Source organism: Amblyraja radiata, chromosome 12, assembly GCF_010909765.2.
Source record: "Amblyraja radiata isolate CabotCenter1 chromosome 12, sAmbRad1.1.pri, whole genome shotgun sequence".
Lineage (NCBI taxonomy): Eukaryota > Metazoa > Chordata > Chondrichthyes > Rajiformes > Rajidae > Amblyraja > Amblyraja radiata.
The window spans coordinates 56,710,796-56,782,884 of NC_045967.1; the positions used below are offsets into that span (position 1 = coordinate 56,710,796).

The 72,089-nt window shown below is 45.6% G+C and overlaps 2 protein-coding genes across 2 annotated transcripts in view; both read left to right on the top strand.

Moving 5' to 3' along the window:
- The first annotated feature begins 13,746 nt into the window (after window positions 1-13,746).
- On the top strand, window positions 13,747-30,480 carry LOC116979310 (sodium- and chloride-dependent neutral and basic amino acid transporter B(0+)-like). The gene is made up of 5 exons (XM_033030918.1): window positions 13,747-13,882; window positions 18,529-18,654; window positions 23,622-23,740; window positions 27,489-27,588; window positions 30,332-30,480. Exons 1-5 carry the CDS (start codon window positions 13,747-13,749, stop codon window positions 30,478-30,480), a joined length of 630 nt encoding a protein of 209 aa, XP_032886809.1.
- A 26,691-nt stretch (window positions 30,481-57,171) lies between these two features.
- Window positions 57,172-72,089, top strand: part of LOC116979311 (sodium- and chloride-dependent neutral and basic amino acid transporter B(0+)-like) — a 21,650-nt gene continuing 6,732 nt past the window's right edge. The window contains exons 1-2 of the mRNA XM_033030919.1: window positions 57,172-57,537; window positions 69,103-69,256. Of these exons, the coding sequence (XP_032886810.1) occupies window positions 57,475-57,537; window positions 69,103-69,256 (217 nt within the window). The 5' untranslated portion in view covers window positions 57,172-57,474. The remainder of the gene's footprint in view (window positions 57,538-69,102; window positions 69,257-72,089) is intronic.

Below are 72,089 nucleotides of genomic sequence, written 5' to 3' on the forward strand. Positions count from 1 at the left end.
ACAGTCGCCGCAGTCTGCTGAAAAATCACCTAAGTGGGACAGGCCCATAACAGTACAGCACAGGATCAGGCCCTTTGGCCCACGATATGTGTTGACCATGATGCCAATTTAAACTAATCACACCTGCCTGCTCATGGTGGCTATCAAACTGTACAACTTCTCCCCCTTCTGTCGTGGGGTAGACTGACTCCCCTTCCTCCTCCCCCCCCCCCTCCCCCCCCTGCCAATCATTGCACAACTATTGTATCGTAATATATATCATATCGTAAAGTCTAAGAAATAATTATCCAACAATATTCTGGTTGGTGCTTAGTCACTTGGTATTGGTGGTCCCTTTAAAAATGTTGCTGTGGTCAAACTTATCAATGCAAAATAATTGTACTTTTGCACCAAGTGTTCTGAAATTGAAATCCAATGGTAGATCTGCAACAAATTAATCAATAACAAAAGAACTCCAGGACCTTGGGTAACAATAGACCACAAACAAACAGACCAATAGGGCTATTAAATCCTGGTTACTGATTATGGAAGAGTTAATTGCAAGACTGGAATATATCAGTCCCCAGCAGTTCTTGGTTCATCTCTGAATGAAAGGATTTGCAGTTCCTTCTTAAACATTCAGAAGCTAAAAGATCATTTGTCGAAATGGAAGATAAAGAAGTGGCTTTTTACAGATTATCACAGAATGATCATCACACACAGTGTCCAGAAAACTCAGTAAGTATTTTATCAAAATATTGGCAAAAAATCTCATGGAGATTCCTGAAGGATTTGAGGATCTCAGTGTTAGGATATAAATTGATCGGCTTCAGAATGTTTCCAAACTTTTCTCTGATTGCTGTTAAACGGAAAAAAGATGCATGTTTAATTAGTGATCATCTTGTTTGAGTCTGGGTCTGCCAATGTCTGGTTTCCTCCTTTTCGAAGTCTGCCGCCGATGTACAAGTGGGTGAAAGTGACGAGAACGTGGAGCGAGGCAACTGGTCCTCGAAGACCGACTACTTGCTCTCAATGATCGGCTGTGCTGTGGGTCTGGGCAACGTCTGGAGATTCCCTTACCTGGCGTACAGTAACGGAGGAGGTACTGTATTTCCACAATAAATGGAAGAGAAAGGCATAAGAAAGGGAAAAGAGTCATAGATTTGGATAGAAAATAATATTAAATTCAATAGACACATAATAGAACATAGAACTACAGCACAGGAACAGACCCTTTGGCCCACAAAGTCTGTGTGGAACATGATACCAAATTCTGCCGACACGTGATCCATATTCCTCCATTCACTGCATATTCATGTGTTTATCTAAAACCCACTTAAACACCACTATTGTATCTGCTTTCACTGCCACCTCCAGCAGGCATTCCATGCACCGACTACACACTGTGCAATGAAAAACCTGCCCCACACATCTCCTTTAAACTTCCCCCTCTCACCCCAAAACTGTGTCCTTTAGTATTCAACATTTTCATCCTGGGGAAAAGATTCTGACTGTCTACCCTATCTATGCCTCTCATAATTTTATATATTTCTATCAGGTCTCCCCTCACTCCAGAGAAAACATTCCAGTTTGTCCAACCTCTCTTTATAATTAACATCCTCTAATCCAAGGAGCATCATGGTAAATCTCTTTTGCACTCTCCCCGAAGCTTCCACATCCTTCCTGTAATTGGGTGATAAGAACGGCAAAAATACTCAAAATGCGGTTGCCCCGACCGATGAAGGTAAGCATACTGTACGCCTTCTTTATCTCTCTATTTATTTTTGTTGCTCTTTTCAAGGAACAATGGATTTGCAACCCAAGATTCCTTTTGACATTGACGCTGTTAAGGGCCCTGAATTAACTGTACACTCCCCTTACCTTTGACCACCCAAAGTATAGACTTGCCCAGATTAAACTCCATCTGCCATTTCTCCACCCATATCTGTAAGTGATTTCAATCCTGTTGTATCCTTTGACAACCTTCTTCACTCTCAACAACAACACCAATTCTGTGTTGTCTTCAACCTCCAGCCAGGATGACATCCTTCCACCTTTGTTTTCTAGTATTAAGACAGTTCTAACTCCAAACTACCAAATCACACAGGCTCCCTTGCATCTTAATCTTCTGGATCAGCCCACAGTGAGGGACCTTGTAAAAAGATTGCTAAAGTCAATGTGGGCAACATCCACTGCCCTGCCCTTATCCATCACTTTTGTCACCTCCTCAAAAAGTTAAATAGTTTAAGACATAACCTGCCTCTGATAAAGCCATGACAACTGTTCCTCATTAGCCTATTCTCTTCCAAATGCGAGTAAATCCTATCACCTTCTCCCACTCCCTGTCCCCTTCTGCCCATATTCTATCCTCCCTTTGTACCCTTTCCAAACCCTCCACATCCTACCTGTAATGAGGTGACCAGAACTGAACGCAATACTCCAAATGCAGCCTGATCAAAGTCCTATAAAGCTGCACCATGACTTCCTGACTCTTATACTCATTGCCAACCAATGAAGGGATGCAAACAATACTCCGTCTTTCCCACTATTATCTTTGCTGCCACTTTCAGGAAGTAATGGACTTAGACCCTGAGATCCCTCTAAACATCAATGAAGGCAATGGTCTTCCCAGTGACTGTAAATATAGCTCATCACCTTAGAGATTTGTGTGTGGTGGTCACCTGCCAGAAACGAGGATGTTCAGAAGGACTCTGTAACCCCCAGTCATGCTTGTACTCCCTAATGAAGTCCTCACTTACATTTTCTAGGTGCCTTCCTCATTCCCTACACACTCATGCTGGCACTCGTTGGGATGCCAATGTTTTTTTTGGAATCATCCTTTGGGCAGTTTGCCAGCCGTGGACCAGTTGGAGTGTGGAAAGCCGTGCCAATACTACAAGGTTCATGTTTATTTATCAGTGCTGTTTGGAACACGTTATATGAGGAATATTGGTTTGAACTATACTAATGTACTGGGCTTAGTTATGTTATTCGATCAGAGATGAAACAGTCTTGCTGGATGACTTTTCACAGTGTAATATCAGCTAGATTTTTACAAAATTGTTTGCATTGATTGACTAAAAGATACAGCATGGAAACAGGCCCTTCGGCCCATTGAGTCCACACTGACATCGATAACTTATTCACATCTCACTTTCTCATGCACTCACTACACACCTGGCAATTTACAGAGGCCAATTAACCTACAAATCTATGGAATGTGGAGGAAACCAGAGCACCCGGAGAAAACCCACGTGTTCACAGATGGAACAGGCAAACTCCACACAGCCAGGACCCAAGGTTAGGATCGAACCCAGGTCTCTGGTGCTGTGAGGCAGCAACTCTACCAGCATCACTGTGCTGTTGATACACGTGCAAAGATGCAACAAGAAAAAATCAGACATTAAATGAATATTAAAAAATGCTTCAAATGCTGGAAATCTAAAATAAAAACAGAAAATGCTGAAAACACTCAATAGGTCAGACCGCATCTGTGGAAGGGGAAACTGAGACAATGTTTTATGTAAAAGATCCTTTGTCATAAATTAGAGGGATACAAGGAGCTTGTTAAACAGATGAGAGGGTGTTGGGGTGGTGGGTAGGAAGATGTCTATGAGAATAAAACTGGGGTCACAGTGGGGTTAAGGTCATCATGTCATGAGTGACAAGGAACAGTTAGAGAGACGGAGAACATACAAGAACTTAGACAAATAAAATATGGGAGGTGTGAGACATAACGAGCATGTTAGGCTCTGCACGAGATCCATTCCTAAAGGAAACAATAGGGTAAAATAGAAGCTGAGACAATACCACAGATGGATGGCCCATGCTGAAAGCTGTACAATATACATACACACTTAGATAGATAGGGACTGATTAGAGAAGGCTCATATCTTCTGATGGCTTCATTGAAGGAAGGCTTCATGGAAGGAAGTAGAGAGATGGTGGAAGGTTTTCGAACTGGAGGCCTGTGACTAGTGGTGTGCCTTGGTGATCGGTGCTGGGCCCATGTTGCTATTTGTGGTTTCTATCAACAATTATGATGAGAATGTAGGAGGCATGATTAGTAAATTTACAGATTACACAATAGTGGGTGGTTTTGTAGCTAGCGAAGATGTTATCAAAAATATTTGCAGGATCTTGATCAGCTGGGGCAAATGGACTGAGGAATGGCTAATGGAATTTATCACAGATATGTGTGAGGTGTTGCATTTTGGGAAGTCCAACCAGGGCAGGAACGTCACCCCTCATCCTCCTGCTCTCCAGGGAGTCAAGTCCTACCTTGCTCAATCTCCCCCTTTGGCTCAAGCACCTGCGTCATGGCAATATCCTCGGAAATATTCTCTGCACTCTTTGCAGTTTAACAATCTCCTCTCAGTAGCAGGGTGACCAAAACTGAACACAATACTCCAAATGCGGTCTCTGCAACGTCTTCTACAACTCTAACATAACATCACAACTTTTACACTCAAAACCCTGACTGATGAAGGCCAATGTACCGAAAGCCTTCATGACCACCCAATCTAACTGTGGCACCATTTCAGGTAACAATGGACCTCTGCTGCAAGTAGGGTTGCCAACTTTTTGACTCCCAAACAAGGGACAAAAGGACAAAATAAAGGACAAATTCCCGACGGCAATTTATTGACCGACTCGGCCATGGCTGGGTGAATGATGAGTTGGCCCAGGTGCTGGACTGCAGTTCCGACAGTCCCCTCGACCCGAGTAGTAGCAGTCAAATGCGGGACAAAGATGGTCCAGTATGGGACAAACCAATTTAGCCCAGTATACGTGATGTCCCGGCCAATACGGGACAGTTGGCAAACCCTAGTTGCAAGATCCCTCTCCTCTTCAACACTCCGCAGTATCCAACCATTCACTTTGAAGGCCCTGCCCTGTTTGACTGTCCTTCCAATCAAAGTAATCTCACAGTGGTGTTGGGTAATGAGTTTCAGGAGTTGGCAATGACAAAGTGCCGGTAACTCACATCCAAGTTAGGATCATGTGCAACGTGGAAGTAAATACTTTGTTATATTGATCTTGGTGGGAGAGATCAAGCATTGAGAGATGTTATCAGCTCCAGTCATTACTGCAGCGTGTCAAGGGGCTGTCCCACTTGGGCGACATAATTGGCGAGTTTAGGAGAGTTTGAAAAAATGTCATGTTGAAGACCTCCTTTGACTATGTAGAAGACGTCCGTCGACCTCCTTCGACTATGTTGAAGACTAGCTACACCTAACTTTGGGAAAATTGGACACCAAATAGTGGACAGTGAAGACGACCTCTTTCATAGAAACATAGAAAATAGGTGCAGGAGTAGGCCATTCGGCCCTTCGAGCCTGTACCGCCATTCAGTATGATCATGGCTGATCATCCAACTCAGTATCCTGTACCTGCCTTCTCTCTATACCCCCTGATCCCTTTAGCCACAAGGACCACATCTAACTCCCTCTTAAATATAGCTAATGAACTGGCCTCAACTACCTTCTGTGGCAGAGAATTCCAGAGATTCACCACCCTGTGTGAAAAAACAGAGAGTGGTGAATCCCTCGACTATGATGATGACTATCTACGACTACCGTTGACTACCTTCAACTACCCTCGATTACCTACGACTAACATGATGACCTACTACGATTAAACCTACGAGTAAAAAAAGTATTGATTTTTTCCATGGAGACCTTTTTTTACTTGCGGGCGTTTTTCAATGTTGAAAAATAAGCCGCAACCTAGCTGAGGCCTCGAGTACACGGGGACTACTCACGAGCATGAAGGAGAGTTACAAAGACCTCCTACGACCTTGTGTCGACCATGTTGCGAGTATGAGTAGAGGGCAAACTCGCCTCAACTCGTGGATTAGGTCGCCCAAGTGGGACAGCCCCTTTATGATATTGGTGGAAGAAAATTGGAATATCTCTAAACTGGGCCATTCACAGTTGTTGATCAGATTGTTGTGATGGGATGGGTGTCAGGCTGTAGAGGGTATTTTATCACAACCTGATTAACAATCTTTGTGTGGGAATATATTTCAATTAGTTTCTGTTCTAAACTCCTGTTCACCATTTATTTTAAGGTGTTGGGATCACCATGGTCCTTGTGATTTCACTCAGTGCCATTTCCTACTGCAGCATCATCGCCTACAGCCTGTTCTACCTGTTTGCCTCCTTCCAATCCCCGCTGCCGTGGTCAGACTGCTTCAGCTGGTGGGGTGCGGATGAAACCTGCAGTTGGACACCCAGAGGTACTGAGCGAACTCTGTTGGGTAAAGGCTAGGCACCAACTAAGCTCTTGCTCTATCACCGTGTTGAATTAAAGACAGTAAGAGAGACTGGCGCTACAAGTGGTGTCTGAACTTGAAATAAAAATAGAGAATGTTTGAAATACTCTGCAGATCATGGAGCATCTAGCTTTGTTGAGTTTAGTTTGGAGATACTACATAGAAACAGGCCCTGAGGCCCACCGAGTCCATACCGACCATCGATCACCAAAATGCTGGAATAAATCAGTGGGTCAAGCAGCATCTCTGGAGAACATGGATTGGCAACATTTAGGGACATGACCCTCCCAAACCCGAAACGTCACCTATCCATGTTCTCCACAGATGCTACCTGATGCGCTAAGTTACTCCAGCACTTTGTGTCTCTTTGTTTGTAAGCAGGCGTCTGCAGTTCCTGGTGTCTACATTTTGTCACTTCATCTTTTGTGAAGCATCTTGTCGAAAGTCTTCTGGAAATCCAAATATATACATCTGCTGAAAAAAACCACAAAGTGCTGGAGTAACTCAGTAGGTCAGGCAGCTGGTGTATTATTGTTACATGTACCAGGGCACAGAGAACATTGGAAATGAAACCTGCATCTGCAGTTCATTGTTACTACACATTTCATATTGTGTTTGGCTAGCTTACAACTCAGTGTTATGAACATAGAATTCTTCAATTTTTGGTAACAAACCAGCCCCCCCACTCTTTTTTCTCTCCCCTCGCTTCCTGTGTCTCACCCAGATGTGCCCCTATTTCTCCTACTACCCCACTGCCCTTTCCTCTACCCCTCTCTGAATCCACATTTCACACCTCTTCCCTCCTCACTTCACAGCCTTTTTTGTCATCTTTTCATATATCCTTTGTCCACCATCCGGCAATTAACCCCCCCCCCCCCCCCCGCACCTGTACCCACCTATCACTTGCCTCGCTTTGTCCAACCACAAACTCTTTTCTTGCTTTCAGCTTCCTACTACAATTAGCCTGAAGAAGGGCCCCAACCCAAAGCATCCTTGTCTTCCAGAGATGCTACCTGACCACCAGAGATACTCCAGCACTTTGTGTTTTTTTGTAAACCAACATCTACAGTTCCCAGGTAGACACAAAGTGCTGGAGTAACTCAGTGGGACAGGCAGCACCTCCGGAGAGAAGGAATGGGTGATGTTTCGGGTCGAGACCCTTCTTCAGATGCTGCCTGTCCTGCTGAGTTACTTCAGCATTTTGTGTCTACCTTTCATTTAAACCAGCATCTACAGTTCTTTTCTACACAGTTCCCAGTGTCCACATTTCATATTTTCCAGATTTGCTGTGCAATCTCAGTGTGACCAATGGATATTTTGAAATTCTTAACACAACGTGGCTGCACGCAAGTAATGAATCTTACTCAAATGGATCAGAAGTCTGCGTTCGTTTCCAGGGCCCAAGTGAGCAATACTGGGAGTAAGTAACATGCTGCTGGCATTTACATCGACAGCCTACACTGCTACAACAGTGGCTTCCCTTTGTGGGTGGTCAACGAGCTGTCCTGTTTAATGAGGGAAGTGTAATTTGCTTTGGATAATCTAACTGTTTGTGTCAATGTATAGTATGTTCTACATTAACCTGACACCATTGACTCATCCAGTTGTTAATAACACTATGTTAACACATGCCGGTTTATTTTAATAATATTTGCATTGCAAAATTATGTGAATATTTTATTTTTTATTTTTATAGGGGACAGTAGGGGGCGCTGCTCTGGCAGCAGCCATGTCAACAGCGCTTTAGTTTTTTCAACTTTTTTTATTTTTTTAGTATGTTTTAAAGTATGTGTTTGATGTTTCTCGGTGTGTTTTGTGTGGGGGGTGGTGTGGGGGGGTAGGGGGAAACCGCTTCGGTCGCCTCCTCCATGGAGAGGCGACTTTTTCCAGGTCGCCTCCCCCGTGGCCTAACATCAAGGATCGGCGCGGTCTTTCCCGGAAACGCGCCCGGGGCTTCAGCGGCGGGCGCAGCGTGGACTCTCGGCGTGGAGCGGGCGAGCCCTCGCTGGAGGGGAGCGCTCCGTTTCGCTGGCCCGGGGCAGCCGGCAGCCTGAAGTCGCGGTCTGCAGAGCTCCAGCTGGTGCGGCGTCTACAGCCCGGGATCCCTCGTGGGGGACCCGGGGGAAGAAGAAGCCACCACTGCCGGCCCGCGGCCAACTTCTACCGCGGGCCCGGCATGAACTTAACATCACCCCTGGAGGGGAGCTTCGACCGCCGGCCCTGCAGTCTACGGTACTTCTGGCTGCGGCGGAGACTTTAAATCTCGACCGCAAGCCTGCGGCCTACACCAACTTAAAGCCGCGGTCTCCGGTGAGGAAGAGCCGATCCTGGACTGACTCTGGACTCTGGTCCTGTCCACGGGGGGGGGAAATGGAGGAGGACTGGCCAAATTTTGTGCCATCCACCACAGTGATGAATGCTGTGGTGGATGCTTGTGTTACATTTTTATTGTGGTTGTGTGTTCTTTATTATTGTACCGCTGCAGACAACCCAAATTCCACCGACCCTGGTTGTGTGGCAAATAAATTCTATTCTATTCTATTCTTTATGCTCTTAAAATTAGAGCTTCACCAAAGTTAAATAGCTGTATTTATCTTTTAGTGATATCTGTTTTGTTGTGTTAATTAACATTGTGGTATTGTGTCTAATCTGTCGATTTAGAGTTGAACAATGGGAAGTTGTGGCATTAGTTAGGGCATACAGTTTAGTTTAGTTTTTAAGAGATTCAGCTTGGAAACAGACAGGCCCTTTGGCCCATCGAGTCCAAGCCAACCATCAATCAGCCATTGACATTAGTTCTATGATATCCCATATTCATATCTTCTCATCCACTCCCCACACACTCATTTACAGAGGCCAATTAACCAACAAACCCGCCCATCTTTGGGATGTGGCAGGAAACAGGATCATCCAGAGGAAACCCACACAGTCACGGAGAACATGCAAGCACCACACAGACAGCACCCGTCATGAGTGAATCCAGGTCTGTGGCGCTGTGAGATAATGGCTCTACCCGCTGCCCACTGTGCTGCCCGATTAACCCAAGTTGTTTTAGGAGTAGCACACTCAACTACAAGTGAACTCAGTGGTGAATCTCATCGACCAAGCCCATTTAAAAGAAGATTCCTATTATGTGATACAAAAATCTGAAGAATGGCAGAATGAAAAAAGTATAAATGAGAATCACTTTCAATTCTGGTAGCAATTTGAAGTCACACCATTAAATTGAAAAATATTTCATTCGTGTAAATTCACTGATGCATTTTATGTAAAGTGATTGTGTGGAAGGGAACTTGTAAAAGTTGTTTCCTTTAAATATTTTATTTAGTAAAGCAGTTTTACACCGTTCAAGTTCGATGGATGAGACGGGGAAGATCGTCTGGCACTTAGCCCTTTGTCTGCTCCTGGCCTGTCTGATGGTTGGAGCTGCCTTGTTTAAAGGAATCAAATCTTCAGGAAAGGTAAAAGAATTGGTGATGAAAGGGGTCAAACTCTGGGGATTGCCTCTATCTAAGCCAATCCCACCTGCCCGTGTATGGCCCATATCTCTCTAAACCGTTCCTGCCCATATCTGATTTTTTTTAAATCCTGGAAATAGAGACATAGATGCATACAGCACAGAAACAGGCCCTTCGGCCCAACTCGTTCATGCTGAGCAAGATGCCCCATCTAAACTCTCTCACCTGCCCTCATTTAACCCATTTCCCTCTAAACCTTCCCTATCCATGAACCTGTCCGAGTGTCTTTTAAATGCTGTAACAGTAAGCAGGTTAGCAGGTCAGTGGCACTGCAGAGAGAGTAAATGTTTCAGACTGACGACAGGTTCTGAAGAACAGTCTTGAACTGAATAGTTAAATGATATTTTTCTCCACTGCCACTGACCTGTAGAGTAGTTCCAGTGTTTTTACTTCTGTAATTCACCTCTGCTTCATTCACTGTTTTAAGTGAAATCCTATATTTGCCATTTAATTATTGAATGTAAATGTCGTCCCAGAAACGCAGAACAATCTAACAATCCCTCTCCCTGAACAGGTGGTTTATTTCACTGCAACATTCCCGTACGTGGTTCTGACTGTACTTCTGATCCGAGGACTGACCCTAGAGGGAGCCTGGAAAGGAATTGAATTCTACATTGGAAGTCAGTCGGACTTCTCAAAGCTGGCTGATGCTGAGGTAAACAAATCACAACTTTCTAAGTATTGGCTGGGTTTGAGGAAAATATATCTCACTTTTAAGATGGTATTTTATCTCAGTTAGTCTTTGGTTTTGCACTAGTTGATAAAAGCCATGTTTAGTCATTTACTGGTTGAGATCTGACACGGTAGAGCTTCCATCCCATATTCTCCTTGTAGCTACAAGATTTTGGACAGAACTGGATTGGTGGCTTTGGGCCATCAGAGGCTGAGGGGAGACATGACAGAAATATATAAAATTATGAGAGACACAGATAGGGTAGACCTTTCTTCCCAACGTGGAAACGTCAAATGCTAGAGGGCATAGGTTTAAGGCGAGAGGGCCAGAACTTAAAGGAAATGTGTGGGACAAGTGTTTTGTACAGGGGGGGGGGGGCCTGGAACACACTGCCAGGGGTGGTGGTGGAGGCAGAATAGTGGCATTTAGTTCGGCACAGGGAAATGCAGGGAATGGAGCGATATGCGTCATATGCAGGTCGATATGAGTTGATCAAGTTCAGCACAGATATTGTGGACAAGGGCCTGGTCCTGTGCTCTACTGCTTTACCTACAATATTAATGTTGAATGAGTTTGTTAAATTTGACTGACCCCATCTGTTATTCACCAGGTCTGGAAAGATGCCGCAACTCAGATATTCTATTCTTTATCTGTGGGCTGGGGCAGCTTAATAACCCTGTCATCCTACAACAAATTCCACAACAACTGTTACAGAGACACCATCATTGTCTGTGTGGTGAACTGTGCCACGAGTGTGTTTGCCGGATTTGCCATCTTCTCCGTCCTGGGACACATGGCTCACGTACAAGACAAGCCTGTTTCAGAGGTCGCTCAGTCAGGTAACTGTGGTCTCCACTCTGTGCTGAAGGTTATTTGAGCAGGGGATCTCATGCCTCCCTTAGAATTAGTTTAGTGTAGTTTAGAGATACAGCATGGAAACAAACTCTTTAGCCCACTGGGCCCACGCTGACCATTGATCACCCGTACATAGTAGTTCTATGTTATGTCACTTTTGCACCCAGTCCCCACACATGGAGGACAATTGACAGCGGCTGATTAACCTACAAGCCTGCATGTCTTTGGGATGTGGAAAGAAACTGGAGCACCCGGAGGAAACCCATGCGGTCAAGGGGAAATACTGCAAACTCCACACAGACAGCACGCTGGTTCTTGATTCCCCTACCATTGGTAGAATTACAAATTACTGACAGTGTATTTTGTTTATTTAAAGCTTTCAAAGGAAATGTGAAATCTTCAAAATATTTTGTAGTATTGTTGCTATTGTGGCACTGAAGGAGGCCGTTCGGTCCATCAGCCTAATGCTTGCTCTGAGGGAAGCAATCCTATTAGTCCCATTGCTCCTTCTCATTGTTCCCTTACAATTTACAATTTATTTTCTCTCGTATATAAACTTCCCTTTTTGATTCTTTTTGCCGATAAACTGTACTGAGGACTAATTTGAACTCGTCAAGGAACCTACGCATACATCTGTGTTGATTGATTGAAAGATACTGTGTGGAAACAGGCCCTTCAGCCCACTGAGTCCATGCTGACCATAGATCATCCATTCACACTAGTTCTAGATTATCCCACTTTCTGATCCACTCCCTGCACACTGGGACAATTTTGCAGAGACCGATTAACCAACAAACCCACACGTCTTCAGAATATGGGAGGAAACTGGAGCACCCTGAGGAAACTCACACGGTCACAGGGAGAACATGCAAACTCCGCACAGACAACAACCGAGGTTCGGATCGAACCTAGGTCTCTGGAGCTGTGGGGCAGCAGCTCTGCCAGTTGCTTCACTGCAATGCAGGAAGAAACAGAGTGAAACGTGCAGTCACGTGGAGAATGTGTAAACCACATCAAGGCAGCAGTTAGGGTCAGGATGCAAACTGTGTAGTTTGCATATTAAATAGGTACTGGCTGGTCATTTGCATTACAGTTGGTGCCTGTAACCAGCACCAACCTCAATATGCTTGCAACACTTAAGGGCCCGTTCCACTTGGGCGTCATTTGCGCGACAGGCCGGTAGTGACTGATGTGCGATAGTCGCGCAACTGTCACTCCGTGTCACCGATTTTCATCAGGCATACGTCACCGCTTGTCACCATGGGACTGACGTACGTCAGGCAAGCGTCACCGTACGTCATCATAGGACAGCGCGCATCATCATGCGTTAGCACAGCCGTCAATGTGCGCCACGATACGACAGGTTACATCATCTCTTGCGCGTGACCTCATTAGAATACCCAGCTTCTCTATAAAAGGGGTTGCAGGGTGCTATTCTGCATCATGATCATCATGGAAGAACTACAGATTGCATTGCTCCAACAACAACAAATACTTCTGTTAGCAGCAGCCCTCATGCTTACAGATCAGCCAGGCAGGAGTGCAACGAGAAAGGTGAGGAAGAAACCCAGGAAGAGGTCTGTGTGGATGAGGTTCTTGTTCCGGATGAGACCCACTTTGGACCAGTATGAGATCATGATGACTGATCTGCAGCGGGAAGATGAGGCGGCCTTTAGAACCTTCACCAGGATTCCCCCTAACCTGTTTCAGGAGCTAAAGACACGAGTCTGTCCTCCTCTGGATAAAAAGGACACCTTCATGAGGAAGGCAGTGGAACCAGGCCTGCGCCTAGCCATCACCCTCCGCCACCTGGCATCAGGAGACTCGTACAAGAGCCTCCCCTACAACGTTCGTGTGGCACACAACACAATCAGCAAGGTTGTCCGAGAGACCTGCGATGCCATCACCAATGGATATGAAGAATAAATAATTGACTGCCCCAATACACCTGACGAGTGGAGGAGAGTGGCGCACGGCTTTCAAACCAGATGGAACTTCCTGCACACATGTGGGGCAATTGAAGGGAAGCATGTGACCATCCGGGGTCCACCCAGGGGAGGTTCTATGTACTTTAACCACAAGAAGTTCCATTCCATCGTACTGTTAGCTGTGGTGGATGCAAACTACAACGTCCTGTATGTGGATGTGGGCACACCCGGCAGTGCCGCAGATGGAGGGATCTGGAGAGAGACCTCCCTTGGGCAAGCACTGGAAGAAGGGAGAGCAGGCCTTCCTGATCCAGTACCTCTGCTAAAAGAAGACAACCCTGACATCCCCTACGCACTGGTTGGTGATGATGCCTTCGCACTTAGGACATGGATGGCGAAGCCATACCCTCACAGGCGAATGTCAAGGGAGCGGAGGATCTTTAATTATAGGCTGTCCAGGGCCAGGAGGGTCGTGGAAAATGCCTTGCTAGCAGATTCAGATGCTTGCTGACTACAATGGAGCAGGAGCCCGAGAATGTGCAGACCATTGTCTATGCAGCATGTGTCCTCCACAACCTGATCCACACCGGAAGTGCAACAACAGCAGCAGCAGCAGCCACGGTGAACAAACAGACAGGAAACGTCACACCAGGCGCATAGAGAGCTGGAGGACAGGCTGCACCGATGGTGGCACTGGAGAAATTGTCAGGAAACACCTGCAACAAGACAGCCAAGGAGCAGAGAGACCATCTCTGTGCTTACTACAACTCCGAACTAGGCAGTGTACCTTGGCAGAACAATATCTGGTGAGTATCAGCAGCTGACATCCCTCACCACAAACGGAGGACCACCACTACAGGAACTGATCTAATAAAAGGTGAATTTATGATGATAATGGAGGCTTTATGTATGTGAAATTATTAATACTGTAATAATACTACCTCACACATTGGATTTTCATAGAAATGCCACAAATTTAAAAGCAGTGAAATGCTTGTGTCTGTATTTCCTTATTGACCACATTATATGACGTTATATGACACATTTTGCATTTCAATGCAGTTCAATGTCTGTGTGCGTTTTATTTATCTAATTAATCGTGGTTTATATATGTGAGATTAATTCCATGATTAACAATACTGAGAAATGAGAAGATCATCACACATCAAATTTTCATAGAAATGACAAGAATTTTATTGATAGTCAAACTGCTTTTTCCACAACGCACAAAGGTTACACTGAAGTATAATAACCACGTTGTAAGTGAACTTATTTACAATAAATACAACGACCAATAATTTTTTAAGAAATGAATTTATTTCGTGCAAGCCAACAAATAACATATTGAAAAACTCATTTAACAAGAAACAAAATTCTAATATACAACACAAGTCAACAGAATATTTTAATTTTTCCAGCAGGTGAAAAAACATAATTCTTTATGGGCACTTTGCCCTGGGCTATCGTCAATCAAATAGACCGAGAGATTCAGACTCAAGTTCACACTTGCATCCTGACTCTCTAATTGCACTGGGAATGCTGTGGGTGTGAGTGTATCCAGGCCAGATGCCAGATGTACCTGATGTGGCGTTGAGCTGGCTGCCCTGATGCTGGGTGTGCTTGCCATCGATGGGTATGCCATGTGCCGTGGTCCCATCATCGCCTGTGGATAAAACCCATGAACCTCTATCAATATGAATTGGGAGGCAAACAAATCATATAAAATAAAACACAACCTTTCACAAGCTGTGTGTCACAGATAATCTTGAGTCAGATTCAGAAAAGGGTTCACAGTGTACCTGGTGAGCATGTTGTGGTGTCATCATCCCCATTTGTGGGTGTCCCATGAATGGCGTGTGCCTCATCAGACTTTGCAACACCAACAAATTCATAGTGAGTAATTCATACAAAGCATTAAAGTCAAATGTTTTATAAATCCCATGATCTTTGATTAAATGATTTTTCTGGCTGAGGAAACCTGTGGGCCCTTGCCAAGGCAAAGGACTCCGAGGAGATGCTAATCCATTTGGATTCCGGGATTTGGAGCATCTCCTCTCTGAAGAACGTTGAGAAGACATAAATCGTCCTCTCATGTGCCGTCCTTGGGTGTGACATGCCGCTTATGGTGTCCGCCATTGTCTTCGCCTGTTGCATGATCGGCAACGAAAGATTATGATCCAGGTAAGTAATTTTTGGGAGGCGATTGTGAAACATGGACATATGGGTGGATTAAATGAGAAATTTGCTGATAATTCACCCAAAAGCACTTACATCTGTGAACATCTCCTGCTGACTTTGTTCTCCAGAATCTTCACCCTCAGCCGCAGTTGTGCTGGCCTGCTTCCGCTTATTGTGCACCTGATTGGTCGCAGTTGTGGACCCAGAGGGTCACTCAAGAGGACCCGGCTCATCCTAACTCGAGATAACACACGGGCATTTCTCCTTGATAAACTGTAGAAAATAAATGTGTATCACAAATATTCAAGAGTATCAGGACGTAGCAAGCAAGATGACCATCATTGTTAAAATATTTTTTTTACTCTTCACCTTCTTGGTGGCCTGCTTCCTCTCCACTCGAACTATGTGGTTCTGCACAAACCCCCATTTCTCCATGATCCACTGCTGCCTCTCAGTCACAGGAACCTCATTGCGGCCATTGCAACTGGTGCGCTACAATGCTGAGAAACTATATTCTGCACTCTGTATCTTTCCCTTCCTTCTTCAGTGTGGCTTGATGTATTAATGTATAGTATTATCTGCTCTGTGGATAACATGCAATACAAGGCTTTTCACTGGACCTCGTTATGTGCGGCAATAATAAACATAAACTTAAATCTAGATATTCTGCAAATGAATCTGAACCAGAACTGAAAATCTTACATGAATCTCACATCATGCAAAAGACTGGGACTAGCGTGAAAGTGGCATCTTGGTCAGCATGGACAATTGGGCTGAATGGCCTGTTTCTATGCTGTATGACTATGGGATCTTTGGAAAATGGAATTAGGGTCTCAACTCTGGTACAATATTTAGTTACAGTAAATACTCATCTTTTTGAGTAAATTCCCCTGCCCAGTCCCACCACTCTTCTACCCACTGAATGTTAATTTATGTAGTGAACCAGTGAAGGAGGAGATCTTATTAGATTTATTAATGAATCATATACCTGTGTACATCAAACCCAGTATTCATTCAATGAACCATCAACTACTTCATATAATGCTGCACATCTCAATATTACATCACTCCAAGGTGCAGTATACCTGTGTAGATGTGCTTTTAACATAGTGACCTCACCACTCATGCGCTACGAGCAGGTAGGCAAACAGTTAAACAAGCAGAGGAGCATACAGCTAAGCAAATTCACCATAACGGACAGGCGGCTTAACCAGTCGGCCGGACCGGGTCCGCAGCTCGCCATCTCCTCCCTCTGCAGGAAGAGCATGAGCCGGAGCGGTGGATGGAGCCGGGGAACCCGGAGGAGTAAGAGCCGGCGGAGGCAGAGGAGGGGACGTAGGGGTGGCATCGGGTGGACGGGCAGGCGAGCCAGGGGAAGCAGGCGGCGAGTGAGGCTGAAAGAGCTGGGAAGGCAGGGACCGCGGCAAGCGGGGGGCGGCAGGCAGTGTTTCGTTCAGGGGAGGGGAGAAAGGGACGGCAGGCGGCGGAGGAGGCTCGTTGACAGGCCGAAGATGTTGGCGGGTCCGCCGGTAAATGGTGCCGTCGTGGTTGACCAGGTAGGAGCGTGGCGATCCCGCATCACCGACAACGGTGGCAAGCTTTGAGGGACCTGAGGGGGACTGCATCCGGACGACTTGGCCGGGGAACAGACGCGGAAGGGGGCGGCAGGACTGGTCGTGGGAGCGCTTCTGCACTTCGTGCTTGTGTGCAATGCGCTCCTGGACAGCAGCAGGCTGGAGGGGAGAGGGCACGAGGGACCGCTGGGTCACAGGGAGCGGAGGTCTTGTAGTGCGAGACATCAGCCGTTTGGCTGGCGAGCCCAGTGCAGTGTCGCGGGAGATGTTATGGAGATTGAGAAGGGCTAAGTAAAAATCGGATTCGGACAGTCTGCAATGTTCCAGCAAGTCCTTGGCACTGCGGACAGCGCGCTCCGCCAGGCCGTTACTCTGCGGGTACTCTGGACTGCTGGTGTAATGACGGAAGTTCCAGCTGGCGGCGAAACCCCGGAACTCGGCACTGGTGAACTGGCTGCCGTTGTGAGATTGGAGGGTCGCCGGGGAGCCGAAGGTTGCGAAGTGGCGGCGCAGCTTGCCAATGACGGCCGAAGAGGAGAGGGAGTGCAGCTGATCAACTTCGAACCAGCTGGAATAAGAATCAACGAGGACCAGAAAGTGCTTGCCACGCCACTCGAAAATGTCGGTGGCGAGGGCCATCCAGGGAAGTTCAGGGGCAGGCTGTTGCAGAAGCGGCTGGCGTTGCGGACGGGGAGCGAGGCTATTGCAGGTAGCGCAGGCGGAGACCCTGTCCCGGATGTGCTTTTAACATAGTGACCTCACCACTACTAACCTCGCCCGCCGGTCATGACATTAACTTTGCCAGTGCTGCTGCCCGCCGGCGGTACACTGGCCCGCCACGGCAACAGGTCTCCCCTGCCCCCGGCGTCGGCAGCCCACGGCGTTGCCCCAACTGCAACTTTTCCTCCCACCAGTTTAATGTGTGCCCAGCTTTGGGAAAGACATGTAATTTTTGCAGGAAGTTAAACCATTTCTCTGCAGCTTGCCGCTCCAAGGGCAAGCCAGTACCCGCTCCACGGAGAATGTTAAACAACATTGCACAGGCTGATAGCGAGTTTGGTTCCCAGCACCAGCCCGACGAACTCCCTTTGTCTGATACCAGTTCCTCCCAGGGGGAGGCCAGCATTTTTGCGCTCTTAGATGCACATGCCCTGATAGCGGACCCTTCGGTCAGAGTTACTGTTAATGGTTCGACCTTCTCCGCGAAACTAGGCACGGGGGCAGTAACAAATGTAATGTCAATAAGCCTTTTCAAAAAGTTTAGAACCGATGAGAAAGTGACTGTTGACAACTCCCGCCTACATGCCTACGGGGGAGGGGTTCTCGTTCCCGTGGGAAAGGCAACCCTGCACTAGCTGTACGTGGTCCGTCACACGAGCTAGAGAGAGATCAAGGGGTGGGGAGGTTACATTTATACTTGTGATATAGGGAGTGGTTAGTAGTGGTGAGGTCACTATGTTAAAAGCACATCTACAACCTGCTTGTCTTCACAATATAAAAACAGTATATTTAAGGACGATTACCTGAATGTGTGTCTGTTGTTCAGGTTTCGGTTTGGCTTTCATCGCCTACCCAGAGGCTTTAACACATCTGCCGTGGGCTCCTCTCTGGTCGGTATTGTTTTTCTTCATGTTGCTCACGCTGGGACTCGACTCTCAGTTTGCTGGTTTAGGTAAGAGCGGCTCTGCCAAATTTAACAACACTTTTGATATTTACAAATAGAAATTATTAAATTACTTTAGTTTACTTTAGAGATAGTGTGAAAACAGGTCCTTTGGCCCACCGAGTCCATGCCATCCAGCGATCACCCCGTACACTGGTTCTACACACTAGGGACAATTTACAGAAGCCAATTAAGCTACAAACCTGCAAGTCTTTGGAATGTGGGAGGAAACCAGAGCAGTCCGGAGAAACCGGAGAAACTTCACGCGGTCACAGGGAGAATGTACAAACTCAGTACAGGCAGCAACTGTAGTCAGGATCAAACCCGGGTCTCTGGCGCTGTGAGGCAGCAACAGGAGGCAGGAGGAGCCATCTTGGGGAATGGCTGTTAGCCAGCAGCCGTCCGTTTTAATTCGCTTTTTTAAAAGTTTTTAGTGAGTCCTGTTTAGTGATGTTTGGAGATATGGACTTTTTAATGTGGGGGGTAGGGGTCAATTTTACTTCTAGGTCCTTACCTGGTCGGTGCGGCAGCTTTTTCTCCGGGCTGCCCGTCGACCCGTCCTCGTGGCCTACCAGCGGGCTTGGAGCGCCGTTTCCTGGCGGGGACCGCCCAGCACCTCGGCCTCAGTGGCGGCACAGCGCTGGAGCGCTATCGTGGAGCGGAGCGGGCGATGCCTTGCCTGGGTCGCCGCGATGGATCGATGCGTTGGAGCTCCGGTGAGCTGTGACCGCCGTGTTCAACACCTCCGGGCTGCGGGTCAGCGGAGCGGAGCGGAGCGGGCGCCGCCGATTTCAACATCGGGAGCCTGGGAGCTCCAAACCGGCGCGGCCTTGTCGGCGTCGGAAGCCGCGGTCTCCAGCTAGAAAGCGGCCGTTCCAGGTGGCCCAGCCGCTGAGAGGACTCTCCCGACGCCGGGGCAACACCACCCGGTGAGAACGGCCAGGAACATCGGGCCTCCGTAGAGGCAATTGCGGTGGCCTCAATAGGCCTGACTTTGGGGTGAACTTGGGGTTGGGGACTGGACATTGTGCCTTCCCCCACAGTGGTATCCATTGTTGGGGGGATGATTTTTTGTCTGTATGGTAATCCTGTTAGTCTTTGTCCAAGATGGCTGCCGTGAAGGGAGAGTGGACGCTGGCGCGCTTTAGCTGCCGCTGCTCTCTTTTCACATTGTGTTTTTGATTTTTTGTTTTTGGACTGGATTCTGTTTTTAATTTGTGTTTCTGTGATGTCTTTATTATTTATTTTATTCTGATTATATGTTTATATTCCTGTTAATCTATGTAAGGTGTCCTTGAGATGTCTGAAAGGCGCCCAATAAATAAAATTTATTATTATTATTATTAACTCTCCCGCTGTGCCGCCCTCTCTTCATTCAAGCTGAGAAAATGTTGCTGTTGATTGTAATTGTTAGATATCCCGGATGGGAAAGAGCTGGAAAATAATGGTAGATGTGTAGAGAGCTGTGGGCACATCACCAATTTGCCATCTTAATAACAAACTAGTATTTGTAGTCTTTGCTCCAAAGACTCGTACATTTTTTTGTAAGCAGCAGATCATTAATTAGCTTGAAATTAATTAGATTTGATTTGGGGTCCCTTGAAATAGACAGAGATGTAGATGTAGCCCAGTCCATCACACAGACCAGACTTTGCACTATTGCCTTCATCTACACCACATTGCCTCCGAAAAGCATCATCAGAGTCTTGTCCCACCCCGGTCACTCCTTCTTCTCCCCGCTCTCATCCTGCAGAAGGTACAGAAGTTTGAAAGCACGCACTACCGGACTCAGGAACATCTTCTTCCCCTCTGTTATCAGGTTTCTGAACGGTTCCTTCCATAAGCTGGGGTACTGCACCTCCACAGACACCTCTGTCAAGCTTCTCAAGTTTGCGGACGACACAACCCTGATTGGACTGATCCAGGGTGGGGAGGAATCTGCCTACAGACAGGAAGTGTCACAGCTGGCGTCCTGGTGCCGTCGCAACAACCTAGAGCTCAATGCTCTTAAGACAGTGGAATTGATTGTAGACTTTAGGAGAGCTCCCTCTCCCCTCACCTCACTCACCATCAACAACACCACAGTCACATCTGTGGAGCCTTTTAAGTTCCTGGGAACCATCATCTCCAAGGACCTTAAGTGGGGGGCTACCATCGACTCCACAGTCAAAAAGGCACAACAGAGTATGTACTTCCTGCGGCAGCTGAGGAAGCACAATCTGCCACAGGCAATGATGGTCCAATTCTACACGCCCATCGTAGAGCCTGTCCTCACCTTCTCCATCATGGTCTGGTTTGGCTCAGCCACCAAGCACGACACCTGGAGGCTGCAGCGAATCGTCCGATCAGCAGAGAAGGTTATTGGCTGCAACCTTCCCTCCATTGATGAACTGTACACTGCAAGGGCCAGGAAGTGAGTGGGCAAGATCATCTCTGACCCCTCTCACCCTGGTCACAAACTCTTTGAATCACTTCCCTCTGGAAGGCGACTCTGGACTGTCAAAGCTGCCACAGCCAGACATAAAAACAGTTTTTATCCACTAGTAGTTGCTCTACTCAACAGCCAAAAATCTGTTGCCTCCCTTTGATCTGGTATTTTGTTGTTTCGCATGCTTGATCAATGGTGTTTTATCATTAATGTTTTATTATTATTAATGTTTAGTGTTTTCTGAGTCATTCGTAACTGTCACTGCGTACAGTTTTGGTCTCCTAATCTGAGGAAAGACATTCTTGCCATAGAGGGAGTACAGAGAAGGTTCACCAGACTGATTCCTGGGATGTCAGGACTTTCATATGAAGAAAGACTGGATAGACTCGGCTTGTACTCGTTAGAATTTAGAAGGTTGAGGGGGGATCTTATAGAAACGTACAAAATTCTTAAGGGGTTGGACAGGCTAGATGCAGGAAGATTGTTCCTGATGTTGGGGAAGTCCAGAACAAGGGGTCACAGTTTAAGGATAAGGGGGAAATATTTTAGGACCGAGATGAGGAAAACATTTTTCACACAGAGAGTGGTGAATCTCTGGAATTCTCTGCCGCAGAAGGTAGTTGAGGCCAGTTCATTGGCTATATTTAAGAGGGAGTTAGATGTGGCCCTTGTGGCTAAAGGGATCAGGGTTTATGGAGAGAAGGCAGGTACAGGATACTGAGTTGGATGATCAGCCATGATCATATTGAATGGCGGTGCAGACCTATTTTCTATGTTTCTATGTTTCGAAGACATGCCATGTTGTTACTTGTGGGCAGAGCACCAAGGCAAATTCCTTGTACGTGAATACTTGGCCAATAAACTTACTTATTTACTGCCTGATTCACCTCTACCTCATTGTGGACTGAACTTTGACTATGGAACTGATGCGCTATGATGCTGAGAATGATATACTGCATTGTCTCTTCCCCTTTGCTCTGTCTGCTGTATTTGAGTTTGACTTGATTATAATTATGTATAGTATTATCTGAACTGTTTGGATAGCGTGCTAAACAAAGCTTTTCACTGTACCTCCATACACGTGACAATAATCAACCTGAAGCTAGATTCTTAGTCCAGATATTTGATTTTTGTAAACTGAAGCAACTCCTGTTTCTCTGCTTGAACCCAGGGATTTGTGCGTTGGGTATCTGAGGAGAATAATTATGCAGTAGATGGCTTCTCCCGAAAAATTTGCCCTTTCAGAGTAACAGGAACTGGATTACAGATAGAGTACAGAGAAACTGTATAATCTGCTCCCTCAGTCTCATCACTCCAGCCTTTGATAAGCTGCCATGTGTTAGGCTGCTTCGGAAGATGAGAGCCCACGGTATCAAAGGGCAGATACGAGCATGGACAGCAGGTTGGCTGGATGGCAGAAGATAAAGAGTGGTAATAAAGGGGGCTGTTTCTGGTTGGCTAGTGGAGTTCCACAAGTGTCGGTGCTGGGGCCGCTGCTCTTCACGTTGTATATTAATGATTTGGACGAGGGGATTGAAGGCTCTGTGGCCAAGTTTGCAGATCATATGAAAATAGGTGGAGGGGCAGGTAGTGTAGAGAAAGCAGGGACTCTGCAGAAGGACATGGACAGGTTGGGAGAATGGGCAGAGAAGTGGCAGATGGAATATAATGTAGTAAAGTGTGAAGTCATGTATTTTGGTAGTGGGAATAAAGGCGTAGACTATTTTCTAAATAGGGTAATAATCCAGAAATCGGGGGTGCAAAGGGACTTGGGAGTGCTGGTGCAGGATTCACAAAAAGTTAATCTGCAAGTCCAATCGGTAATAAAGGAAGCAAACTTAATGCTAACATTTATTTCAAGAGGGCTTGTATACAAAAACAGGGATGTAATGTTGAGGCTCTATAAGGCGCTGGTAAGGCCGCACTTGGAATATTGTGAGCAATTTTGGGCACCATATCTGAGGAAGGATATCCTGGCTCTGGAGAGGGTCCAGAGGAGGTTTTACAAGAATGATCCCAGGAATGAGTGGTTAACGTATCATGAGCGTTTGTCTGTACTGGGCCTGTACTCGCTGGAGTTCAGAAGAATAAGGGGGATCTAATTGAAACATACAGAATAGTGAGACTTGGATAGAGTGGATGTGGAGAGGATGTTTCCACTAGTGATAGAGTCCAGGACGGGAGGTCATAGCCTCAGAATTAAAGAACATTCTTTTAGGAAGGAGATGAGGAGAAATTTCCTTAGTCGGTGGGTGGTGTATAAGAGAGTGGTGAATTTGTGGAATTCTTTGCCACAGAAGGCTGTGGAGGGCAAGTCAGTGGATATTTTTAAGGCAGAGATAGATAGATTCTTGATTAGTATGGGTGTCAGAGGTTATGGGGAAAGGCAGGAGAACGGGGTTAGGAGGAAGAGACAGATCAGTTATGATTGAATGGCGCAGTGGACTTGATGGGTCGAATGGCCAAAATCTACTCCTATTCCTTCTGACCTTATGTGGGAATACTGCGGGACACTGATTATCATCAATTTAAACATTTCTTTCCCCAGAAACAATTCTAACAAGTCTGCTGGACCAGTTTCCTAAGATGTTGAAATTGAAACGTATTTATATGACAAGTGGAATTTGCTTGTTGTTTTATTTCCTCGGCCTTGTCATTGTTACAGAGGTATGATGTTCTTTAATTGTTTTTTTATGTTTAGTGCTGTCATAGCTGATTAAAAACTTGATGGGAGCAGGATTTAAGGTAGAATCTCGCTGTCCTAATGCTGGGATTTGACCAGAAACACCGACCATTCCTTTCCTCACATCATCTTTGTTCTACCCATCATCCTGGCTCTGTTGCTCCAGCCAAAGGATTTTGTGGAGAACATAGAATAGCACAGGAACAGGTCCTTTGGCCCACAATGTCTCTGTTAAACATGTCATTTAGACCAATCCTTATCAGACTGCACATAATTCACATCCACAGTGAAAAGCTTTTGTTGCGTGCTAACCAGTCAGCAGAATGGCAATACAAGATTACAATCGAGCCATTCACTGTGTACAGAGACATGATAAGGGGATAATGTTTAGTGCAAGATAAAGCTAGTGAAGTCCAATCACAGATAGTTCGGGGGGGTCACCAGTGATGTAGATAGTAGATCACGATTGCTCTCTGGTTGCAGTAGGATAGTTCAGTTGCCTGATAACAACTGGGAAGAAACTGTCCCTGAATCTGGAAGTGCATGTTTTCAGACTTGTATATGTTTTGTCCGATGGGAGGGTGGAGAAGATTATGCTGCTGGCCTTGCCGAGGCAGCGTGAGGGATCAATAGAGTCAATGGAAGGGAGGTTGGTTTGTGTGATGGTCTGTGCTGCATCCACAATTGGCTACATTGCCACTTGTATTGCCACTTTCAGGGACTAGATTGTAATCTATACAATGCGATTGAAAGAACAGAACTATGGGCTAACACTTTACATGGAAATAGAAACAACATAAGGGCATTGACAATGTGTAGAAACAACAGGGTAAGCACTGAGTGAACAATGGAAGAAACAGATGCATTCCAAATGACAGGAACATCTGGCAGGTAAAATAAGCTAATTAGGTAAAGATAGAATATTACAAAATAAATTAATGAGACTTCAAGTGTGAAGAGGATAATTACCTCAATGGAGAGAAAGGAAAATGAAAATAGCAAAGTTCATTGAAAGAGAACATTTCTTCAACCTGAGTTTAGCTCAGTAGACTGGTTTGATCCTTCTGTTGATTGATGGAATGCATAAAAGCTTCTTGTCCCTGTACAACAAGGAACCCATGCCCAGCCTCAGAATAAAATAATGCACCTTTAGAAAGGAGATGAGGAGGAATTTCTTCAGTCAGATGGTGGTAAATCGGTGGATTCATTGCCATAGACGGCTGTGGAAGACATCAATTGATATATTTAAGGTGGAGATTGACAGATTCTTGATTAGTTGGGGTGTCAGGGCTTATGGGGAGAAGGCAGGAGAATGGGTTGAGAGGGAAAGCTAGATCAGCCATGATTCAATTGTAAACTTGATGGGCTGAATGGCCTAATTCTGCGACTATCACATGAGCACAATAAGAAAAGAAAAATTCCTGATCCCCGCAATACACAAAATGGCAACTTGGAATTATACTGCACACAAGTGCTGCCCTTAGCCAGCGCATCAACGCTGGACTTTTTGTGCATTTACATTGATCTCATTTGCCCGCATTAGGACCATATCATTGTAGGTCTTGCTTATTTAAGTGTGTTCAAATGATTCTTAAATGTAATAATATCCAATTTAATGGGTCCTTTTCAGAATGGCAGAGAGTGACTAGTAAGGTGCCGCAAGGTTTGGTGCTGGGACCCCAGTTGTTTACAATATATATTAACGATTTAGACGACGGAATTAAATGTAGCATCTCTAAGTTTGCGGATGACACAAAGCTAGATGGCAGTGTGTGCTGTGAGGAGGATGCTTGGTGACTGGATAGCTTGGGTGAGTGGGCTGATGCATGGCAGATGCAGTATAATGTGGGTAAATGTGAGGATATCCACTTTGGTGGCAAGAACAGAAAGGCAGATTATTATCTGAATGGTGTCAGATTAGGAGAAAGGGAGGTGCAACGAGACCTGGGTGTGCTTGTACATCGGTCACTGAAAGTAAGCATGCAAGTACAGCAGGCAGTGAAGAAAGCTAATGGCATGTTGGCCTTCATTGCAAAAGGATTTGAGTTTAGGAGCAAGGAGGTCCTACTGTAGTTGTACAGGGCCCTGGTGAGATGATGGCACCTGGAGTATTGTGTGCAATTTTGGTCTCTTATTTTGATGAAATACATTATTACTATTGAGGGAGTGCAGCGTAGGTTCACCAGGTTAATTCCCGGGATGGCGGGACTGACGTATGATGAAAGAATGGGTCGACTGGGCTTGTAACAAAGAAATTGGGAGACGTGCATTTAAATTCAAAGCTCCTTCTGACTGGAACACTCTGCCTAGTACCATAAGAACTATTAGCTCATTTCGTCTATTTAAAAATACACTTTTACCCTTCCTTATAAATCCATGTACCTGTTTCTAGTATTAGAGTCTTCGAGCTCCTTTATCTAGCTTGCTCTGTGTGTGATCATTTGGCATAACTATTGTATATGCATGGCCATTACACTTATGTATTATTGTATTGCATAGTGTAACAAGGTCTTATATTGTATTATGTCACAATATCATGAAATAATATATCATGTAATAATGTTGATAGTATGTATTAACGTACGATGTATGATAGGTGGTTTATGGTATTATGCATCAACATTATGCTGTAACACATAACTATTATTATTATTGGATATGTAAAGCCAATTAACAATTGTTATAAACTATAACAAGTGGGGATGGAGGGGTTTTGGGATTGGTGTGTGGGTAGGTGGGTCAATGAGAGCCTCTATGTATGTTATGTCTTGTGCTGTATGTTCTATGTTGGACCCCCTCGAAAACGAGATGACTGTCCATCTCAAGGGGTTATCCATGAATAAACTTGTTTCAAACTTGTTGTTGTTGTATTCGCTGGAATTTAGAAGGGTGAGAGGGGATCTTATAGAAACATATAACATTCTTAGAGGATTGGACAGGCTAGATGCATGAAAAATGGTCCCGATGTTGGGGGAGTCCAGAACCAGAGGTCACTATTTAAGAATAAGGGGTAGGCCATTTAGGACTGAGATGAGGAAAAACTTCTTCTCCCAGAGAGTTGTGAATCTGTGGAATTCTCTGCCACAGAAGGCAGTGGAGGCCAATTCACTGGATGTTTTCAAGAGGGAAAGTTAGGGCTAAGGGAATCAAAGGATATGGGGAAAAAAGCCGGATATTGATTTTGGATGATCAGCCATGAACATATTGAATGGCGGTGCTGACTTAAAGGGACGAATGGTCTACTCCTGCACCTATTTTCTACGTTTCTATGATTCCACCAAATCCTCTGGTAGTGCATTCCACATATCAACCACTGTGTCAATTTAACCCGAGGTTCATTTTAAATCTCCTGTCACCTGAAATGTCAGTCTGAGAGGGTCTCGACCCAAAGTGTCACCCATTCCTTCTACCCAGAGATGCTGCCTGTCCGGCTGAGTTACTCCAGCATCTTGTGTCTATCTACCTGAAAACTGTACCCTCTTAGTTTGTTCGCCATGTGGTTTCAAACATCATCTGGGCGCTTTTGCTCATATTTAGCTGTAAAACCATGTGGATATTAGCATTAAATGCATTGCTGAGTTAGAGAACCAGCAAGAGATGTTGTACAAACCTTGTAAGGTGAGGAAAGGCAGGATACATTTTGGAAATTTCCAATCTCGTTGAAAGTCTAATTTTAATGTTGATGCTGTGATTTTGTGATGCACCTTTCTCTAACTGTGGCTTTAATCTTAGGCTGGAATTTACTGGTTGAATTTAATTGATTATTTCTGCACCGGGTGGATTCTCTTGATTGTGGCCCTGTTGGAAGTGACCGGTCTGAGCTGGATTTATGGTAAACACAACAGGGAAAGTGCTGACTCTAAATTAGATTGTTAAAACACTAAATGCATGACGATCAATTTAATTGTCTTATGTACCATAAACACAACAATGGAATTCTTACTTGCTGTGACACTAACAGACCTATAAACACAATAATCATAGATAGCATAATAAACAGAAAAAAGGAATGGGAGGGAAGGCAGGTTTTTTCATGCAGAGGGTGGTAGGGGCCTGGAATGTGCTGCCACATGGTGGTGATGGTGATGGAGGCAGATACAATAGTGGTGCTTAAAGAGCCTGTTCCACTTACGTGTCCTTGGCACGCTAATTACACGACCTCGTGGTCGCGTTGAGCCGCGACGGTCCCGCGAAGGTCGCCCGCGACTTCATTCGGCCGCACAGCCGTCTGGAGCGTGTGACGTCATTTGAAGATAGACACAAAGCTGGAGTAACTCAGCGGAACCGGCAGCATCTCTGGAGAGAAGCAATGGGTGATGTTTCGTGTCGAGACTCTTCTTCAGTCTGAAAAGAAAGGTGTTGACCCGAAACGTCATCCATTGTTTCTCTCCAGAGATGCTGCCAGTCCCGCTGATTTACTCCAGCCTTTTGTGTCTATCTTCAATTTTCTTGTCCCCGCTCTGGGAGTAGAAGTGGGGGCGGATCTGGATCCGCAATGGCCGTGAGCTCCAGGCCGAGCTCGGCGATCGTTTGCCTGCTTCTGCTGCTGTTGGAGGTGAGACGTTGCGTCGCGCCAGGGTCTTGGGCCTGTCCCACTTTGGCCGTCAGTTCCACTACAAAAATTTCGGAGTCCCGTGCGATGTTGCGCACAACTACATACCCCTCCGCGTTTCTCAGTGGGACCGGCCCCGCTATACAATGCCAGTGAGCCTCAACGCGACCACGAGGTCGTGTAATTTGTGTGCCAAGGACACGCAAGTGGGACAGGACTTTAAGAGACTTTTGGATAGGCATATTGATGCACAGTGAATGGTGGAATATGAATCATTATGGGGAAGAAACTGTTTTTGAACTGAGTGGTCATGGTGTTCAGACTCCGGTATCATCTTCCCTGTTGTAGCAGTAAAATAAGAGCACGGCCAGGGTGGTGTTGGTTATTGACGATGCTGGCTGCCCTTTTGAGGCAGTGCCTCCTATCGATCCCTTCTCTGGTGGGGAGGTCAGTATCTATGATGGACTGCGTAGTGTTCACTACTTTTTGTACTCTCTTTTGATCTTGAGGATTGGAATAAATGAACAAGTTAATCGGATGATGTAATATAGTAAGTCCTTCTTAACCAAATGAGGCCAGTAAAGAAAAAGTTTTGCCTGAACTGTTAAAATCCTTTCCCTTTGTTGCTCAAAACTCACCCTGATCCAGGCAGTGCTTTCTACATCCTTCACCCTTAATACCTTGTACTTCCTGGGCTGTAGATGTTGATGGCTGGATATGCATTGCTACAGCTTTTGTTAATTGCTGATAGAAATGTTGTCTGAAGGACTCCACTCTTGAACGAAAGGATGGAGATATCAAATACAATAGAACTTTATTTATCCCAGGAGAGAAATTGATCTGCCAACAGTCATAATAACACAAGATACATGAAATTAAAGTGAGGAGTAGAAAGGATTGGGGAAGTGCACAGATTGGAGGAGTGTGGGGGGGGCGGGGGGGGGGGGCAGGTGGGAGGAGAGTCAGTCTACCCCACGACAGAAACGAGAGGAGATGTACAGTTTGACTGGAGGGCATAGCTTTAAACTCAGCGGGTGAGGCAGCATCTGTGGAGAGAAGGAATAGGCGACGTTTCGGGTCAAGACCTTTCTTCAGATTGATTGTGGGGGGAAGAAGAAAGGAAGGGGTGGAGATAGGAGGCTTATGAGCGAGCTGGGAAGGGGAGGGGAAGGAGGGAGAAAGCAAGAATTACCTGAAATTGGTGAAGTCAATGTTTACACCGCTGAAGTGTAAACAACGCAACACGAAATATGAGGTGCTGTTCCTCCAATTTGCACTAGGAGTCACTCTGGCAATGGAGGAGGCCCAGGAGAGAAAGGTCGGATTCGGAATGGTAGGGGGAGTTGAAGTGCTGAGTCACCGGGAGATCAGGTTGGTTAGTGCGAGCAGAGCGGAGGTGTTGGGTGAAGCGATCGCCAAGCCTGCGCTTGGTCTCACCAATGTAGAAAAGTTGACACTTGGAACAGGTGCTTTATGTAAAGTGACTTAAGGTCATGATGGGAGTGCAAGCTCAATGAAGCCCATGTAATTATGGAAGTCATTTCATAATATCTCCCAATTATGATGACAACAGAATCACAGGAGGTTCTGTGTGGGGTGAAGGGAAGTGGGAGCAGAATGGTGGGACACAGATGAGGGCTTCATCCACGAGCAGGCGAGAAGACAGGTTTAATGAAGACAGAGAGTGGAAAGCCTCATCTTGGGAGGAGACAGAGGAATTGGAAGTAATGGATGATATCCTTGCGTGAGTCAGGGTGGGAGGAGGTCCAGTCAAGGTGACAAAGATATTGGAAGGAAAGGATGGCATCTTTGCAATAGGCAGATACATTGAGAATTAAAGATGATGTATTTGCAAGAGAATTAAATATTGAGAGAAATAAGACTCTTACCTTGTCTGAAATTAAACATTGCATCCATTTTATAATTTAATCTATTCAATACGCGAGATATGTGCACAAAAGTGCTGTACTAAAAACCAGAGAATCCACTTCATTGCCTTTCCGTGTTTTCTTGTTGTTCACAGGAATAAACAGGTTCATCAAGGACATTGAGATGATGATTGGGAGCAAGATTTGGTTCTTCTGGCTGTGGTGGAGAGTGTGTTGGTTTTTCATCTCTCCAAGCTTGCTGGCAGTAAGGAAACTTTGCAATATTTATTGGTTTAGAACATAGATGTTTAGAGCACAGAAACATGTCCTTTGGCCCATAATGGCTGCCACAATATCATTAAACTAATCTCTGCCTGCACATGATCCACATCATCCCATTACTTGTATATTCATGTGCTTATCCAAAAGCCTCTCAAACATCACTATTATATCTGCCTCCTCAACCATGGTGTTCCATGCACACACCACTTCCTGTGTAAAAATAAAACATACCCTCCATATCTCCTTTCAAACTTTCACCCTCTGACTAGAAAGCTCTGTCCTCCAGTCTTTGCCATTTCCATCTGAGGAAAATGTCTGCTCTATCTACGCCTTTCAATTTCTATCAAGTTGCCCATGTGCCTCTAATGTTCCAGAGTGAACAATCCAAGTTTGCCCAATCTTTCCTTATAGCTAATGCCCTCTAATCCAGGCAGTGTTCTATTAAACCTCTTCTGTACCCAATCCAAATCCCCAACATCCTTCCTATAATGGTCAACTAGAACAGCACACAATACTCCAAATGTGACCTAAACAAAGTTTTATGAAGCTCAAACATAACTTCCTGACTCTTGCACTCGATGCCTCGACTGATGAATGCAAATATACCACACAGTGCATTCAGAAAGTATTCAGACCCCTTCACTTTTTACACATTTTGTTACGTTACAACCTTATTCTAACATGGATTAAATTCTTTTTTTTTTATCATCAATCTACGCACAATAACATAAAAGGTGTTTAGAAATTTTTGCAAAGTAATTAAAAAGAAATAACTGAAATATCATATTTACATAAGTATTCAGACCCTTAGCGATGCCATGAAGACAAAATAATTATCCGTAGACCTCCTCGACAGGATTGTGTCGAGACACAGATCTGGGGAAGGATATAAAACAATTTCTGCAGCATTGCAGGTCCCAAAGAGCACAGTGGCATCCATCATTTTTAAATAGAAAAAAATTGAAACCACGAGGACTCTCCATAGAGCTGGCCGCCCGACCAAACTGAGCAATCAGGGGAGAAGGGCCTTGGTCAGGATGGTGACCAAGAACATAGAAACATAGAAAATAGGTGCAGGAGTAGGCCATTCGGCCCTTCGAGCTTGCACCGCCATTCAATATGATCATGGCTGATCATCCAACTCAGTATCCTGTACCTGCCTTCTCTCCATACCCCCTGATCCCTCTAGCCACAAGGGCCACATCTAACTCCCTCTTAAATATAGCCAATGAACTGGCCTCAACTACCTTCTGTGGCAGAGAGTTCCAGAGATTCACCACTCTCTGCGTGAAAAATGGTTTTTCTCATCTCGGTTCTAAAGGATTTCCCCTCTATCCTTAAGCTGTGACCCTTGTCCTGGACTTCCCCAACATCGGGAACAATCTTCCTGCATCTAGCCTGTCCAATCCCTTAAGAATTTTGTAAGTTTCTATAAGATCCCCCCTCAATCTCCTAAATTCTAGCGAGTGCAATCCGAGTCTATCCAGTCTTTCTTCATAAGAAAGTCCTGACATCCCAGGAATCAGTCTGGTGAACCTTATCTGCACTCCCTCTATGGCAATAATGTCCTTCCTCAGATTTGGAGACCAAAACTGTACGCAATACTCCAGGTGTGGTCTCACCAAGACCCTGTACAACTGCAGCAGAACCTCCCTGCTCCTATACTCAAATTATTTTGCTATGAATGCCAACATACCATTCGCTTTATTTACTGCCTGCTGCACCTGCATGCCTACTTTCAATGACTGGTGTACCATGACACCCAGGTCTCGTTGCATCTCCCCTTTTCCTAATCGGCCACCATTTAGATAATAGTCAGCTTTCCTGTTTTTGCCACCAAAGTGGATAACCTCACATTTATCCACATTATACTGCATCTGCCATGCATTTGCCCACTCTCCCAGCCTATCCAAGTCACCTTGCAGCCTCCTAGCATCCTCCTCACAGCTAACACTGCCCCCCAGCTTCGTGTCATCCGCAAACTTGGAGATGTTGCATTCAATACCCTCATCCAAATCATTAATATATATTGTAAATAGCAGGGGTCCCAGCACTGAGCCTTGCGGTACCCCACTAGTCACTGCCTGCCATTCTGAAAAGGACCCGTTTACTCCTACTCTTTGCTTCCTGTCTGCCAGCCAGTTCTCTATCCACATAAATATTGAACCCCCAATACCGTGTGCCTTAAGTTTGTATACTAATCTCTTATTTGGGACCTTGCCGAAAGCCTTCTGAAAGTCCAGATATAACACATCCACTGGTTCTCCCCTATCCACTCTACTAGTTACATCCTCGAAAAATTCTATAAGATTCGTCAGACATTATTTACCTTTCGTAAATCCATGCTGACTTTGTCCAATGATTTCACCACTTTCCAAATGTGCTGGTATCCCATCTTTAATATCTGACTCTAGCAGTTTCACCACTACCGATGTTAGACAAACTGGTCTGTAATTCCCCGTTTTCTCTTTCCCTCCCTTTTTAAAAAGTGGAATTACATTAGCTACCCTCCAATTCTCAGGTACTACTCCAGAATCTAAAGAGTTTTGAAAAATTATCACTAATGCATCCACTATTTCTGGAACTATTTCCTTAAGTACTCTGGGATGCAGCCTATCTGGCCCTGGGGATTTTCGGCCTTTAATCCATTCAATTTACCTAACACTACTTCCTGGCTAACCTGGATTTCACTCAGTTCCTCCATCTCATTTGACCCGCGGTCCCCTGCCATTTCCGGCAGATTATTTATGTCATCCTTGGTGAAGACGGAACCAAAGTAGTTATTCAATTGGTCCGCCATGTTCTTGTTCCCCATGATCAATTCACCTGTTTCTGACTGCAAGGGACCTACATTTGTTTTAACTAATCTCTTTCTCTTCACATATCTATAAAAACTTTTGCAGTCAGTTTTTATGTTCCCTGCCAGTTTTCTTTCATAATCTATTTTCCCTTTCCTAATTAAGCCCTTTGTCCTCCTCTGCTGGTCTCTGAATTTCTCCCAGTCCTCTGGTAGGCTGCTTTTTCTGGCTAATTTGTACGCTTCATCTTTTGCTTTGATACTATCCCTGATTTCCCTTGTTATCCACGGATGCACTACCTTCCCTAATTTATTCTATTGCCAAACTGGGATGAACCCGATGGTCACTCTGACAGAGCTCCAGAGTTCCTTTGTGGAGATGGGAGAAACTTCCAGAAGGACCACTGTTTTAATATTGTGTTTCCTTACTGTAAACTGCTCTATTACTGCTACACAACTAATTAACAGAGGCTTTACACTCGAGCCTTGGGTTCAGCCATTTTAATTCAGGATCCATCTTGGCTACTGCCTCATGGGTATTGCATCATGGGTACTGCACCAACGATGGCGCTATTCCCATAACATCCCCCTTTATTTAAAAAACATACATGTACAGACACTTTACATGTATAGCAATAAATTAAATTCGTCCATGGCATCTTATTTCACTGAGTCCCACATGTGTCCAACAGTCCATTTTCCAACATACATTTGACAGTCCATTTCGATGGTAGCTTCCAAATTCTCATTCTTTGGATCTGCGGCAGTTCAGTGCTTGGAGTTATCTAAACTATGAACAACACATGTCTGGTTCCTCATTTCCTTCCCCTTTTTATTTATCAATTTATTTATTTATTTAGTCTTAAAATGGCCATTACCACTACTTCTACATAAACGATGCATATCAAACTATAAAAAAACAATATAACATTAACTTTTTAAACATAACCTAATAGTCTTTTAAATCTATAATCAACTACAAGTACAGCCCCTATCCTTATTTGGGCACATAATCCTGCAGATAATGTGGTTTTCGAACGCATCTACCAGATCCTGTTGTCAGGGTTTGATGCTCCCTGGGGACCAGTGGTCGGCTCATAGATCGATTGTCTTGCTCTGGTTTAGGCGACGTCACCAGGTCATCCAAGTAAACATCAGTGCGATGAAATGGCTCTTTGGTCTTCATCAGATGGTGCCGATTCCGACGATAGACGACGCCGTCCTCGGTCCTGACTTCATAAGATCTGTGTTGCGCCACATGGCCTACAACCACAACCTTCCTCCAGGGCTGATGTCGGTCACCGGGCGGCTTCACTCGAACTGGATCACCAGCTTTCAGGGGAATCAGATCTTGGGATCCTCTGTTGTAGTAGTCTGCTTGTGTGTCTCTAGCTGCTCTCAACTCAGCTCCTACCATTTTCTGAATTTCAGGTTTGAGCAGCCTCTGAGTAGTTGGTGGAATGGGGTCCTGGTATGTCTGTTCATCAATCTTTGTACTGGACTGCTTTTCATGCCAGGTGTTGGTGTGTTGCGAAAAGCTAGTAGGCTCAGGTAAGGGTCAGCTCCTGCAGCCTTAGCCTTCCTCAGCAATGACTTCGCAACTTTCACACTGCTCTCTGCCTTTCCATTACTCTGTGGATAATCGGGTGATGCGGTCGTATGTTTAAACTGCCACTTCTTGGCAAATCTCTTGAACTCCTCAGCTGTGAACTGTGGCCCATTATCTGTGGTGAGCTGACCTGGTGTCCCATATTTTGCAAACTGGCCTTTGAATTTATGGATGACATTAAATGCCAGTGTTTTCTCTACATAGTCTATTTCCCAATATCCTGAAGTAGTCCACAGAAGATAGTCCAACAGTTCCTTCCATCCAAGTGGAACAAATCTGCACCCACCTTCGCCCATGGCCTCTCTGGGAATGCAGTGTTTCTTTTGGTTGCTCTTTGCCTTGAGCTTGACATCTCACATTTCTGTACGAAGTCCTTCATTCCAGGCCAGTTCAGACATTCTCTTGCCCTTCTTGGACAGCCATTCACACCAATGTCGGAATCATGTACTCGTGTGATCATGTCTCATCTCCTGGCTTTAGGGATGATTACTCTCTCTCCTCTAAATATGAGGTCATCTCCAACACTCAACTCCTCCCTCACATGGAAATAGGAGATAAGTTCTGGGTCAACATCCTTCTTGTTCTCTGGCCTGCCTCGTTTGATCACCTCTTGCAGTCTCTGCATATTCTCATCTTTTTTCGTTGCATCCCTTATGCCATTTAGCAGAGGCTGTGATATTGGGATGTGCCTTGCCAGGTTTACAGTCTCCAGTTCTCTCATGGTCTTGTCAGTCTTGCCAGTCTGAATATTTGCTCTGCTCAGCGTGTCCGCAAGCTGCATCCCCTTCCCTGGTCTGTATCTTATTGACACATCATAGGTCTGCATCCTCACCAGCATTCTCTGCAATCTCTTTGGTGCACGATGAAGTGGTTTTGTGGCGATTATCTCCAGTGGCTTATGGTCTGACTGCACATTCACTGGCCTTCCATAATGGTACACATGGAACCTCCCTAGACCAAACACCACTGCCAACAATTATTTTTCTATTTGTGCATATCTGGTCTCCGCATCAGCCAGGGCCCTGCTGGCATAGGCAACTGGATGGCTCTCCTGCATCAGCGCCGCACCAAGTCCAGTTTCTGACGCGTCGGCCTGTACTGTCAACTCCTTGGATGGATCATAGCATCTGAGTACATAGTACATATCTGCAGCATTCCTCCAATCAGGCCTTTATATTATAGTGGCCAGACGGAAGCCACGCCTCAGTAAAAGGCACATGACAGCCTGCGTGGAGTTTGCTAAAAGGCACCCAAACAAGATTCTCTGGTCTGCTGAAACCAAGATTGAACTCATTGGCCTGAATGCCAAGTGTCACGTCTGGAGGAAACCACTCATCACCTGGCAAATGCCATACCTACGGTGAAGCATGGTGGTGGCAGCATCATGCTGTGGGGATGTTTTTCAGCGGCATGAACTGGTCATAGTCAAGATCAAGGGAAGGATGAACGGAGCGAAGTACAGAGAGATCTTTGATGAAAACCTGCTCCAGACTCAGGACCTCAGACTGGGGCAGAGGTTCACCTTCCAACAGGACAGCGACCCTAAGCACACTGCCAAGACAACGCAGGAGTGGCTTCGTGACAAGTCTGTGAATGTCCTTGAATGGCCCAGCCAGAGCCCGGACTTGAACCTGGTCGAATATCTCTGGAGAGACCTGAAAATAGCTGTGCATCGATGCTTCCCATCCAACCTGAAAGAGCTTGAGAGGATCTGAAGAGAAGAAAGGGAGAAATTACCCATATACTGGTGTGCCTAGCTTGTAGCATCATACCCAAAAAGACTTGAGGCTGTAATCGCTGCCAAAGGTGCCTCAACAAAGTACAGTGTAAAGGGTCTGAATACTAATGTGAATGTGATATTTCAGTTATTTATTTTTAATTAATTTGCAAAAATTTCTAAACTCATGTTTTCGCTTATTTATTATGGGGTGTTGTGCATAGATTGATGATAAAATAAAAAGAATTTAATCCATTTTAGAATAAGGCTGTAACGTAACAAAATGTGGGAAACATGAAGGGGTTTGAAAACTTTCTGAATGCTCTGTATGCCTGCTTTACCATTCTATCAATTTGCATTGCCACATTCAGGGAGCTATGGACTTGGTCCACAAGATACCTCTGTACATCAGTTCTGTTAAGTGTCTTGCTATTAACTGTGTACTTTCCCTTCTCAAAGTGCAACATCTTACACTTGCATGGATGAACCTCCATTTACTGTTTACCCACCCGAATGTATAACTGATCAATATCCCACTCTATCCACTGACAACCATTTTCACTGTCCACATTCCAATCAATTTTGTGTTTTTTACAATCTTGCTCACTAACTTGTCTACATTTTTGTCCAAGTCATTTACTACTTCTATTTACATACCTTTGCGGATCACCGCTGATCACAGACATCCAGCAGAATAACACTCTTCCACCTATACCCTTTGACTTCTATTGGTAAACCAGTTCTGAATCTAAATGACCAAATCATTGCATCTTTGGTGGATTCCATGCATCTTAAACTTCTGGATCAGCCAGCAACGAAGGATAAAACGTCTTACTAAAATCCATGTGGCCATCTTTTACTGCCCTCTCCTCATTTACTGCCCAACTTGGCCCCGATTACCTTTGTCATCTCATCAAAAACCTCAATCAAGTTTGTAAGGCGTAAACTGAAAACAATCCCACTACAGACCAAGTCTCATTAAATTATTTCTTGTTATGTCCAATCATTTGGCACAGGTAATATTATGCTGGTCCTTGGCGACATTTTCCATGCCTACATATGGACCTGTTGAGTACCCAGAGTGGGCAACAGCTCTTGGCTGGTTTATACTAATCTTCTGCGTCATGTGGATTCCCATTGTTGCCATCGTGAGAGTTGCCCAAGCTAAGGGCACCAACCTGTGCCAGGTAAGGAAGCACTGTTTTATCCCATAATCACTAAAGAAAGGAATTTTAATGAGTTTACCCTAATCACTTACTGTACAATTGTTGGTAGGTTAAGGTTTCGAGTGCAGAGAAGATTTATGAGGATATTGCCAGGATTCGAGGGGCTGAGCAATAGGGAAAGATTTGGCCAGGCTAGGACTTTATTTGTGGAGTACAGGAGGCAGTGTGATAATCAGAGAATTGTATAAAATCATGATGGGAATAGATATGGGTTATTGCACAGTCTTTTACCAGGGTAAGGCAATCAAGAACCAGAGTATATAGGTTTAAGGTGAGAGGGCCAAGATTTAACACAAATTTAAGGGGCAACTTTTTCACAGGGAGTGGTGGGTATATGGACCGAGCTGCCAGAGGAGGTAGTCGAGGAAGATACTTTTAAAAGACACTTGGACAGGTACATGGATAGGAAAGGTTTAGACATGGCTAGATGCCAGCAAATGGGACTAGCTTAGATGGGGCATCTTGGTCAGCATGACGAGTTGGGCCAAAGGACTTGTTTCCTTGTTGTGTGACTATGACACTATTATTCCTCTGTGTACTGAGGTACAGTTGCATGTTGTGCAGTTAGATGATATAGTGCAGAATATACAGTTGTTCTCAGCATTGTAGTGCACCAGTTCCATAGACAAAGTCCAATGTCCCCAATGAGGCAGAGGTTTATTGGATAGTACCCTAGCTTATGGAAGGACGGTTCAGAAGCCCAATAACAGGGGCTCTTCCTGAGTCTGGTGGTGACACTTTCAAGCTTCATTAACAAACTAGAAAAGTTAATGTGTTAAGTAACACGTGTTAGGAGTTCAAAAACTAAAAATCAGCAGATGCTGAAAATCTGAAATTAAAAAATAGAAAATGCTCAGCAGGTTGGGAGCATTTGTAGAGGAAAATGGAGATAAATTTAAAGTTAATGATCCTTCATGACAATTAGAAAAGTGAGAACACAATTCTGGTCTAAGATACACAGAGAGTGAGGTATGAAGAGAACCATTCAGAATATCTGTTGGAGACCAAGGTTTTTATGGGCACATGGATATCCAGAGGGCATGGAGGGATATGGTTTACATGCAGGTGAATAGGAGTTGGTCGTGGCATCATGTTTAGCACAGACATTGTGGGCTACAGAGCCTGTCCTGTGCTGTAAAATAGTAAGATTAAACGAGAACTTACCAGTTTGAAGTTTGATCTGTATTTTATGAGGAGTTACGATGAGGGATTACGTGAAGAACCCGCTCAGTGCACAGGTGCGGCATACTTCCAAGCAGCGGTGTGGAATCACAGATAGACACAGTTATTTGAAGTAAACATAGTAACGACAAGGAGACATCAGTTTATTAGTTTGATCCATATAATGAGTGTGGGAGCGGAGGGCACGTAATCCCTCATCGTAACTCCTCATAAAATACAGATCAAACTTCAAACTGGTAAGTTCTCGTTTAATCTTACTATTTTACTTCGGAGTCACGTGAGTGACTACGTGAAGACTTCAAAGCTCTGTGATTTCAAACCGTGTAACAGTTTTATTTCACTCACTGCCGAAGTTCTTGAGGGAGGAAGTGTTATTGTAATCAACCAAAGAATCTGTTTGTAGAAAAACATAATGGTATTTTTTAACAATAACAACAAAGAATTAAATTGCTCCCCTGGGCTTAAATTAAATATTTGCAGTCCGTAAATCTTTGCTGCAAATAGAACAGGTTTTGCCAACGGCTTATTATAAAATTTCTGAATGGTCTTTCCCCCCCCACAATCCTGCTGTAGCCAGGATGTGGTCTATAGGCATGTCCATTCTTTTAGCCGTCGACGTGGATGCTGCCCTGGTGGAATAAAATTTGTACATGTTAGTGTTTTATCCCAGCAGTTTTTAGCACCTGCTTGAGCCATCTCGCAATGGTTTGGCCCGACCATAAGGTTTTTTATGACTGACCCACAAGGCTTTTCATCTCCCTCGAATATTTTGGTTGTGTCTATGTAGGATAGTAGGTGGGTCATGGCACATAACCGTGGTTCTGGTGGGTAAGCCCGGAATTCCACGACTGAATTAGGTGTTCCTGGTCTGCTCTGTTTGATCAGTCGCTGGATAACAACAGATCTGGTCTGGAGCTGTGATCATGTTGTCCAGTCGCAATAGGTGTAGTGACTGGACCCTCTGTGCAGATACAAGTGCCATCAACATGCGTGTTTTGAGCATAGATTGTTCCAGGTTAAGGGGTCTGGCTGGTGGTCATCCCCTGAGGTATGTCAGGACCACACTGACATCCCATGTATGGGTGTACCTTGGTCTAGGGGGTTAGAGTTGTAAATACCCTTCATTAGTTTGACCACCAGCGGGTGGGACCCCATTGCCTGTTGTCCTGGAGCTGGTTTTAAAATAGACAGGCATGGCACTTCTAGCCGTGTTGATGGCTCTGTAGCTGAGTCCTTCATCGTGGTGAAGGTTCGCCAGGAATTCCAGTACGTTGGTAACTTAGCGGTTGAGTAGGTGGTCCCTTTATCCAAGCAGTACTTCTCCCATTTCTTGATGCTGGACAAATGCTGTTTTTTAGTGGATGTTCGAAGGGATGCTGACATGGTGTCGATGGTTTGTTCTGATAATCCCAGTCCCAGGAGTGGTTCAGAATCTGCAACCCAGGAGTTTGATTTTCATGGCACGGTTGGCTTGTGCCCGACACTGGGTGTAAATAACTCTGGGTCACTGGGGATACCATCGGAGTTTCAACAACCATGTCATGGAGTTTTGGGAACCATGGCTGTGTAGGCCAGTCGGGTACTATCAAAATACCTGAAGCAGAGTCCATTTGTATTGTGCGTAGTCCCCAACTGATGAGGCAGAAGGGAGGAAATGCATAGAAGAAGAATTTCCCCAATCCAGCGCGAACGCATCTACCGCTGCTGCCTCAGGGTCTGGTTCCCAAGCGACATACATAGGTATCTGGTGATTTAGCCTTGATGCAAATAAATCGATATCTGGCATGCCATATTGCATGATAACTTTTTCAAATTATTTGGGGTTTAACATCCATTGTCATTAAATTTACGTGGCCTGGTGTCTGCCACTGTATTTAGCTTACCTGGCAGGTAAGTTACTGATAGCCAAATATGTCTTTCGACACACCATTGCCAAATTGTGTTGACCAACTTGTCGCATGATACCGTTTTTATGCCGCCCATATGGTTAACGTAGGCTGCCATCGTAGTATTATCTATTTCTGACCGTACATGCAAGTGATGCATATTTGTGCACATGCTTTTAAACCGTAAATTTATGCCAAACATTTTTTGCCCACCACTGTAGTTATGATATTGCTTCAGTGGGTGACTTCAATGACACGATCATAATGACCTGTGTGTCGTTCTGGTGCCTGTACCTCTGCTCTTTGTAAGTTTTGACAGTGCAAAGGTCTGAATTGTGTAGCCAGAAATGCTGCTACCATATTCCCAATTACTCTGTTACTTGTCGAATAGTTGGGAGTACGTGGACCATTAAATTGTTGCATGATTGTGCCAATTCAACTGTTTTGTCTCTTGGCAAAGTTACAGTCACGTAGCCTGAATTAATTGTGAAGCCCAAGTTGTGCATGATTGTGGATGGCTTCAACTTAGATTTATCTGGATGTAAGACAATCCCAGGGTTTCGAATAACTGTTTGGTAGCTGATACAGCTAACATAGTCAATTCCATGGTCTTGCCTATTTCCCCATTGGGTAACGCTTTAAATTGCCATAGCTGCCCCATCCAGGTAAATTTCAGGTATCTGTGATGATCCTTGTGAATGGTACTAAATAGTAAACATCTTTAAGATCAATGCTTGCCATGAAGTATCCTTTGAAAATTAGTTGTTTGGCAGTAACAACCGTTTCCATTTTGAAATGTATATACTTAACAAACATATTTAGTGAAGTTAAGTCAATGATGATGCGACATCCACCATCCTTTTGGGTTTAGTGACGAATATTTGATATGAATTCCAAATTAGTCTCACCAGTACAGCTTGTCCCTCTCGTTTCTTTAATGGAGAGGGAAATACCCTCTGGGGTAAATGTTGAACTGGTGGCAATTTTTCTAGTATGAAATGTATTTTGTATCCACTAAAGCCATTGAGTATATACTGATCACTTGTGATAGACTCTCGCTTCTTAAAACAGGTGTAATCTCCCCCCTGTTAGTATTAAGCCCCTTTTTTCTATACGTTGGTAGGAACCAGACCCACCTACCACCATGGTTATGGGTATTCTTCTGTTTCCTGCCGGTCCAACGAGTCTTGCACATTGTCTGACGTGGTGGTGGTGTTGGGGGGTGGCGCATTTTCCATGGGGCCTGCTCTGGGCCTAGGCCTGAACGGCTTACGGGAGGCATGCAGGCCCCGAGCTTTCACCAGTACCATGAGGTGGACCCTCCTGGTGGACACGTTAGAGGTACTGCTGACTGGTTTACGTGTGGTGCTCATTCCAGGCCCTGCCCTCTTGCGCCGATATTTTGGACACTTTTTTAGGCTTGGTTTGGTAACTTAGCCAGACAGCAGGATCTGTGGTTGTGAGGTCGGCGTTCTCACAGTCCTGTAAAAAATTTTGAGTTGAGGGCAGGTTTTATAACTTCCTGAGAAGTTGCGGAGCACTGCGAACAGTAGGTCAGGTGTTTTGCCATACTATCGTGACCCTCTGGAAGAGCATGCGGAAATGATAGCCGACGTCAGGGATATCAAATTCATTTTTTGATTTTTGGCTTTTTTTTTTTTTTTTTTAAAGCGATGCTCAATGTACCCTCAATGGGGTGGCCACTTTGAGTAAATGCAATTTAGGGGAAGCGTGATGAAATCCAACGCCTCATGACTACCTGTCTTGGAGATTTTTGAAAGAACAGGTAGTAAGCTGGCCATCAGTTGAGACTGAAAAGCCATCTCGGTAGTGGTGGAGCCACATAGCGGCCACACCCAGCAGCTCTTCCTGATCCTGTACCTCTAGCATACTCCCGATGTTGTTCAGCCAGCGACCCCTCTTCATGACCAGCCCAGCCACTGGTCACCCCAAAGCTAACCACACTAAGGAGGAAGCGATGGGCAGTGCCTAGGCACTGTGGAGGGTATGCCTGAACCCCCAGCGAGACTGCCCCTCATGTAGCGTGTCTCGCAGGAGCTCCTGCTCCAGGAGCCGCTCCAGCGGCTCAGGTGGCTGTCTCTCCCCCTGTGGGTGGAGAGACGTCCCCTCCGACAAGTCGGAAGCCACCGGCCGGATGCCTCTTCGGATGGCTGAACATCCAGCCCGCAGCTCAGGCACTAGCGGGACTGGGCTCGGCGCAGTGATGGGGATAGCGGAGCGCCCGGTAATTGTTCCTACCGCCTTCTTCTAGAGCTTTTGTGCCTTGTAGTAGCGAGAGCGCCCCTCAAGCAACGCGTCTCGCAGTCACCTGCTCCGAGAGCCGCTCCAGCAGCTCAGGCGGCTCTCTCTCCCCCCGTGCGGGCGGAGAGACGTCCCGTCCGAATTCGGGAACACCTGCCGGATGTCTCTTCGGGTGGCTATGCATCCAGCCCGCTGCTCAGGTACTAGCGGGCTGGGCTCAGCACGGTGTTGGGGAATTGCGGAACACCGGGTCGCTCCTACCGCCTGTTGCTGCCCCCCACCCCGACGGAAAACGTTCCTCCTCGAACGGGGGACAGTTTTGTTCCAGAGCCTTTTTCTCTGCCTGTAAAACACAAGCAGAAAAAGGCTCCCCTGTAAAAGAAACCGCTGTTGCACTGTTGGCGTAATGCCGCGCCTGCACACTGAGCGGGTTCTTTTACACTGCAGGCCTGGTGGCCTTCATGTTATGAGAAATAATGAATATATTCATGTATAGTCTTTGCTTTGACTGGATAGCATGCAAACAAAAAGCTTCCAATGTACCTCGGTACATGTGACATTAATAAACTAAACTAAAACTACATCAGAAGGATTCAAGAGTCAAGAATATTTAATTGTTCATGTGCTCCAGGAACTGAACAATTAAATTGAACAATTGCTGTGGCTTTACAGCTTTAATGGAACTTAGAAAAAATAAGCACAGCAACAGGCCCTTCGGCCCACAATGTCTGTACGGAACATGATACAAAGACCAACTCTTCTCTGCCTGCACATATCCATATCCCTCCATTCCCTGCTCTGCAAAAGTCTCTTAAATGTTGGTATAATGGTGGGATTATAATAGAACAAAATTATTTTCACAGAAACTTTCTGCTGCCTGCAGATCAGCTCCTGATTGGGGTCCGTATTTGGAAAAGCACAGAGGAGAAAGATACCGAAACTATCCTCATTCTGCAGATAATCCAAACCAAGTCCAACTGGTTATCACATCTGACAAATCAACAGTTTAGAGAGGATGTATACACCAGGACCTCGAGACCTGTAGCTGCTCAGATATCGTACCTTAATTTCAGAGAGAGTTCTTTACAACAGCCAGCCGTCTGCTGAAATACAAGGTAATCAATTTGGTTTAGGTTGGATTCAGGGAGGAATTACTGAACATTAGACTCACCATAATCATTTGTATATACGCCACACAACTGTAAATAGCTCGTTCTAAGCTTTCCCCTAGTCTAGTTTCAGTCAATAAAATACTGAATCAAGCAGGTGCACAACTAAACTTTATTTTGAATAACACAACAATTCCCCTCTACTATACCTAACCACCGTGGGTTCGATCCTTGTATCTGCTTGTCCAAGCCTTCCTAGCCTCGTGCAAGCAGAAACACTCCAAAAGGTCACGCAGTTCCTAGTGTTCTTCCAGAAGTTCGACACAGGACCTCGTGGGATCTACCTTTTATAGGTCCCTGAAACTTGAGAGGCCGAACCACAAGGAGATGGTCTCTTTACAAACCAATAACAGATAGCGATTAACACAGTACATGATAGACAGTTCCTTAACCCAATAATACAGTAACTAATACAATGTATCTGACTACGTTTCTAGATGGAAGTTAACAGAGATGAATTATGCAACATGTGCCTTGATATTCAAGAATCCCAGACAAGGCTCAACACTTAACCCAATCAACATCTAGCAAAGTAAAGCTTTGCAACATTATTTGGGGCCACCTCCTGCACGCACCCACACACAACTGACTGACTTCATCCACTTCACCACCAACTTCCATCCGGCACTGAAATACACCTGGACTATTTCCGACACTTCCCTACCATTCCTTGACCTCACTATCTCCATCGCAGGTGATAGACTCCTGACCGACATCCACTACAAACCCACAGACTCCCATGGCTATCTGGACTACACTTCTTCCCACATTGCCTCCTGTAAGGACTCCATACCTTACTCCCAATTCCTCCGCCTACGCCGCATCTGCTCCCAGGATGAGGCGTTCCACACCAGGACATCTGAAATGTCCTCATTCTTCAGGGAACGGGGATTCCCCTCCTCCACCATAGATCAGGCTCGCACCAGGGTCTCTTCCATACCCCGCAACACTGCTCTCTCTCCCCATCCCCGCACTCGCAACAAGGGCAGAGTCCCCCTAGTCCTCACCTTTCACCCCACCAGCCGCCACATACAACAAATAATCCTACGTCATTTTCGCCACCTCCAACGTGACCCCACCACTCGCCACATCTTCCCACCTCCCCCAATGTCTGCTTTCCGCAAAGACCGCTCCCTCCGCAACTCCCTTGTCAATTCTTCCCTTCCCTCCCGTACCACCCCCTCCCCGGGCACTTTCCGTTGCAACCGCAAGAAATGCAACACCTGTCCCTTTACCTCCCCCCTCGACTCCATTCAAGGACCCAAGCAGTCGTTCCAGGTGCGACAGAGGTTCACCTGTAACTCCTCCAACCTCATCTACTGCATCCGCTGCTCTAGATGTCAGCTGATCTACATCGGTGAGACTAAGCGGAGGTTGGGCGATCGTTTCGCCGAACACCTCCGCTCGGTCCGCAAGAACCTACCTGACCTCCCGGTGGCTCAGCACTTCAACTCCCCCTCCCATTCCCAATCCGACCTCTCTGTCCTGGGTCTCCTCCATTGCCAGAGTGAGCAACACCGGAAATTGGAGGAACAGCACCTCATATTCCGCTTGGGGAGTCTGCATCCTGCGGACATGAACATTGAATTCTCCCAATTTTGTTAGCCCTTGCTGTCTCCTCCCCTTCCTCAGCCCTCGGGCTGTCTCCTCCCATCCCCCAGCCTTCGGACTCCACGCCCTATCAGTCTGAAGAAGGGTTTCGGCCCGAAACGTTACCTATCTCCTTCGCTCCATAGATGCTGCTGCACCCGCTGAGTTTCTCTAGCATTTTTGTGTACCAACATTATTTACAATATATATGTCTGGTTTGCAATGACCCAATCAATTTCATGCAATTTACACCTTATTGTAAGAAACTGCAGATGTCCCATTCTTTCTCTGCAGCTCTTATCTAGGCTCCAAACACACCGGCACCATTCAGCAGCTTGTCCCAGTTCTGCAAAAGGCTCATTTAACTTGACCAAAATGGCCTAGCAGCACAGAAGTCTTTACTCAATTTTAATGTCCTGGCAGCTCTAATTTGGCCAGGATTAACACAACCACTGCGGTTAATTTATTGGATTAAAGCCATTGCATAATGTGGACTGGTAAATAACAATTCCCACCTATAGTAAACAATGCAGAAAGTGCTGAAGTACCTCAGTGGGTCAGGCAACATCTCTGGAGAACATGGATGGGTGACGTTTCACAGAATGCTGGAGTAACTCAGTGGGTCAGGCAGCATCTGTGGAGAACATGGACAGGTGACGTTTCAGGTCGCCTATGCATGTCACCTATCTATGTTCTCCAGAGATGTGTCTAGTTTTGTAAATTATCATCTGCTGTTCCTTGTGTCTACAGTATACAATGGCCAGGTATCCTTAAATTAGGCACAAAGAATTGTAGGGATCAGAAGCCCTGCTCCACATTGATATTTTTCAGCAGTGGCCACCACTTTGTCAGATCACTGATCACAAGAGGCAAAGCTGATGCTCAGAGTTTTGACAGCATCAAACATGACTGGTCCCATTCAAATCAACTCAAACTTATTCTACCTCTTGCTCCTCTGCACCAATGGGTCAATGGTACTTTGTGGTCATCTGTATCTAAGTGCAGTCAAATTATTTGTTTGTAAACCATTCAGTAAAATCATACGTACAATGATACCCAAGTACAAGAATACAAGGATTGTAGTATAAGAATAGTAGTTTATACTGAGGTTGTACACAAAGAGTTGCCATGTTCCCGATGACATCTTGTCTCCTTCAATGATCATTCCAGGGTCATTCCTTGGGATTATTCTAATATCATCCTTTATTACTGGACTGCTGCCACTCCTGTAGATCTGTTCTATCCAATATTAACACACATATCCTACACGCCACTCGGATCCAAAATCCAATCCGGGTTTTATCATACATTTATTACTAACGCTTCCAGTCACTAGCAGTTAGTCGGGATGTAGTCACAGTGATGAGAACATGCAGTGTAACTTTATTATATGCTAATAAACTTGTTGGATCGTTACTTGGAGTATGTGTCAACAGCTCTACATGGTGTCAGAGTTTTCGGACCCATTCTGCTCCTAGTTTATCGTTTTTTTTTTCCTTTTTATTTCCCAGCTTTTTTTCTCCTTCCCACATTATTATAGCTTAATCATTTAAGAAGCCCGACCCCCTAGTTTGCGATGCCAAACTCAGTGAGCATTGGCGGATTTTTGAAAAGGATTTCAACGTCTACATTCGGGCTACCCATCGCGGAGCACCTCCCGAGCAGATAGCTGCTGTCCTTCTCAACGGCGAGGGATTGACAAATTAGGAGTATAAAGATGGAGTTGAAGGGGAAGTGGGGAAGGGAAAGGGAAGTTACAAAAGACTCCCGAATTAATGGGAAGGAAAGTTCGAGAAGGGATAAGAGAGTAAGGTCAGGGCCAATTGTGAGCGATGCAAGAGGGGAGGTGAATACGGAGGTCAAAGTGTTGTATATAAATGCGCGAAGTATAAGAAATGAGGTAGACGAGCTTGAGGCTCAGTTGGAAATTGGCAAGTATGATGTTGTGGGAATTACAGAGACATGGCTGCAAGAGGACCAGGGCTGGAAACTGAATATTCAAGGATATACCTCCTATCGAAAAGACAGACAGCTGGCAGAGAGGGTGGGGTAGCTCTGTTGGTGAGGAATGTAATTCAGTTCCTTGCAAGGGGTGACATTGAAACAGGAGATGTGGAATCAGTATGGATAGAACTAAGGAATTGTAAGGGTAAAAATACCCTAATGGGATATCTACAGGCCCCCAAACAGTAGCCTGGATATAGGGTGCAAGATGAATCAAGGGTTAAAATTGGCATGTAGTAAAGGTAATGCTACGGTTGTTATGGGAGATTTCAACACGCAGGTAGACTGGGAAAATCAGGTTGGTACTGGACCCCAAGAAAGGGAGTTTGTGGAGTGCCTCCGTGATGCATTCTTAGAGCAGCTTGTATTGGAGTCTACCAGGGAGAAGGCAATTCTGGATTTAGTGGTTTTTTTTTTTCAATTCAATTCAATTTATTGTCATTTGGACCCCTTGAGGTCCAAACGAAATGCTGTTTCTGCAGCCATACATTACAAACAAATAGACCCAAGACACAACATATTTTACATAAACATCCATCACATTGCTGTGATGGAAGGTCAAAAAAACTTTTCTCTCCACTGCACTCTCCCCCCCGATGTCAGAGTCAAAGTCAAAGTCAAAGCCCCCGGCGGGCGATGGCGAATTGTCCCGTGGCCATTTAAGCCACGCCGGGTGATGCAAGGTCGCGCACCGGGTCTTGATGTTAGAGCCCCCGGCGTGCGCTCGCAGAGACCCGCCGCCATTCCAAGCCGCGCGGGGCGGTGCTGTAAGGCCCCGCTCCAGGAGCTCTTCAACCCCGCAACTCGGGCGGGAGAAGTCGCCGTTGCGGGAGCCCTGAAAAGCGGTCTCCCTCCATGGACCCGCGGGCTCCCGGTGCCGTCCGCCAAACCCGCAGTTGCAGCCACCGAATCTCCGGGGGTCGGGCCGCAGCAGCGTCCACCACAGCTCCACCCGCTCTGGACTCGGCCAGCTCCGCGACGGTGATGCGATGAACCGGATTTGATAAAGGAACTTGGGGTTAAGGAGCCATTAGGAGGTAGTGACCATAATATGATCAAGTTCAATCTACAATTGGAGAGGGAGAAGGGTAAATCGGAGGTGTCAGTGTTACAGTTGAATAAACGGGATTATGGAGCCATGAGCGATGAGCTGGCCAAAGTTGACTGGAAAGATACCCTAGCAGGGATGACAGTGGAAGAACAATGGCAGGTATTTCAGGGAATAATACAGAAGGTGCAGGATCAGTTCATTCCAAAGAGGAAGGAAGATTCCAAGGGGAGTAAGGGGCGACCGTGGCTGACAAGGGACGTCAGGGACAGTATAAAAATAAAAGAGAAGTACAACGTAGCAAAGATGAGCTGGAAGCATGAGGATTGGGTTATGTTTAAAGAGCAACAGAAGATAACTAAAAAGGCAATACGGGGAGAAAAGATGAGGTACGAAGGTAAGCTGGCCAAGAATATAAAGGAGGATAGGAAAAGCTTCTTTCGGTATGTGAAGAGGAAAAAATTAGTTTGGACCAAAGTTGGACCCTTCAAGACTCGATAAGTGAATTTATTATGGGGAGCAAGGAATTGGCAGATGAGTTGAACAGGTACTTTGGAACCGTCTTCACTAAGGAGGACACAAACAATCTTCCTGATGTACTAGTGGCCAGAGGATCTGGGGTGAGGGAGGAACTGAAGGAAATCCACATTAGGCAGGAAATGGTGTTGGGTAGACTGATGGGACTGGAGGCTGATAAATCCCCAGGGCCTGATGGTCTGCATCCCAGGGTACTTAGCGAGGTGGCTCTAGAAATTGTGGACACATTGGTGAACATATTCCAATATTCTAGACTCAGGATCAGTTCCTGTGGATTGGAGGGTAGAGAGTAAACAGGGAATTATATAGACCAGTTAGCCTGACATCAGTGGTGGGGAAGAAGCTGGAGTTAATTATAAAAGATGAAATAGCCACACATTTGGATAGCAGTAACAGGATCGGTCCAAGTCAGCATGGATTTACAAAGGTGAAATCATGCTTGATTAATCTTCTGGAATTTTTTGAGGATGTAACTAGGAAAATGGACAAGGGAGAGCCAGTGTTAACCAATATTTTTCTATTGTACATTCCCTTTGGCCATCGATGTATCCTGCAGGTATTCTAAAGTTTAATATTTTTTGTAGTTCAAACCATTTTTTGTTACATTTAATGCAAAGAGTTCTCGCATTAATATCATTTAGAGGAGAACAGTCCCCTCAGAGATAAAGTACTTTTAGATTTATTATATATACTTTTACCTGGACTTTCAGAAAGCATTTGATAAGGTCCCACATAGGAGATTAGTGGGCAAAATTAGGGCACATGGTATTGGGGATAGAGTGCTGACATGGATAGAAATTTGGTTGGCAGACAGGAAACACAGAGTAGAGATTAACGGGTCCCTTTCAGAATGGCAGGCAGTGACTAGTGGGGTATCGCAAGGCTCAGTGCTGGGACCGCAGCGATTTACAATATACATCAATGATTTAGATGAAGGGATTCAAAGTAACGTTGGCAAATTTGCAGATGACGCAAAGCTGTGTGGCAGTGTGAACTGTGAGGAGGATGCTATGAGAATGCAGGGTGACTTGGACAGGTTGGGGGAGTGGGCAAATGCATGGCAGATGCAGTTTAATGTGGATAAGTGAGATTATCCACTTTGATAGCAAATCAGGAAGGCAGATTATTATCTAAATGGTATCAAGTTGGGAAAAGGGGAAGTACAACGGGATCTGGGGGCACTTGTTCATCAGTCAATGAAAATAAGCATGCAGGTACAGCAGGCAGTGAAGAAAGCAAATGGCACGTCGGCCTTCATAAATAGAGGAGTTGAGTATCGGAGCAAAGAGGTCCTTCTCCAGTTGTATAGGGTCCTAGTGAGACCAGACCTGGAGTATTGTGTGCAGTTTTGGTCCCCTAGTTTGAGGAAGGACATTCTTGCTATTGAGGAAGTGCAGCGTAGGTTTACAAGGTTAATTCCCGGGATGGCGGGACTGTCATATACTGAGAAAATGGAGCGTCTGGGCTTGTATACTCTGGAGTTTAGAAGGATGAGAGGGAATCTTATTGAAACATATAAGATTATTAAGTGTTTGGACACGCTAGAGGCAGGAAACATGTTCCCGATGTTGGGGGAGTTCAGAACCAGTTTAAGAATAAGGGGTAAGCCATTTAGAACGGAGATGAGGAAACACTTTTACACACAGAGAGTTGTGAGCCTGTGGAATTCTATGACTCAGAGGGCGGTGGAGGCCGGCCTCTGGATACTTTCAAGAGAGAGCTAGATAGGGCTCTTAAAGCTAGCGGAGTCAGGGAATATGGGGAGAAGGCAGGAACGGGGTACTGATTGGGGTTGATCAGCCATGATCACATTGAATGGTGGTGCTAGCTCAAAGGGCTGAATGGCCTACTCCTGCACCTATTGTTAATTGTCCATTGGGATCTGAAGCTATTCAACAAGCTGAGTGGTTCCACTATGCCACAGCTGTGGTGGGTGACATCAATGAGGAGATCACCCCTCAAGAGTCTATAAACGACCCAGTCTGTTTAATGAACAAGTTCAGACACCTGTGGGAGCCTTGGACCAACATGGTTATGGAATGCAACAAATTCCAACAAATAAATCTGATCCCTGGTGAGCCTGTCGAGGCTTACATAAGTACCATAAAGCACACTGCAAGCCGTTGTCATTTTGGAGACCTGTGCGATGAGCTTGTCCGCGACAGATCGGTGAGTGGCATCTTGAATGATAAAGTGGAAAGTGAACGACTGCGGGATGCTGATCTAACTCTCATCGGGGCAGAGAATGTCTGCTGCATTGCCGAAGCTACTGACTCTCATACCCGCCTCGCAGGGCCAGGTCCGCACTCATCGTACCGTGTGAGTGTTGCCAACCTATTCTACCGTGCCCCAACGCCTGCCATCAGAAGAGAGGCAGCCCAGCAGGGTTCTTGTTCAATGTCGTAACTGTGGTGGTTCACACACCGCTGTCCGCGAGCAATGCCCAGCCTACAGGAAAGTTTGCCACTACTGTAAACGATGAAACCACTTTATTCGTTGCCCGCAGAAATCGTACGTAACCCAGACAGCAGGTAAATCTGCTCCAGCAAGATGGTTCCCACGGCTGGACTGATCCAGCTCAAGCTGTGCCGTCTCCTCGTGGGAATTTGTCGGAACCTGACATTTCCAACCTAAACATACATTCTCTATCCGAGATTTCATGTGAACTACGTGATCCTGAAGTCACATTTCGAATCAATAACACTACTGCTGTGGCAAAGGTTGACACTGGGGCTCGCTGTAATGTTATGTCTCTGGCTGAGTTCTCCAGGGTCAGGAATACAGAAACTGTTGTAAACACAAAAGCCTCGTTAATTCCCTTCGTAGGGGGAGAGGTTCACCCAGTTGGCAGGGTTGACCTGCAGTGCCACCTAGCGACACGTGTGCACAAGCTGAACTTTTTCATTGTCCCAGGAAAAGTAACAACCCTACCCGGTATTGATGCCTGCCAGGATCTGGGATTGGTAAGCTTTGCAGAAGAAGTACATCAGCTTTCCCCTGCCCAAGATACTACCAAACAGATTCTCTCTCAGTACAAGGAACTCTTTGATAGCAAACTTGGCAAACTACCCCTCAAGTACTCTAATGTTACTGACCCTGATATAATGCCCATTGTCCGGGCCCCTCATAGAATTCCACATGCCATGCACAACCAAGTACAAAACGAACTTCAAAGAATGGAATCCCTAGGCCTCATCGGTGCAGTTAACGACCCGTTGGACTGGGTCGCAACCATATTAGTGGCCACCAAGAAAAACCAAGACAAAATACGAATCTGTATCAACTCCTGAGATCTGAATACTGCGATCAATCGCCCGCATTATCCAATGCGCACAGCAGAAGAGATAGCAGCACACCTGGGCAAAGCGACTGTGTTCTCTGTTTTAGATGCCAAAAGTGTATTATGGTAAATCCCGTTAGACTGCAAATTATCTGAACTAACCACTTTTGTCACACCTTTTGGCTGCTACAAGTTTCTGCAAATGCCCGTTGGCATCAACACCGCCAATGAAGTCTTCCAGCGCACAATGGAACAACTGTTCGCAGGACACACTTGTGCCAATATTGTTGATGACATCTTCGTTGCTGGCCGCGACATGTCAGAACATGATGCCAATTAAAAGAAAGTACTGGATCGTGCCAAGGACATAAATCTCGAGCTCAACCTCTTAAAATGCAGATTTCCTGTTAGGGAAGTGAAGTATGTGGGACACGTTTTCACTAGTGATGGACTCAAACAAGATCTTTCCAAGACCATTGCTATCAACGAACTGCCGGTTCCCACAGACGTAACCAGCTTACAAAGATTCCTAGGCATGCTGAATTACCTGGGTAAGTTCATTCCAAACTTCAGCGAACTGTCAGCACCACTGCAGCAGCTAACACACAAGGACGCAACCTGGCCCTGGGTCACACAACACCAAAGAGCATTTGCCCTAAAACAAGTTGTCCTGTGCCCCGACTCTGGTTTACTTTGATGTAAAACAGCTTGTAACGTTAACCTGTGACGCCTCCCAGTACGGATTGGGTGCTGCCTGTCTTCAGAGCACCAGTGACGGTGTCAACAGACCCGTGGCATATGCCTCTCACACGATGTCTGAGACTGTGCAATGCTATGCTCAAATTGAGAAGGAACTACTGGCAGTGGTTTTCGCTTGTGTGAAATTCAAAGACTTTATTTTTGGAAGTACTGTGACTGTGGAAACAGACCACCAGCCCCTGATCAGCGTTTTGAACAAGCCAATCCATGCTGCTCCTGCCCGGCTCAGCGGATGATGATGCAACTTCAAAGGTACAATATCAAACTTGTACAGGTCGGAAGAGGAAGTAGGTTCTTCAACAAGATTTTATGATATTGGGCAGGTGAAAAGCAGGACCTGCAGCGTTGTGATCTCATGATTGCTTCCATAGAAACATAGAAAATAGGTGCCGGAGTAGGCCAATCGGCCCTTCGAGCCTGCACCGCCATTCAATATGATCATGGCTGATCACCCAACTCAGTATCCTGTACCTGCCTTCTCCCCATACCCCCTGTTTCCTTTAGCCACAAGGGCCACATCTAACTCCCTCTTAAATATAGCCAATGAACTGGCCTCAACTACCTTCTGTGGCAGAGAATTCCAGAGATTCATCACTCTCTGTGTGAATTTTTTTTTCTCATCTCGGTCCTAAAGGATTTCCCCCTTATCCTTAAACAGTAACCCCTTGTTCTGGACTTCCCCAACATCGGGAACAATAATCCTGCATCTAGCCTGTCCAATCACTTAAGAACTTTGTAAGTTTCTATAAGATCCCCCCTCAATCTCCTAAATTCTAGCGCGTATAAGCCGAGTCTATGTAGTCTTTCGTCATATGAAAGTCCGAACATCCCAGGAATCAGTCCGGTGAACCTTCTCTGTACTCCCTCTATGGCAAGAATGTCTTTCCTCAGATTTGGAGACCAAAACTGTACGCAATACTCCAGGTGTGGTCTCACCAAGACCCTGTACAACTGCAGTAGAACCTCCCTGCTCCTATACTTAAATCCTTTTGCTATGCATGTTAACATACCATTTGCTTTCTTCACTGCCTGCTGCACCTGCATGCCTACTTTCAATGACTGGTGTACCATGAAACCCAGGTCTCGTTGCATCTCCCCTTTTCCTAATTGGCCATCATTTAGATAATAGTCTGCTTTCCTGTTTTTGCCACCAAAGTGGATAACCTCACATTTATCCACATTATACTGTAACTGCCAAACATTTGCCCACTCACCCAGCCTATCCAAGTCACCTTGCAGTCTCCTAGCATCCTCCTCACAGCTAACACTGCCCCCCAGCTTAGTGTCATCCGCAAACTTGGAGATGTTGCCTTCAATTTCCTCATCCAGATCATTTATATATATTGTAAACTAGACCAACTGCAGACCCGTTGGGTCTGTTCCCGCAATGTGCGGTTGTGGGTGGGAGGCGGCATGCAGCGTCACACACACTAACTATCCCCCCTCCCGCACACACGCTAATTACCCCCCCTTGATATTATATTAATATTATTAATTTGCTCATTTTACCCCATAACCACCCTATCTACTGACGCATAGCCCCCAACTTGCAGTCACATCTAGAGAGGGGGGTGGGGGTAGAGACTGAGGGCAGAGAGAGAAGGTGCAGAGACAGAGAGAGAGGCAGAGAGAGAGGGGCAAGAGGGAGAGGGGGTGGAGGGGAGGAGAAGAGGAGTGAGAGTGACAGGGAGAGAGAGGGGGTGCTGAGAGATGGGTGAGGGGAGGTGGGGAGCAGGGAGGGGGAGGGAGGGGGAGGGAGGGAGGAGGGTGGAGGGAAGAGGGTAGGGGGTGTGAAGGGGAGGGGGGTTTAGGGGAGGGAGGGGGGGGGAGGGGAGGGAGGGGAGGAGGGGGAGAGAAAGAGGGGGGGGAGAGGGGGAGGGGTGGGTGCTGAGTGAGGGGGAGAGAGAGGGGGTGTTGAGAGGGGGATGAGGTAAGGGGAGAGGTGGGGAGCAGGGAGGGGGGAGGGTGGAGGGAAGGGGGTAGGGGGTGTGGCGGGGAGGGGGGGTTTTGGGGAGAGGGTGGGGAGGGGATGGAGGGGAGGAGGGGGAGAAAAAGAGGGGAGAGAGAGGGGGGGAGAGGAATGGGAGAGAGGGGAGGGGGAGAGGGGGGAGGAGAGAGGGGGGAGAGGGGGGAGGGAGAGAGAGGGGGGAGAGGTGGGGAGGGAGATGAGGGGGGAGAGAGAGAGTGCCTTTTTACTTCAACCCAAACCCCCCAAACAACCATTTGCAGGCAGTGCATTTTGACTTCAAACCAACCATATTTTCATTTTCAAACCACATTAAGGGCACTCACAGTTGAGTAGACATGTGTTCAGTGTTATTCAGAGCTCAGAGAGACGTGACCTCCATCTTGCAGAGACTGATTGAGGCACACCACTTCCTAGTTCTATAGTCCCACCCCCTCCCTTCAGCAGGGGCAGCAGAGAGAATGGTGATTTTTTTAAAAACATTAATATTTCTCTGATTTTTAATCGATGGGGAAAATCCTCTGGTCCAGGAAGGCAGACGTGGGCTCTGACCGAGGTGGCCAAAAATGACGGCCATAGGTGGCGGCGTTCTCTCGGAAAACGCAGCACAGTGGGCCAAAAGCGGTCAAGATCAGACTTTTAGTAATATAGATAGATAGCTGGGGTCCCAGCACTGAGCCTTGCGATACCCCACTAGTCACTGCCTGCCACTGTGAAAAGGACCCGTTTACTAATCATCCATTCACATAGTTCTAGTGCGGCAGGGAAAGAGCGTTCACGTCGCGGCTCTGTTTTCACCAATTTTTCCACCACCATGCACAAGGAGCTCACTCCTCACAAAGATGTGCAGGCTTGGAGATTACTTGGCCTTTATAAACTGCTCCAAGCATATAGGAAGTCAATGAGAAGGTGGGATAATGTAGAACTAGTGTGAATGGGTGATCGATGGTCGGCGTGGACTCGGCGAACCGATGGGCCTGTTTCCATGCTGTATCTCTAAACCTGACTGCAGGTACTCTCATGTTCATGCAAGTGTCTATGTTACTGTATCGATTCGAGTCCCCTGAAGTTCAGTTCTGGTGCATAATTTAACACCTTTATGGGACTGGTGTCTGCTGATCCATGCTTGCAACAAGTTGGAAATTCAGTTCCACCATCTGTGCACAAGTCCTGAACATAGTTTATTTTAGGTGAAATCCTGATGAAAATCCAGAATTGCTTAAGCAATGGTGAAATATATTAATTTGAGTCATAGAGGCACAGAGCTGTACAACACAGAAAGAGTTACCACAGGCAATGTTTTTCCCTACCAATGTTAATCCAGCATGTTTGCATTAGATTTGCATCTTTAGATATAGTTATTTTTTAAGTGCCTGGCAAAATAGCTCCTAAACCTAGTAATTACAGTGCCCTCCATAATGTTTGGGACAGACCCATCATTGATTTATTTGCCTCTGTACTCCACAATTTGACATTTGTAAGAGAAAAAATCACATGTGATTTAGCAGGACAGGCAGCTGGAGAAGATGAATAGGTGAGGCTTCCGATCAGGGCCCTTTTTCATTACTGGACATTCCCTCCACAGATGCTGCCTGCCCAGCTGAGTTACTCAAGCACTTTAAGTGTTTTTTGTAATCCAGTCCAGCACCTGCAGTTCCTTGCACCTCCAGGGAGTTTGTTTTGTTCTGTTTGGACTGTTCCAGTCATACGGCTTGCAATAGGAAGTTTTGACTTGCAGATTATTTAATGAAGACCTCGGGGACGTCGTAACTAAAGCAAGATGCCCGTCTCCCGCACAGGCTGAGCGGATGGTCGCGGATGATGTGGGTGTGACGCTGGATGCAGTCCATGCCCGGAAGCAGTAGAACCTACTGGCCTTATTTTTAATGGGGCAGGTGTGGCTTGCTAAAGATTTATGACTCAGCCATCCTGAAATGCATGTTCTTGATGCGACCACGTTGACAAACACAAGCCACTCTCCAGAATGGACAGGTTCGACTTGGTCTTGACACAGTGCGAGTGCCCACCATGCTCGGCTGAGAACGCAGTGAGTACCTAATCTGAGGATCAGCCACAACTTGGAGACCCATGAACGGGATGGACCGACCACGTTTCTTTAAGCTCTCACACCCCCTGAGTTCCTCCAGCTCAAGGCTCCAGCATCTGCAGTTCCCGGTGTCCCCAACTTGTCCGCGAAAAACCAGGGTGGTCCTGTCCTCCTCCTTCCCAGCTCCCCCCCCCCACCCCCCCCCCCAACCTTCCACAGGGCAATCAGCCTGTAGAAGGGGCCCAACCCAAAAGTCACCCGTCTATGTTCTCCAGGGATGCTGCCTGACCCGCTGAGTTACTCCAGTACTTTGTGTCTATCATCGGTGTAATCTGGTACTTTGGTGCAAAGATACTAGGTCGCACATAAAACAATGTAAATTATGTAAATCTTACCATGAATGACAGAAGTAAAAAGTGTTATCCTTGTTTGTGAATTTGATGTGATTTTAAATGAAGTGGATTGTTGCAATATACTGCTAACCCACAAATGTGTAGTTATGAGATATTCACATTTAAAAACTCACTCAGTAGCTCGGGTGGCTGCGAGCGGCTGCCGGGACCGGACCTGCAGGTAGACCCGGGCGACATGGGAACTGCAGCTTATAACCATATAACCATATAACAATTACAGCACGGAAACAGGCCATCTCGACCCTTCTAGTCCGTGCTGAACACGTATTCTCCGCTAGTCCCATATACCTGCGCTCAGACCATAACCCTCCATTCCTTTCCCGTCCATATAACTATCCAATTTATTTTTAAATGATAAAAACGAACCTGCCTCCACCACCTTCACTGGAAGCTCATTCCACACAGCCACCACTCTCTGAGTAAAGAAGTTCCCCCTCATGTTACCCCTAAACTTCTGTCCCTTAATTCTCAAGTCATGTCCCCTTGTTTGAATCTTCCCTACTCTCAGTGGGAAAAGCTTATCCACGTCAACTCTGTCTATCCCTCTCATCATTTTAAAGACCTCTATCAAGTCCCCCCTTAACCTTCTGCGCTCCAAAGAATAAAGCCCTAAATTGTTCAACCTCTCTCTGTAACTTAGTTGCTGAAACCCAGGCAACATTCTAGTAAATCTCCTCTGTACTCTCTCTATTTTGTTGACATCCTTCCTATAATTAGGCGACCAAAATTGTACCCCATACTCCAGAATTGGCCTCACCAATGCCTTGTACAATTTTAACATTACATCCCAACTTCTATACTCAATGCTCTGATTTATAAAGGCCAGCACACCAAAAGCTTTCTTTACCACCCTATCTACATGAGATTCCACTTTCAGGGAACTGTGCACAGTTATTCCCAGATCCCTCTGTTCACCTGCATTCTTCAATTCCCTACCATTTACCATGGACGTCCTATTTTGATTTGTCCTGCCAAGATGTAGCACCTCACACTTATCAGCATTAAACTCCATCTGCCATCTTTCAGTCCACTCTTCCAACTGGCATAAATCTCTCTGTAGACTTTGAAAATCTACTTCATTATCCACAACCCCACCTATCTTAGTATCATCTGCATACTTACTAATCCAATTTACCACACCATCATCCAGATCATTGATGTACATGACAAACAACAGTGGACCCAACACAGATCCCTGTGGCACCCCACTAGTCACTGGCCTCCAACCTGACAAACAACCATCCACCATTACTCTCTGGCATCTCCCATTCAGCCACTGTTGAATCCATCCTGCTACTCCACCATTGATACCCAACCATTGAACCTTCTTAACCAACCTTCCATGAGGAACCTTGTCAAAGGCCTTACTGAAGTCCATATATACAACATCCACTGCTTTACCCTCATCAATTTCCCGAGTAACCTCTTCAAAAAATTCAAGAAGATTAGTCAAACATGACCTTCCAGGCACAAATCCATGTTGACTGTTCCTAATCAGACCCTGTTTATCCAGATGCTTATATATATTATCTCTAAGTATCCTTTCCATTAATTTGCCCACCACTGACGTCAAACTAACAGGTCTATAATTGCTAGGTTTACTCTTAGACCCCTTTTTAAACAATGGAACAACATGCGCAGTACGCCAATCCTCCGGCACTATTCCCGTTTCTAATGACATTTGAAATATTTCTGTCATAGCCCCTGCTATTTCTACACTAACTTCGCTCAATGTCCTAGGGAATATCCTGTCTGGACCTGGAGACTTATCCACTTTTATATTTCTCAAAAGTGTCAGTACTTCCTCTTCTTTGAATCTCATAGTCTCCATAGCTACTCTACTTGTTTCCCTTACCTCACATAATTCAATATCCTTCTCCTTGGTGAATACCGAAGAAAATAAATTGTTCAATATCTCCCCCATCTCTTTTGGCTCTGCAGATAGCTGTCCACTCTGACTCTCTAATGGACCAATTTTATCCCTCGTTATCCTTTTGCTATTAATATAGCTGTAGAACCCCTTTGGGTTTACTTTCACCTTACTTGCCAAAGCAACCTCATATCTTCTTTTAGCTTTTCTAATTTATTTCTTAAGATTCTTTTTACATTCTTTATACTCCTCAAGCACCTCATTTACTCCATGCTGCCTATAATTATTGTAGATCTCCCTCATTTTCCGAACCAAGTGTCCAATTTCCCTTGAAAACCATGGCTCTTTCCGATTTTTACTATTTCCTTTCAACCGAACAGGGACATAAAGATTCTGTACTCTTAAAATTTCACCTTTAAATGTACTCCATTTCTCTTCCACATCTTTCCCATAAAACAAAATGTCCCAATTTACTCCTTTTAAATCCTTTCGCATCTCCTCAAAGTTAGCCTTTCTCCAATCAAAAATCTCAACCCTAGGTCCAGTTCTGACCCTCTCCATAATTATATTGAAACTAATGGTATTGCGATCACTGGACCCGAACTGTTCCCCAACGCATACCTCTGCCATCTGACCCGTCTCATTTCCTAACAGGAGGTCCAGCACCGCCCCTTCTCTAGTAGGTACTTCTATGTATTGCTGCAAAAAACTATCCTGCACACATTTTACAAACTCCAACCCATCCAGCCCATTTACAGAATGTGTTTCCCAGTCTATGTGTGGAAAATTGAAATCTCCCACAATCACTACCTTGTGCTTACTGCCAATATCTGCAATCTCCTTACATATTTTCTCTTCCAATTCTCGCTCCCCATTTGGCGGTCTATAATACACCCCTATAAGTGTTGCTACCCCTTTCCCATTTCTCAGTTCCACCCTCCCTAGACGAGCCCTCTAATCTATCCTGCCAAAGCACTGCTGTAATATCTTCCCTGATAAGCAATGCAACACCTCCACCTCTTGCCCCTCCAATTCTATCACACCTGAAGCAACGAAATCCTGGAATATTTAGTTTCCAATCACAGCCCTCCTGCAACCATGTTTCACTGATCACCACAACATCAAACTTCCAGGTGTCAATCCAGGCTCTAAGTTCATCCACCTTTCTTACAATGCTCCTAGCATTAAATTATACACATTTAAGAAACCCACCCTCTCTTATTCTCTGTTTATTGTCTTTTCTTCTCTCTCCCCTACATTTTGGGTCAGAGTGCTACCATTCTCTGCCTCCTGCCTCACACACTGACTGCTAGCTTTCCCAATTTGAGTCCCTCCTCCCAACCATACTAGTTTAAAGTCTCCCCAGTAGCCTTTGCAAATCTCCCCGCCAGGATATTGGTCCCCCTCGAGTTCAAGTGCAACCCGTCCTTTCTGTACAGGTCGCACCTTCCCCAAAAGAGGTCCCAATGATCCAGAAACTTGAATCCATACCCACTGCACCAGTCCCTCATCCACTCATTTATCCTCCACCTCGCTCCATTCCTACTCTCACTGTCGCGTGGCACAGGCAGTAATCCTGAGATTGTTACCTTTGCAGTCCTTCTCCTTAACTCTCTACCTAACTCCCTAAATTCTTCTTTCAGGACCTCTTCTCCTTTTTTACCTATGTCGTTGGTACCTATATGTGCCACAACTTCAGGCTCCTCTCCCTCCCATTTCAGGATTTCTTGGACCCGTTCAGACACATCCCTGACCCTGGCACCAGGGAGGCAAACTACCATCCGGGTCTCTTGTCTGCGTCCACCGAATCGCCTATCCGACCCCCTGGCTATAGAGTCCCCTATTACAATTGCCCTCCTCTTCTTTTCCTTACCCTTCAGAGCAACAGGACCGGTCTTTTTGCCAGAAGCCCGGCCGCTGTCGCTGCCCCCAGGTAGGCTATCTCCCCCACCCTTACTCAAACATGAGTACTTATTTTCAAGGTGTACAGCCACCGGGGTACTCACCAGTCCCTGCCTCTGCCCGTTGCCCTTCCTAACTGTGACCCAGTTTTCTGTCTCCCGTGGTCTTGGAGTGACCACCTCCCTGTCATGGCCAGTTCTCACGGTGCGACCTGAAGCAAGATGTCACCCGATTGAAGTGGTCGTGGTCCAGCACGAGTTCCGCACGATAAAGTTTTCCCACGATAAAGAGTTCCCACGGTACTCGGCAATTCTGTCATTTGTGCGACTGACTTGTCCGTCTCCCGATCTTTCCCGTTAATCGTGAATGAACATCGTGGACTGTAGTGTAGTTAATCACGTGGCACAAATGATGTCACTTTTTTTCACACGCTATATAAATATCCTCCGTTCGTAGAATTGGCTAATTTGCAGACATGCCTATACAAAGTTGGTTCGAGTACAGGCTGGTTGTTATTTTCATTGACGTGCTGTATGCATTAGCGCAACATGTGCATCGAAAACGCTTGCGTGAAGGCAGAAAGGCTGAGATTAATTAAAAAGATAATTAAGAGGAAGTCTCAGGTACACAAAATTGCTGGGGAAACTCAGCGGGTGCAGCAGCATCTATGGAGCGAAGGAAATAGGCGACGTTTCGGGCCGAAACCCTTCTTCAGACGAAGAAGGGTTTCGGCCCGAAACGTCGCCTATGTCTCACTGGGTTAAGCCCATGTTTCAACGGAGACCTCAATTAGGACAATATGATCAACTGCTTAATGTGCTGTGCGAAGAGGATAAAAGTGCATTCAAAAACTTTGTCAGAATTTCACCCGAGCTCTTTAATGAGTTAAAGAATAATTTGGGACCTCTGCTGAAGAAGACTGACACTGTAATGAGAAAGGCACTGGAACCAGGGTTGCGCATAGCAATTACCCTCCGCTACTTGGCCTCAGGCGATTCTTATAAAAGTCTGTCTTACAACTTTCTTGTCGCCACCAACAGCATCTGTGGTATTGTCAGAGAAACCTGTGAGGCGATCATCCAATTTTATTCAGCTGAAGTGATGGAATGCCCCAGTACACCAGATGCGTGGAAGAGAGTTGCACTGGGGTTTGAAAACAGGTGGAACTTTGCTCACACATGTGGGGCTTTGGATGGCAAGCATGTGGCAATTCGTAAACCACCCGGAGGTGGCTCAAATTATTTCAATTACAAGAAATTCCACTCAATTGTACTCATGGCGGTGGTTGATTATAACTACAACTTCCTGTATGTGGATGTGGGCACACCTGGAAGTGTTGGTGATGGCCGGATTTGGAAAGAAACCTGGCTTGGAAATAAAATGGAAGGTGGAACAGCAGGCATGCCTGATCCAGAACCACTGTCAGGAGAAGACAGCCCGGACATCCTATATGCGATGGTTGCTGATGAAGCCTTTGCACTACGGCCCTGGATTATGAAGCCATATCCACAGAGGAATCTAACTAGGGAACAGAGGATCTTCAATTACAGGCTGTCAAGGGCCAGGAGGGTAGTAGAAAATTCTTTTGGCATCTTGGCAAACAGATTTAGATGCTTGCTCAAGACAATGGAGCAGAGGCCCAAGAATGTGGAGAGTATAGTATATGCAGCATGTGTTCTGCACAACCTGATCCGAATGAGAGGTGCAGCTGCTGGATCAGCAACATCCATCCAGGATGGTGACATAGTGGACAGTGACACAGGGGAAGTAACACTAGGTGCTTGGAGAAGTGGTGCGAACAAGTTGAAAATGGTCTCACTGCAGCGTTTGAAAGGTAACTCGGGCATATCCTGTGTGAAAGAGCAAAGAAACCATCTCTGCGCTTACTACAATTCACAATTGGGGAGTGTGCCGTGGCAGGACAGTTATATTGATGGGTAGCCGACCATGGGAACACTACTGCATGTTATAAGCTGACTTCCTAGTGTTGTCCTCTGAAAAGTGCTTCCTCTAAGATGTCCGTCCGCAAAACCTGCCGTTTAGAACATTGCATTGTCCCTTTAAATGCCTGAGTTGACGCTTGTAGCGGAGGTTGATGGATATAATGTGTTTTAAATAATCTGGCGTGCCTCATTTGTTGTATTTCGTGTTTGCGAGGCCCTTTTACAGACAAATGTATTGTGTGATGCATCTCCTCTCAATATGTGACAGAAGTCGTCTTCTTATATTTTCAAATAGGAATAAAGACTTTGTATCACATTTACTGTGCTGATTGTCTTATTTTATTTTCTACCAAGAGGTGAAGAACACGTTTAAAAAGCTGGACATTTCAGTGTCCTGCACACTCAGAAATGTTAATGAGTCAAAATGTGAGAATATCACCTCCATTAAGGTCTTTTGTGTTTCAGCATGAGAGAGATTATAACATTAGAGACATTCGTCTTGTAGTGATGTATTAATGACGATTTGCAGACATCAAGCTGATAGTAAAAGATAAGTTTATTTTAAACAAGCAATGGCAATGACAATCAAAATGCAGAGGTAAAAGCTTTATCACACTTCAGGATATAATAAAATGTGTAGCCACCAACAAAAAGAAAATGCACAAGAGTAAAGGACACATAAATTAACATACAGACATTTACAAAGGACTACAGATGTAACACCAAATGGTGAGTGGCCAACAAATTAAATAAACGAAAACTCAAACTGTCATTTGAAACACCACAAAAAAAATCTACACACACAGATTTATCACAGCTTCCGAGGGTTAACTGGGGTAGTTGACGTCAGCGCAACCTGCTGCACTTTCTTGAAAAGGACTTTTTGCACGGACCTCTCCGTAAACAACAGGCAAAGGTGTATTTCGAGCAGGCTGCAGCTCTGCAAACATCAGAGGTGATGTTGAGTGTCTCTAGAAGGAAATTAAGAGGTACATGTCAAAAATTTCTCACGGACCTTACAATTGCGGGACCTTTCATTAAAGTACCCTTTGAAGATCAGAGTTCTTCTTTTGAATCTCATTAACACAACTCATGAATAAGTTGTTGTCCATATGCGCATGGTAATGTTTATTTTTTAATTTATATTGCACAAAACACAATAGTTTACCTGTTCAGCACGGAATGGTGGATGTCCCCCCATTGCACGGGGCAGTCCATAGGGCCTGTCTGTGTACTTTAGAATCACAGAGTTATGTATTAGTCAATGTAAAAAAAAAACACACATTATGAATCAAGTTAGGGAAGCGCACATTTCTTTGTTAATACCTGGTCATAGAAGTAAGGCGGGCGAGGCTGAGGAACCAGTGGACACTGCGCCTCAGGTGCACGTGCTTCCATTAACTGCACAGACAACACCACACATTAAAACTATGTTGCTTTATGATGTGAGCAGAGACGCTGAATTAAGGGAATAATTTTAGGAATTTATCTATACCTTGTTATTTCTATAAGTGATCGCCCCATTTATCATAAGCCATGCAAAATCCCATTGACCATCACTTATTTCATCTTCCATCATTGAGTGACAGAAGTCGAATGTCCTGTGCGTGAAGCCCATTGGTGTCATGCGTCCTTCCTGCAACAATCTTTCGCAGTCTCGAATACTTTTATGGAGCTGGAAATTCAGAGCGCAAATATAAAAATCAGCAAAATGCTGGGTGGGTGCATTGTCCAATAAGCATCAAGTTTATATACTCACACTACTAATGCTGTCTACATCTGTCCCTTCTTCAGCACCTCTGGATGTGGTGAGGTCGATGCTAGCACTGTGCCTACTGCGGTGCTGTTGGCTGGTGGATGGGCTCGGTGTGGAAGTCCCTTCCAGAGGATCATCCAACGCCTGTTCAATTATGTGTTTTTCATGTAGGAATTACATGAAGTCATTTACACATGGTGTCCAGAGCCTCAAGACCTCAAATATCTTTTGTAATAAAATTACCTTGGGTGCGCTAGTCCTGGTCACTGAACGCACAATATGCCCTGATAGGAAACGCCACCTCTCCTCTATCCACCTATTCCTCTCTGTCTGTCTGTTTCCAGCTGACCCTGATCTTGTCCCAAGTGCGGTGATTTTCCCGTACATGGTCCTCTGGTTAGCGAACCATTGCAAAAGTTGGTCATCTGCATTAAAGTAGAGTGCTGGAATTAAATGGAACTTCAAGCATTGGATCTATTCCGTTAAATTAAAGTTTTGGTCAGTAAAGAGAGGCCTGTTTAAGAGCATGCCCTCCGCATTTAATGTGCTATTTATTGTTCTTCTTGGATAACAGAGCACAAGTTGGTCAATACAGATGGCCTTTTTGAAGACAAGAATTACAAGTGAAAATTGCCTGCCCTCATGCATAATTTATTTTATGGCTCTAAGAGACATGATTCCTACTTCAAACGAAGAGGGTGTAAAAGCTGTCTGCCACTACTTTTACATTGCAGCTGCAGGGAACAGACAGACTTATAAGATAAATTAAAGGTGACTGCAAAAACAGCACTTTTACATCTGTAGCATTGTATGTTTTAAAATCATGGATAACATTAAATTGTTCTCCTGTACATAAACTAATATATTGTTATAGTTACTCACATGAGCACCGGGGATACTCAGCAGCCTTCGTCTCCAGCAGGTTGCGCTTTCTCTCCCTATTTCTATAATCCTCTCTGGATTTGTCATAGAGAATCTCATTGAATTGGTACCACTCCACCAGTTCACCCTCTTGTTCCCTGTTGAAGTTATATGGCTTTACCTTCTGCCATCTAACCTTTATGTTCTCGTCTGCTGAGAATATTGTGGAGGCAACAGCTACTGGGGAGGCAATCTCAAATACACCCTGATCACCCTCTCCCTGCTCCAAGGAGCCCACAGGCAGTGGTATCTCTGGCATCTCCTCTTGCCTCTCCACCTGTCTCTCTTGCTGAGTTTCCTCCTCGTTTACCTGCATGGCTAAAAACTTTCCGACTTTCTTTGACCCCTTTCTTTGCGATTTTCTGAGAGGCATCTCTGCAAGTCTTACTGTGAAAAAGATTCTCAAACAATGACAATTAGGTGGGACGTCCTCGATGGACACATGGTCCATTGGCGATATTGAGACCACCTTTTTTACTCACCTTATGTCCCTTCTGTCAAGCTTCCGGGTTTACCGTTCGCAGGAGTTCCCACGGTATTCGCAAGTGTCATTACGGATATCGCACGGATATCGCACTGGCATCTGCGTCCATACAATGTTGCAACGCTGCTCAAGACACTCTTGGAGAAATTCAAAAATGTTTGAATTTTTTCCCGACCTTACCAAGTCACACGACTACCTTCCGTTAGCGCCACGGAGGTCCTCGGTGGTCCACGAATGCCGTACTGCTATCGCAGAAGGTTCCCACGATGTTAAATCTTGTTAAGTCTTGCTTCAGGTCGCACAATGAGAAAGCCCTTTAACTCCTAACTATGACCTCCTCGCTCTCCCTGAGCAGACAGAGGTCATCGAGTTGCTGTTCCAGGTTCCTAACACGGTCCCTTAGGAGCCCCATCTCGACGCACCTGGCGCAGATGTGGACGTCTGGAGGGCACTCAGACTCCATGACCTCCCACATCTGACATCCAGAACAGTAAACTGCCCTGGCCCTCATTCTCCCCCTTATCCGAATACAATAAAGCCTTACCCGGGATACAAGCCAATCAGCTGCTTCCTCTAGTCCTGTAACAGCTGCTTCCTCTAGTCCGTTCGACCAATCAGAGGCTTCCACCAGCCCCCTTAATTTGAAGTGTGATCTGCGAATGGAACGTTGCAGATTTTGATTCCTCCCTCTGTAACGGCACCTGGGCCTCTGTTGAGACAAGCCCCGCGATGGTTTTTTTAACTCACCACACGAAGGTCGCTCCTCCCTCTGTAACGGCTCCTGGGCCTCTGTTGAGACAAGCCCCGCGATGGGTTTTTAACTCACCACACGAAGGTCGCTCCTCCCTCTGTAACGGCTCCTGGGCCTCTGTTGAGACAAGCCCCGCGATGGGTTTTTTAACTCACCACACGAAGGTCGCTCCTCCCTCTGTAACGGCTCCTGGCCACTATGCAAAAAAGGCTGGGGACCCCTTGACTAAACCAAACCTTCGATCCTGTCCCGCCAGCCTTTTTTTTCAAAGTTTAGCAACTCAAATGGTGGTGTGTCTTCATTGCTGGGAAATACGGTAACTCATTTCCCTCAAATATATGTAACATTTTCCTCAAATATATGTTTAATTAAAAACTAAACTATGGTAGCAATGCACATATTCATGTCTACAGCTCGCACTTCTGCATCAATGTACGTATGTATACACTACCTTTCATTGCACTAATATAGAATGAAAAAATATCTTGGCATGTGTTCATTGGTATTTTATTCACAATATTAGGATTTCAGGGAGAGAGAGAGAGGTTGAATGAAAGAAAGAAAAAAAGGTTCAACAAAATTAGAGATTACAAGAAAGAAACTAGAGAAATATATATATGTGTGTGTTATATATTTATGTACATATCACACATATATACGCATCATATATATATATATAATGAATATATGTGTGTATATATATAAGAAACTCGAGAAATATGTATGTGTTATCCAATTGTATACATCAATATCACATTTATATACGTGTGTGTATCATATATATATATATATATAATATATACATGTTTATAATATATAAATATAGGCAAATATATTTTATGGCTTATGTTCCTTATATCTTATAGGCAAAAAAATATAGGCAAATATATTTGCATTTATGGCTTATGTACATCATGAGATTGGCTCATGTACATCATGAGTTGCTTTAAATCACAGTTGCTTCTGATCCATGAGGGTACTTTGAAATCTATTATCTCTATCTTGCCTCTCACACACAGAAACAAACACATACCGTCCCCCCACTGCACTGATTAAACCAAAGACCATAGAATGCATATGGTCCAGAGACCTTTCATTGCGCATTGTCGCTCATTTTATACGCAATTTATATATTTTTATTTTTATTTTTTTTAAAGCACCCTATTTATTATAAACAAAGATGATAATGGTCTATCATAGAAGGCTAAGATAGACCAAGATAAACTCCTGCAAAATCCAATGGACTGATGTGGATGAAACCTCTAGTATATTTGGATTAAACTGCAAGAGGCATAACAGAGGTCGGGGTGTTATTCCTAAAATGGCGGAAATGACGTTCTGTTGCGTACTACACGTCAGCCCATTGGATTTTGTAGGAGTGGTCTATCTTGCTCCTCTAGTATCTTTGCTTTGGTGCATCTGCAGTTCCTTGTTTCTTTGTTGCTGTTCCTTGGTTGGGAGTTTTCCAACAGCGAACTGAGTGGTGGGTGGAAACTGTCCGATAATCTCCCTCCTTCTCCCCCAGGCCGCCACTGATGGAGATGTGGGTGAAAGTGACGAGAATGTGGAGAGAGGCAACTGGTCCTCGAAGACCGACTACCTGCTCTCAATGATCGGCTGTGCTGTGGGTCTGGGCAACGTCTGGAGATTCCCTTACCTGGCGTACAGGAACGGAGGAGGTACTGTAGATAGTCCACGGGTCTAAGGCATGGTCGCGGAGTTCAATAGGTTTGGTTAGTTGAGTTTTCATCGTCGGCAGTTAGTGTCGGGAGCCCAGCAGAAGACACCAGAAGACATCATTCCTCTGACTTCATTCGCTTTAGGGCATTGGACCACATTGACATAGGAAAGATCAATGGATTCCAATGAGATACACATTCCCAGGATAACATGGCCAGTAAAATCATTTATCGTCGTCCAGAACCGCCAGTCCCTCGACAGGAAGCTAATTCAACCCGAAACGCCGTTGGTCAATATCCCTCCATAGATGCTGCCCGAGTCGCTGAGTTCGTCCAGCGGGTTGGGTTTCTTTTAAGGGTTCCAGTAGCTGCCGTCTCATGTGTCTCGCTTTTCCCGCCCACCATCCCTAACCCATCGCCCCTCCTGAAATCCCAATCTCCAATCTCCCCTGGAGGAACATCTCCGTCTAAACGGCAAATCGATGACACGCGACGCCGGTGCCCATCCTCACCAGAGTGTCTACCTCCCCCGCTCTGTCCATCCACTTTCACAACATTGCTCCGATGTGTCCCTCCCCTTCTCACGGCGGCGTAGCGCCAGAGACCTGGCTTCCTTCCGGACCTCGGGAGCTGTCTGTACGGAGTTTGCACGTTCTCCATGTGACCGTGTGTGGTTCCTCCGGGTGCGTTGGTTTTCTTCCACATTTGTAGGTGAATTGGCTTCTGTAAATTGTCTATAGTGTGTAGGGTGGTGCTAGTGTACGGCGATGGACGGCGCGGACTCGGTGGGCCGAAGAGCCTGTTTCCGTGCTGTACCTCTAAACTTAACTAATCACCTGCCCAGTCCCTCTCTCGTACTGGGAGAGTTTTAGCCCAACCCTTCACCGCAGTCCCACATCCCGCTGAAATACTCTCGGGTGGTCGACCTGTCCCATGCCCACAGCGCCGCTCCCACGCCCCCTCCTCTCGGGCCATCTCGGAATGCCTGGGGACTCTCCACGCTGCTCAAATCTCTCTATTCCCAACGCCCATCCCAAACACTTCTCCGATCTCTCTGCCCAAGATTTCAGTTCAAGGCTCATCCACAATCACACCCTCAGATCCTTTGGGACCCCCATCGCTGCAGGGATCACGACCCTAGTTCCATCCACTGTCCCCTGCGCTTCAAGTTGTGGCTGGCTCTTCTGTATCCTTCCTACTCCCTGGAGACTGACCTGTTCCTCAGCTGGGGCTGCTGGTTCAGTGTAAATGCGGATATCATGATTTTCAGAAAGCCTTTGAATTTATATATAGTGCCGCAGGTGTGGCTGCTGTGGAAGATGAGAGCCCACGGTATCAAAGGGCAAATACGAGCATGGACAGCAGGTTGGTTGGATGGCAGAAGACAAAGTGTGGCAATAAAGGGGGCTGTTTCTGGTTGGCTGCCAGTGACTAGCGGCGTTCTGCAGGGGTCGGTGCTGGGGCCACTACTCTTCACGTCGTATATCAATGATTTGGATGAGGGGATTGAAGGCTCTGTGGAAAAGTTGATTATATGAAAATAGGTGGTGGGGAAGGTAGTGTAGAGAAAGCAGGGACTCTGCAGAAGGACATGGACAGGCTGGGAGAGTGGGCAGATAAGTGGCAGGTGGAATATAGTGTAGCAAAGTGTGGAGTGATGCATTTTGGTAGTTGAAATAAAGACGTAGACTATTTTCGAAATGGGGAGAGAATCCAGAAATCGGATGTGCAAAGGGACTTGGGAGTGCTGGTGCAGGATTCCCAAAAAGTAAATCTGCAAGTCCAATCAATAGTAAAGAAGGCAAATGCAATGCGAGTATTTGTTTCAAGAGGATTAGAATACAAAAACAGGAATGTAATGCCGAGGCTCAATAAGGTGCTGGTAAGGCCATATTGTGAGCCATTTTAGGCCCCATATCTGAGGAAGGTTGTGCTGGCTCTGGAGAGGGTTCAGAGGAGGTTTACAAGAATGATCCCAGGAATGAGTTGATTAACATATGATGAGCGTTTGACAGCACTGGGCCTGTACTCGCTGGAGTTTAGAAGAATAAGGGGGGACCTCATTGAAATTACTGAATAGTGAAAGGCTTGGATAGAGTGGATGTTGACATGATGTTTCCACTAGTAGGAGAGTCTAGAACTAGAGGTCAGAATTACAGGACGTTCCTTTAGGAGGGAGATGAGGAATTTCTTTGGTCAGAGAGTGGTGAATCTGTGAAATTCTTTGCCACAGAAGTCTGAGGAGGCAAAGTAAATGTATATTTTTAAGGCAGAGATAGATTCTTGATTTGTATGGGTGTCAGGGGTTCTGGAGAGAAGGCATGAGAATAGAGTTAGGAGTAAGAGACAGATCAGCTGTGATTGAATAGTGGAGTAGACTTGATGGACCGAATGGCCTAAATCTGCTCCTATCACTTATGACCATGTCGCCTAATCTAATTGTGATACAAGCACAGAAATGCCGGTGGAGGAGCCCACGCAACAACGACAAAGACCTCCATTGGAGGGAAAGATCAAAGGGCACAAACCTGGAGTGAAATGGCCCAAAGCTGTTGAAAAGAAAGAGTGGGAGACGGTCAACAGTGACCTTATACATATCTTGGAGCAACAAGCGGGCACAGCAGTGGAAAAGCTTGAAAGGATGGGCAACACAATCTACAGCTATGGAGAAGAACGGTTTGGGGTGAGTAAAGGGAGAGGTGGAAAGAAATTACCAACACCAATCAAGTCCAGGAGGCAGCAGGAGATCGAGAGGCTAATCAGAGAGAGGAGACAGTTGAAAAAGCAATGGAAAAAAGCAACTGAGGCAGAGAGAGAAGGTCTCATGGTACTC

What these genes read in the sequence shown, in the direction of transcription:
- LOC116979310 (XM_033030918.1), top strand. Translation starts at nt 13,747, where the DNA reads ATGGAGCAGGAGCCCGAGAATGTGCAGACCATTGTCTATGCAGCATGT. An exon ending in CTCTCAGTTTGCTGGTTTAG is followed by an intron (nt 18,655 to 23,621) that starts GTAAGAGCGGCT and finishes TTCTTTCCCCAG; the next exon opens with AAACAATTCTAACAAGTCTG. An exon ending in CGGTCTGAGCTGGATTTATG is followed by an intron (nt 27,589 to 30,331) that starts GTAAACACAACA and finishes TGTTGTTCACAG; the next exon opens with GAATAAACAGGTTCATCAAG.